Genomic DNA, 64897 nt, shown 5'->3' with positions numbered 1-64897 from the left:
GCAAAGCCAAAAGAGTTTACATGTTTTAAATCTGGACAACTAAACAATATGGATCCAAAAAGAGTCAAAACTAAGGCAACTTTACTGCTCAGTTGATCAGAATATCACATTCAATTCAACCATGTCAAATTAGCTCACACTCCCTTTTACCTTTGCTTGCTTCCGCACTACGATGGAAGTACACTCACCTAGCTTGATTACGTCTCCATGGCGGAGAGTAACGGGAGTGCCTTTATAATTAGATGGCCTTTTGCAAATAGGCCACACAGTAATTAAAAAAATCAAGAAAAGACCAAATTAAAATAAAAGTAATAATTAGAACCAAAGTATTTGAAAAAACTTAATACAAATCATAACATCGGCCACAGTAATTTCACACATGGAGGAAACAACACATTCGGTGTGAAAAATATTTTATTGAAGGAGAGAAAGAGAGAGAGAGAGAGAGAGACATCATCATCATCATCATCATCACATGTTGGATTTGGTTTGTCTTGCGATCTTGAACCACTCGGTGTGGAAAGAACCTTCAACATCAGTCCTCTCATAAGTATGAGCACCAAAGTAATCTCTCTGAGCTTGTACAAGGTTCGCTGGCAACCTCTCTCTCCTGTAAGAATCAAAGTAGGCCAGACTCGCAGACATACCGGGAGTGCTTATACCCGAGTTGATACTCAAGCAGACCACTCTCCTCCAAGCCGACTGCCTCTCGATGATCTCTTTCGCAAACTCGGGATCCACCAAGAGGTTAGCCAGCTCGGCGTTCCTGTCGTAAGCTTGCTTGATCCTGTCCAAGAAGATCGCTCTGATGATGCACCCTCCTTTCCAGATCCTCGCCAGCTCACCTAGCTTAAGGCCCCATCCTTTCTCCATGCTCTTGGCGCGGATCAGGTTCATCCCTTGCGCGTAGCTGCAGATTTTCGACGCGTAAAGCGCCTTCCTCACGTCATCGATGAGCTGTTTCTTGTCGACGGTTTGGTCGGTTAAGACATCTCCAAAACCACCTTCCTTGAAGACCTTAGCTGCTTCAACACGCTCATCTTTCAACCCGCTGAGGAACCTCGCGTCAAGAGATGACTCAATGGTGGGAGAAGGAACAGAGAGCTCGGCAGCTTGCTGGACAGTCCATTTCCCGGTACCTTTCATCCCGGTTTTGTCCAAAACCTTGTCAACCAAATGCCCATCTCCCTTATCGTCCTTGATCCCGAAGATATCCGCTGTGATCTCAACCAAGAAACTCTCGAGCTCGCCTTTGTTCCACTCGGTGAAGACACCGTGAAGCTCCTCGTTAGACAGTTTACCAACGGATTTCAGAACGTCATAGGCTTCAGCAATCAGCTGCATGTCGCCGTACTCAATCCCGTTGTGTACCATTTTGACAAAGTTTCCAGACCCGCCTTTCCCGATGTAAGTCACACAGGGACCACTGTCCCTAACCTGAGCTGCAACCTTGAGAAGAATGTCTTCGATGTTCTTGTACGCTTCATAAGACCCTCCAGGCATCATAGATGGACCGTTACGAGCGCCTTCTTCACCACCGGAGACTCCCATTCCTAGGTAGAGGAAACCGTTTTCCGACACGGCTTTTTCTCTCCTCTCGGTGTTCTCGTACCACTCGTTACCACCGTCCACAATGCAATCACCTTTTTCTAGGTAAGCAGAGAGGGTCTTGATGGTCTGGTCGACTGGTGCACCGGCCTTGACGAGCATGATTATGACACGTGGCTTTTGGATGGAGTTGACGAAAGACTCAGGGTCGTGGAAGCCGTAGACGGGGAGGTTCCCTTCTTTCTTGGCGCGTTCGACGGTTTCGTCGACTTTGGAAGTTGTTCTGTTGTAGACTGAGATCGGGAAGCCTTTCTCTGCGATGTTGAGAGCTAAGTTCTGGCCCATCACAGCCAGTCCAGCTAAACCTATTCTTGTTGGTGGAACAGCCATTTGTTATTCTTCTCCGCTGCTGCTGAAAATAAAAACACCTCACGAATCACAAATCTAAGAAAAGATAGAACAAATCTTAGGGATCATCTCTAGCACAAAGGATACATGCAAACTCTATACAAAACTAGGTCGCAATCCTCACGAAGAAGATTATTACAGATCTATCTATAATACAATTTACGATCAAGATCTAAGAACCGATTACTATCGATCTACAAAATATTATAAAGAGAAGAGTGACCGGAGAAACAAACCTGCTTTCTTCCGAAATGGATTTGAGATTTTTTACAGAACGGATCAAAGAGAAGAGATCTAAAAGACGTAAGAATTCGAGAGAGAGAGGTGATTTTGTAAACAGAGATATATAGCAAATGAACGGTCCGATTCGCACCAGATAGAAATAAAAGTATCGTCAAAGTTGGCCACTCTGCGTTAGGTGAGAAGAGGTGGGGTTGGTGGTCGTAGATCTTCTCTATTGGATCGTATCATATAATTCAAAAATATTATTCTTTTCATACCTTTGTTTGTTATTTTTCTTAATTTGATCATTTCACATACCAAATTTCCACTAATTCTCTAAAGTAATTAAATCATCATGATTATTGAAAAAGTAACATCACATAATGTAATTATTTTCTTATTGCGTTTAATCATCATCTACTGAAATATTACACTTACTATGTTCCTTGCCACTTCTTTTGATGTCTCAATCCTAAACCAGAAATTTTGTTTAATTTTATAACAGTTGATAAAATATCTTAAACTAGAGTTACTAATTAAAAGGGACTTGGTATTATATTCGTTTTGCAAGTTTGAAATCAATACAAATACAGTTTCAAAAAGGACGATCACAATAAAACGCAACGTTTCTCGCCTGAGATAAAAAAAGAGCGTGAAGTCACGCGCCGCCAATTTTTCTCTCTCGAAACCTAGTTTCATCGTTTTCAACTTCCGTCTCCGCCCACGATCGATTCTCCCGCCTAGTCCAACATCCTCTCTGTTATGATAGCCGTTGGTGAAGGGTTTCAGTTCTGCTGGTGATCTTATGCGAATTTGTAGCTCCGGCTTCGGTTCCATTCCGAGATGGTTGCGTAGTGTCTTGGCTTCTCTAGCGACTATGTCGGCGCCCCGCGACTTCTCTTCACTGGTGGAAGTTTCTCCCCTCCCAACAACTAGGCCACTTCGACGGGGTGGTTCCCAAACGTCGCTTCTTGCCATCTCGACCCAAGGTAATTTGGGTATGCTTCGCTGAGCTAGAGGTCCCGGGACTTCAGACTTCGTTGTGGGGTTACTTTTTCAAGAGTCAAGCTAGGCGGTCTGCTATTGAGTGATGCTTTAACCAGCTCTTCTCCTCCCCTTTGGTGTTGATTGGCGTTGCTTATGAGTCTGATTTGATTTGTAGGTTTAATCGAGTGAAGCTGTGGAGATTATTTGATTTCATGGAGCTTGGGGTTGCACCTTGCGGCTGGAGGAGGGAGTAAGACCCGGGAGGTGGTGATGCTGCACCCTTACCCTTAACCGGCTGAGAGGACAAGTGCGGTTTGGTGAGTTGAGTGCTATTAAGCACCCGTGGTCCTTGTTGTCCCGTCCTTGCTGAAATTAGGTTCAGATCTTACCCTGGCCGGACTTAGAGGGCGGTCCTTGAGCGAGTTCGAGTATGTTTCTCTGAGAAAGGTAATGGTTCAGGCAGCTGACTGAAACAACTTCTTTGCGAGCGTCGTGTTCCTCGATCTCCAGTCTTCGGGTCTCTCTATCTTGTCCATCTCGATTTGATCTTTTCATCTGAATTTTCAAAATTGTATCGAATCTTTTGTCCTGTTCGCTTCCAAACAGAACAGTTTCAGCTTCGATTGTCATTTGATTACATGTTTTTTTAACTTTTTTGCCATGTAATCAAGCATAGAGGTCTTACAGCTTGTTTAACAACATCTTGTAACCTCAACATTCATTCTGATAATGCTATTTACAATTTAGCAAAAAAAAAAAGGATGATCACTTCAAGAAAATCCCCATTCACCAATCACCACCAAACAAATGCTTTGAAATTAGTCAAAGCTTCAGTTTGAGTTCATAACAAGCCAATACCTAATGTGAGTGAGTAAATTATATGAGACCATTCCGAAAGGGAACAATTCCAAACCTTAGGACATGAGTTTCTTAATCTTATGGTCATAGAGACACAAAGTAAACCAAATAAGATCGATCACCTGCCTATGGAGTGATGTTGCTGCATTTATTATCGACCATAACTAGTTTCATTAAATTAATTTGATCTATATATTTTTATCCACAATAACCAAAACAAGTCTATGAAAATAGTTATAGATGAGATAAATAATAAAATCACAACTGAGAGACAATTATAAAATGGGTAGCAACTCCTAAGTAATACTAACATTTTCAACACTATCTTCGGAACATGAAACATACTAAACATATTTTGCAAACAAGAAGATTGTATTTCCATCGTATCAGAATTGGTGTGAGATTCTTTATTTTAACACTCAATTCAATTTTGTATAAGCATAGTTTATGATGTATTTCCATCCTATCCAATTTTGACACTCTATTCATATATGGAGTGAGTGATTGTTATATTTAAGGGATACTGAATCTATTAAAGATCTTAAAACAATAAATACCAGAAAAACTTACCATTACATTTTTGTGAGACTCAATACTATATATATCTTTTTACAACTTAGCCATTGAAAACAAATATAATTTGTTTTGAATTGCCTCAATTCTGAAAATCATAAAGACAATATTTGAAAACTCCAATTGTTTAGTATACTTTCTCATTTTCCATAAAATAATTTTGAGGTATGATAAAGTAAACATTAAAGAGGCGGACACAAAAAGCTCTTAAGGAAACACATAATCTTTATACATTTATTGCTAATGGTACTATATTTGTGCATTATGTATGGAGTAAACTACATTAAACATTTGGAAAATGAAAAAGATTCATCAATTACCTTTTGTGGGTGTATATTTGTGCATTATGTATGACTAATCGCGTGCTTCTGTTAGCTTCTGCAAGAATCTCTTAAGCTTGGTTAATAACCCCTCGATTAGCATAACCACTAAGTGTATGTATGAGGTGAACTACATTAAACATTTGGAAAAGGAAAAAAAGATTCATTAATCATACACATTTGGCAATAATTTCAAACTCCTTATATATATGAAATCCAATTTACAATGATACTATTATTTTGACAGTTTAAAATAGCAATAAAGAACATATATTAAATTTTTAGTATTTTAACGTCATTTTTTTCTGGCGAGAGCTTTAACGAGATGAAAGACAAACCAAACGAAAGACAAACCGATGATAAATGATCAGATTGTGTTCCTTAGCTAAAGAGTAAACACCTAAAGCTAACTTCATTTCACCATTATCAGATATCCTATCTATCGTCCTTCTTATAATATTTGTTTATTTTTGAGCTTTAAACTTTTTTCTCTCTTTTTATTGACAGTAAGATACTAAGATGCGTTTACTACTCGAAACGTGTTCACATTTGGGAGGGGGGGGGATATAAAAGCAGTGTGCAGTGTACAGTACGAGAACATCAAAGTCTTTTCATTTTAGTACGATGACATCTGCAAAGCATATCGTTGTTCTCTTACTGTTTCTCTTACCGGCAACGGCAACGTTGACGAGTAGGAGAACACATCAAATCTCTGTTTATTTTTTTTAATTATTTCTTTATCGTTTTACCTCTCTTCGCTTTTTTCAAAACTGAATTGTTTTTTATTGTTCTATTATCCACATTTTTTCTCTAAAGTGAAGTAATTTTTGTTTTTTTGTAGGTTACAGGGAGGATATCAGTCACCCCACCACACCAGCTCTGGCAACGTTGACAAGTACGAGAACACATCAAATCTCTGGGTTTTTTTATTTCTTTATCGTTCTACCTCTCTTCGTTTTTTTCAAAACTGAATTGTTTTTTTATTGTTCTATTATCCACATTTTTCTCTAAAGTGAAGTAACTTTTGTTTTTTTGTAGGCTCGAGGGTGGAGATCAGTCACCCCACCATGTATGAGGTGAACTACATTAAACATTTGGAAAAGGAAAAAAAGATTCATTAATCATACACATTTGGCAACAATTTCAAACTCTTTATATATATGAAATCGATTTTACAATCATACTATTATTTTGACAGTTTAAAATAGCAATAAAGAACATATATTAAATTTTTAGTATTTTAAGTCATTTTTCTGGCGGGAGTTTCGACGAGATGAAAGACAAACCAAACAAAAGACAAACCGATGATAAATGATCAGATTGTGTTCCTTAGCTAAAGAGTAAACACCTAAAGCTAACTTCATTTCACCATTATCAGATATCCTATCTATCGTCCTTCTTATAATCTTATTCTTTGGAATATCCATCAGATAGTAGCTAAATTAAAGTTAAGTAAGTGATGCTCTTCCCACTTTGAAACTGATTCCATAGTTCCATCGAAATGTAGTTGGTAGAAAAAAAAACATGATTCTAAAACATCCACAAACAAATTGTGATTCCAAAACCTTATGTTAGGTTATGTTCTGCTCTACAATCCGAAAACAACCTTAAATACTCCTAATCCAATCACATATAAACCCACACACACGCACACAAAAGTTTAATGTCGAATCAACTAGAAAATCTGATGTAAAGTACCTTTGATGCTACGAGGAGACGATGAGGATAAACTTCGAGCACCTGGGCAATAACAACCTCGATGCATCTGCGCGACAATGGCTCTCAGATTCAACGCTTGATCAGGAATTTTCTGGGTAAGGTTTGTTCCTTCACCTTCTTTCGTCTCAAAAGTCGAAAGCGGTAATAATTATATGGGCCTAATTGTAATATGTTGACCCATTAGCCAGAGTTTTGTAAAATTTCTCTGTTTAGTTTGTACTTAAAACTAATAAAGTCCCTCACACCCATGTTTGTCCCAATCTTTGGTTTGTTTTTTGATTTCTTATGCCATTTTTATGATTATCAAATTACTCCAACATCTCAATTTCTAATATATGGTGGTACGGGCCGGAGATGGTGGTTCTCTGGGTGGTGCCTCTTGTCCGGTCCGGAGTCACCTTTATTGGAGAGAAGATCCCACATCGGATATATGATGGGGATATAAGTAATATATAAGAGACTTGGGTCACACCACTAATTGCCAATTGGTTTTAAGTTGGAAGCCCAAAAAACTTATCAACCTTGACCAGATTGAAGGTGTGGAGCATACGGTGGCTCAGGCCCGTGTGACACGGAGACTCGGTGTGGAGGATAGTGGATGGGTTCAGGAGCCGGTCTTCCATTGAGCTTTGTTCCTTGCATGGGCGAATCGAAAAAAAATTCCAATGTGGGCACAAATGCTAGAATAGATAGAAACTAGGTTCGCCAATGGTTGCTTGAAACTTGAATGTTGTCCAATTGATAGGATCCAATACCACATTAATCACTTGTATATTGATTAAGCCTATTTGGGTATGTTATAATTATAAATAAAAGAATGTCCAAAACAAAGTTTCAACTGGAAGAGAGAGAAGAGAGAAGAGAGAGAAGAGTGCTCCACCGTGATTAGCTTTGCCGGCCGACGGAGTGGGCTCCGTTAGCCACCGTCGGTCCGGTTTCCCCTCTATGTAATTTGTCTAGCTTTCCTTCGTTTTCGTTTCGGGTTTTTTCTTTTGGGTTTAATCTTTTGCGTCCGCCGTCGCATCTTTCTATGGGTGGACGGTCGGCTCTGGTTCACCGCTGTAGCTCCTTTCCGTCAAAGGAGAACAGTCGGTTTTAGTTGGAGAAAGTGGAGGAGGCTTGGTCATGCTCCTCGAGATGGATGAAGTCTTGGTTGGTGAAGTCGCAGGATGAGAGCTCCGGTGGAGCTCGTTGTCGCTATAGCTGGTTTGAAGGTTGGTGGCCGGTGAAGGTTTCCGACGAGTGGTCTAAGGTTCTCGATTCACGTGTCTAGGGTTTCAAGCGGTTCAAAGGCGGAGGAGATCTCGAGGCTCGATGAACACTCCGCCGTGAAGACAGAACGGTGGAGAACGGTGATGTGATGGGTTCGTCTGGAGGCTTTTGGTCTCTAAGCTCCGGCGTATGAGACTTCTTTGGTGTGGCTCCGGCGGTGGAGAGTCGGAGGCGGTCGAGTCGTGTTGCGGTGGTGGTGGCTGAGTTGAAGCGGTGTTGACGTGTGCAGCGTGAGATGAGCAGATCTATCCACGTGTCAAGCCTGCGCCTCACCAGGCCATCCGCGTGGGGCGTGTCTCGAGGTGTCGGTGGTGGTTTTGGGTTTGGGCTGTGGCCCATTAGTTTTTCTTTTCGTTGTGGCCCGTTGTATCGTTTGGAATTTTATTTCGGTTTGTATGTTTTTTCTTTGGGTTTCAGCCCGGTTTGTAATAGGCTTTGGGCCTTTAATGAAATTTTAATTTGGGAAAAAAAAAAAAAAAAAAGAATGTCGACAAAAAAAAAGATAGGAGCCAATAGATGTTGAAAAAAGAAGAAGATATGAGCCAATAGCCATGCGACACATACAATGTCCATATTAAGGTATGAGAGGTTTTTCTGCAACTTGTGAAGTAGAAATGATGATAGCTACTTTCGTATTGTTACTGTAGAAGCCAAATGTTAATCCCACTCCCACGCGCCTCACCACTTATTAGACAGAAATAATATTATTTCGTTGGAATATGTATACAAAAGTAACCCATAACTACATTACACACGTGCCTATTTAATGAACGATAGTTCTCGTGCCAAATTGGACAACTACGTTCTCTTAAGCTAAATAAGAAGAAAGGTACATACATAAACACTTAAGAATCAAAATTTCGTAGGTAATAGTAGAGTTATGCTGTATCGATGTTTCAGAATTTTCTGTGAAGTTAGGCAATGCCTGTAAACATAAAAGAGTGGAAACACACAATATCTAATTATCTATGTAATAGACATGAATTATGAACCTCATTTCTCTTAATTAGTAGCAATTCATTGCAAACAATGGCGCCTCTGTGACGCGGGTAGAAAAGAGAGTGAGAGAATATTTTAACTTTATGTGAATGAAACACACTGGATACATCACCAAACCCTAATGTTTCTCTCACCCTCACAAAATATCTTATCTTTATAGCATTTCTAGATTTACAGAAGCTTCCTTCAGATTCACAATCTGATCAAACACACACAAATGATCTAAAGAAGAAACTAGAACCCTACTACACAATCAAATCACAACCAAACAAGATAGCAAAAGTTTCCTCTTTATATTCTCTTCTCTTAACTCCTTTCTTCTTCTTGTTCTTGAGGAATCTAGGGTTTGATTTTTTTTCTCAAAAAGAAAAGGTCTTTCATCCAAAAAAAGCAAAACCCAGCTCGTGTTTGTGTGTGTGTGTGTCTGTATATAGATAAACATTTACATCCCCTAATAAGGTTACATATCAAAATGGGAAGGGGAAGAGTAGAGCTAAAGAGGATAGAGAACAAGATTAACAGACAAGTAACGTTTGCTAAGCGTAGGAACGGTTTGCTGAAAAAAGCTTATGAGCTTTCTGTTCTCTGCGATGCTGAGGTTTCTCTCATCGTCTTCTCCAACCGTGGCAAGCTCTATGAGTTCTGCAGCACCTCCAAGTACTTACTTATATACTCTCTTATCTCTTGGTTCATGTTTAAAATTTTGTTAGATCTGTGTATAGATCTTACATTTTAAAAATCTTGTGACGTTTATCTTTCTTGATTATGTTGTGCTTTTGGTTCTTGATTACTTTTGACAAACTTGATTTTCAGTTTTTGTATCTGATCTCTAAGGCTGTGGTTAATTCAGTTTTGAATTGATATGAATTTTGAGATCTGATCTCTTCTCATGTCATTTTTGAGTAGATTCGAGATCTATAGGTTACAGAAGTGTCTTAAATGATATACTAATATATGTTGGTCTCAACACAGATATATATGTCTGATTAGAGATTGTTAAAGTAGCTAAAGATTCACGGATTTCAATAAAAAATATATAAAGATCCAACGTAGAATAATTTGTGGATTCATGCATTAACCAGTCTTACTCAACTTCATGCAGATATTTAAGTACCAAAGGAATTTAATTACATCTCTTTTCAATTATCCCAAAAGATCTTCTTCTTAACAGTTTTTATATATTTATTAGTTTCTAATTCAGCCCTTAAATTAATAATTTATTAACAGTTTGTTCTTCTCATCAATTATTTACTTATGGTTTGATCTTTCAGCATGCTCAAGACACTGGACAGATACCAGAAGTGTAGTTATGGTTCAATTGAAGTCAACAACAAACCTGCCAAAGAACTCGAGGTTTAGTTCTCCACCTCTCTACCATCATTTAACTAACTAATTTTATTTGTTATAACTAAGAAAGAACCTAGAGCTTCAAAAAGATTCGCAGATTGGAACGAAGATAAAACTTTCAGTCAAAGAGTCCAACATTAACGTCTCTTTGCTTGGCATTTTTTTTTTTCAGAATAGCTACAGAGAGTATTTGAAGCTGAAAGGTAGATATGAAAATCTGCAACTTCAGCAGAGGTATGTATGTATCATGTATGCTCACATATTAAACAGCATATCAATATTACATGTTTGAATTGATGTAAGTGTATGTTACTGCAGAAATTTACTTGGAGAAGACCTTGGACCTTTGAACTCAAAAGAGCTAGAGCAGCTTGAGCGTCAACTAGACGGCTCTCTGAAGCAAGTTCGCTGCATCAAGGTGATTTTAATTATTCCACTTTATATCTACAGAACACACCTGAATTGGTTTAGTTGCGTGCGAATGTCTGAAAATGCTTGTTTCGTGTAGACACAGTATATGCTTGACCAGCTCACTGACCTCCAAGGCAAAGAGCATATGTTGCTCGAAGCCAATAGAGCTTTGTCAATGAAGGTAGGATGCTTCTCTCTCTCTAGTTTCTAATAGAAGCTCAAAACTTCATATATATATATATATATATATATATATAGTCCCACTTTATATTTAAGTCTGAATCTCACAATCTTATGTTGTGCTTTATTTAGCTGGAAGATATGATAGGCATGAGAAGTCACCACGTAGGAGGGACATGGGAAGGCGGTGATCAGCAAAATGTTGCCTATGGACATCATCAGACTCAATCTCAGGGACTGTTCCAGTCTCTCGAATGTGATCCCACTTTGCAAATTGGGTAAAACCAAACAACTTCTTTTGCTCTTTTAACAAGATAAAGCTTAGCACTGTAGATTTGGTTTAAAAAACGCATTGTTTGGTGTTATGTTTCAGCATTTTGATGTCTGAAAGAGGCAAAACTCAAACATGGAAAAATCCTTTTTGATTTAAAGGCCTTGAGTTTTTCAGACACTGTTCTAGATTGTTAAACCTATGTTATTGTGGTGATGAAAACAGGTACAACCATCCAGTGTGTTCAGAGCAAATGGCTGTAACGACTCAAGGTCAGATCCAACCAGGAAACGGCTACATCCCTGGCTGGATGCTCTGAGTGATGCATGCTTCTAATCTAATGATGAGAACAAGCTGGATCTTTAAGCGTTCAAGTGGTGGGTTCTTGATGATGAAAATGAGATATGGATTATATTAGTACGGAATGTAATGAATTGTGTTTATGTAATGACATAAGTGGCTATATATAGTCGTGATAGCCTTCAACACCACTCTTCTGTTGCAGAAGATGTTTGTGCCTTTTGAAACCTTGCTTACGGATTGTAATGTGTGAAATGTTAACATTGCTAACAGTAACTGCAGAGACAGCTTGCAAAAGAGGCAAATAAGCTCTCAAATTAACAATGAGATTTCAACACTTCACACAATGCCACCAAGATCCAGCTTTTATTTCCAAGTCTTAAGTGTACAGAATAGATAGTTACAGACAGCACAGATAATAAAGTACTATGTCCTGAGAAGTAAAATGATACAGAGAGTTCTGCTGAAGAATGGACTTTCTAGTTTTACTACATATTTCCAATTGTTCAATGATACATGATAAATAGCATATAATCACTTCCAACAGTACTAAACTGTTCTAGAGTTTGGGTTTGTGCCATTTTAGTATACTTCTTCCCCATCAGTAAAGTCTCCATCAAGTAACTGCTCCCTGAAACACAAACCATTCACATTGTAATTAGCTTTGGTTGACTTGGATTCTTCCCAATATGTAACAGAGAAGTTTGGTCAATAACATTATTACCTGAGTCTTTCACAGAGGCGGGCTAAGGCTTCGGAACCCATCCTGAATGCAACATCTTGAATCTTTGAAGCATTTGAGAGGTTCACACTATCTGCTAACTGAAACTCACATAGCTCCTTCAACGAGAATGCATCGGTTAAAACAGCTGAGTGACCACCTCCTGCTGCTAGCTTCCGCACTTGTCCTACACACCTGAAAACAACGCCAAAGTTTCCCCTTAATCTAACCGAAAAATATCAAAATGTCTGCATCAGAAACCTTTTAGTTTGTATATAGCAGTTGAATAAAGTAAAAAAACAAACAAACAAACAAACTTGTTTGAGCTAATACCAGTCAACAGGCGATGGGTACCAAGCATAGGATGATTTCTCATTTGCTGCTTGACCATAGCTATTGTATCCCCAACCACAGATCCGTCCCTCTCTCATATAAACCAGAGTGTGTGAATGTCCACAAGCGACAAGCCGGACATCGGTAGGGATGACCAAAACCGGAACATTGCGTAGAAGCATTTCGCTTCCATTAGAGATAGAAAACAAGAAACCAGATTGAGGACCAAGGCCTAGCTGTCCTGCTTGGCCACCACCCCAAGCATAAAGCGCTCCTTCCACAGATAAAGCACAAGTGTGCACACCGCCACAAGCGACTTCTTTCATGGACACACCATCCAGACCAGCGACTCGCCTCGGTATTAACTCCTTGTCCCCGGACTGAAGAGAAACATGGCCGAGTTGGCCCATGCTTCCTAGTCCCCAAGTGTAACTGCAACGAAAGAGATAAGGAGTGGACACTGAGTAAGAAAGCTGAAAGATGTTAAGCACAAGGGAGGGAGACTTGCATAGTCAAATGTCAGGAATCCATTTGCTTCCTCAAGCATTCTCCATCAGAAAGACTTTCCTTTCCCAGAACACTTGCAGAGAATTGGTTAATAACCACAAAGTTTTCAAAGAGAAAGGCCTTTGGAAAACTTACACCTCGCCCGTATCAGAGACAGCAGCAGTATGGTATTCTCCACATGAAACTTGCGTAATCTTCACAAGCTCGGGTGCTTCGTCAAGGAACTTGGCATAAGCAGTTATCACACGAGGTGCTTGTAGTCCTTCACAAGTGACTCCTCTACCAAGCTGACCTTGCTCATTATAGCCTTACAAAACAAAAACTTAGGATCATAAACACCATAGTTCTATTCTACCACAAACAAGTTTATAACAATGTTTCTTTACCCCAAGCTTGAAGAAGGCCATCCTCTGATAAAGCCACAACATGAGCTGTCCCACATGAAACTTGGCGAATCGCCTAAAACATGTTTATACACCAATTCAACTGTCAATGCTTATTAGTCACTTGTTCTTTCCTCAATGAGAGAGTTGAGAGTACAAACCGTGTTAGCAGGAAATGCCCCTGAAAATAAGCGTGGCAGATTTGATCCCTAACATGGAAAGTTTTGAAAAAAATCATAAGATAATGCTACAACTTTGGTTTCAGTCACATACCATTAAATGGGAATAAACCTCCTATATAGTTACCTGGTTTTGTCCCCAAACCCAGAGTCTACTCTTGGAAAGAGTACCGTCATTTTCACGAGCTTCGGCAATAGCTGCAGTGCAGAAAGCTCCACAAGACACAAATTTCACAAACTCTGACTGCAGATGCTTCACTTTCTTTGGATTCTTCCTCCCAACCTCGGTTCCATCCCCAAGCTGACCATATTCATTGGCACCTGAAATGACCATAGACATCAAAAATGTAAGAACCACCCTGACTTAAAGCAAAGTACATATTGCCTAAGATTCAACCACAAGATCCAGTAATTACATAAGCATAATCCAAAGACTACATAACAGGAAATAACTTTGTATCAAATAAAAAAAAAACTGCAATGTGCGTTTATGGAAATTGAGAGACAGACCCCAAGTGAAGAGAGATCCATCTGATGCAACAGCGGCCGTATGTTCCCGGCCACAGGAGATGTCTAGCCAACGGGAATTGGCACCAGCAGCAGGGCAACCAAAGAGCTCAGGAGGAAGCTGTTTTGGGATACGCAAAAGACTCTCTTGTCCTCTCCTACCGGTTTGTCCGCTTTGGTTGTATCCCCAGACGTATATGGCGCTCTTTGTTGGGATACTCACAGGAGCAGCAACTTCCCCAATGATCTCTCCGATATCCATTTATTTGAGACAAAGAATCCTGCCACCAAAATTGCAAAAAGTCTCGAAATTTATGCCTTTTATATGCATTTATCAACGAACTAAACTCTGATTTTAGAGAGGCGATCACGAATCAAGCAATTTTTAGCAAGACCTTTAGAGCTAATCATGAATTTTAAAAAGAAAGAAACTTTCAGCAGTAAGATGACAAAGGAGAACTCAATTCACAACAAATTCAAAAGGAAACTAATTAATAGAAGAGAGAGCATACCTCTAAAGATCAATGTTGAAAACTTTGAGAAGAATCCAAGTTTCTGGACCCTTTTTGTGTGTTCGGTTTTTGGGCGATGTGTGTAATAAAACGGACGGAAGGAGAGAGCCAATGAGGGTCGTTCGTTCGTTCGTTCGTTGTCCGGTAAAGTTCTGAGAAATTTTCTGTATCTTAGCACTGTAAGTCCTTCACTTTACGGAACATTTACTTAAAAGTCCCTTAACTTTCAATTGTTGTGTCTTTTCCCCCATTCCACAAAACTTTTTTTTCACACAACTGTACATCAGTAATTTGTTGTGTTCTTTGGATTGAGTACATAGAAAGGAAAGTGATTTATATAACAACGATGATGCATGCCTTTCGACGATTCAAGAATACAAGAGAGGCATTTAAGCATTTAAGCATTTTTCCATTCAAGGAGTTACCATAAAGCTTAAAATATTGCAGAAGTACATTCTCTCCCTTCCTGCTTTCATAAATCTTACCATTTGATTAAACGACAATATTCACAAAAACCAACAAGCCAAATCTACAAAAAAAACATCCCCGGTTTCAGTTCAGACACAAGATAGAGATCAAATGATAGATGGTTGATGATCGATGATCATATGGTGTCTCGTTGAATTCCATCACCTGCCATACAAAGGAACATGCGTTTCACTTGTTCTATCTATCACACATCTTCTTTCTCAGGCAGACCAATCTAGAAGAAGCCATGAAAAGGAACATGAGAAAATTGAGCTTTTTTGGAGAGCAGATTCTCTTATCACTATAAAGTAAAGATCTGTTGGTCAGTTAAGACATCAACTAAGAATAAGAGAACAATCCCATGACAGAAGCATACTCAACAGTTCAGAACAACTTCCATAGACAAAATGATAGGTTCAAAAAGGCTTACTATATAGAAGGAAGAAGGGAAAAGAGGAGGTAGCGAAGGTGAATGAGGAAATAACTCAAGACGAGAGAACCTTCGGAATGAAATAGAATGTTTGCAGTTAAACATCTCAGTGTAGGTAGCTGAGTTTAAATAAGGAGTTATTAGCTCATTCGCGTTTCACGCTTTGTATGTGTAATTTGAGTGACGATATGAGTCCTCTGTTTTCAGTCGCTATGAGACTGTCGATGATGGTGATTTCGTGATGAGAGTGATCCATTGTTGAGATACAAAGCTGTAAACACTTGCTATTCGAAGAGCTTGGGATTTACAAGTAATAGATAACTAGACTCTATCACAAAAGTATGATAAAGATCAAAAGGCAAATTACAGCAGTGAGAAAAACTCTCTGACAATGTATAAAAAGTTTTAAAACAGATTCAGGTGGAAACAAGACCTCTTCTTAGTCTAACTAGGTAAGTGAACAAAATCAAAGTTTTGTGCTGAATTTGGAAACGAATGATGAGCTAGTTGATGACCTGGATCTTGCACTTGGACGAAGCTCTTGGAAGCATTAGCAAATCCTTAGCTGTTTGAAACTTCAGGTCACCTGTACCCCAAATACTAACTTCCAACAGCTCAAGACGTGATAGTTTCTCTAAAATATGCTTTAACTGTAACAACTCGCCGGTAGTTCCTTCGTACTCGGTTATCTTTACAACCTTCAGATGACATGACAGAAGGAAAGAATATCCCGACAAGCAGTCGCAAACAGAATCAGATGAATCATAATGAAAGGGACCCTGAAGCAACAGAGAGTTGAGAGGATTAGCAATATTGAAGATTTTGAAGTTTATCCATAAACTTACAAGGTTAAGAGGTCATTTACCTTGATGGTGAGAGTCTCTAGATTAGGACAATGGTTTAGCAGAAAGACCAGTCCACTCCAGCAGGCTGTTAATTCCGTTGTAATAGATAAATGAAACAGTTTTTCAAACACTGGGATTGCTCCACGGAATAAATAGAATATCTGAAACAAAAATCAAATTAACTAGGTCAGTCATTGACCACTATCATTTAAAGATAAAAAAGTCTCATATTCACCAAGGATATGATTCCAATTCATCAGTTTCTTTCAGTTTTCTTTAATAGCATATTATACCCAGAAAAGAACCAATAAATAAAGAAGGAAAAGAGTTACCTCCGAACTTTCCGGAGATAACAAGTTCATGATTTGAACATTTCTCATCCCCTTGAACAGATCTGTTGGATTGCAAGTAATATTATCACCTTCTCGTGCTAAACGTGAGTTCCAACCGTGGTCTACTGTGACAACAAGATCGAGATTTGCTTCGACAAGGGAGTTGAGATTGACAACCAGATAGGAACTGGGGACAAGATCTTCGTAGTCTAAATGGGTAACACTGGGAGTATCAATAGTAATGCTCCCAAAATCAGACATGTTAACACCCCTGAATTGTCTATGTCTAATAGTAAGTTTCCGAAGGCTAGGGCTGGATAGGGAGCGAGACCATTTCCACAGATCCCACCTCAAATCAACTAAAACCAACTCCTCCAGAACGGGGCAAGCTGAAAGAAGCTTTGCAAAGGCACAAACATGAGGGAGACTATGGAACTGAACTGAGTTCAGGAAAAGCTTCTTAAGAGCAGGGAGAGAAGCATCATCAGGAAGCTCGTTGATACAAAACCCTGTTAGTTTAAGTTCCACAAGTGTCTTGCAAGTGAAAATCTCACCCGGCAGATCAGCATCAGCTACGCCCAGACTGAGATGAAGATCCAATACACCACCACGATTCAGGACATCACGTAACCAAAGCTTGGTGCGATAACCCTTTCTACAACAGCTCAGGGAGAATTTCTTTATGGAGGAGTTTCCTGACACATACAAGACTCTTTCTACAAATCTCAAGAATCTTGGTCGCCGCATCTGATTTTTGTACGGTAACAAATCAAGAGTTGGGGAGAAGGCAAAGAGGATGCGCCATCTCTTTGAAAGAACCGAAGTTTGAGCAGACTTCTTCAACGTTAAGAAAGACAAGATGTGATTGATCACACCCATCTGGTAAACTGCTTATCCTGTCCATCCCTACAAAAATGAACTCAAGAAAAAAGAATAAGAAAGTTATCGTCTGCAGCAATCAACTTGAGAATGCTGGAAAAACTTATCACAGGTGAGGAAAGACAAGACAGCTCTAATAGGTTTCGCTTTAAATAAGTCGAGTGGAGTTTCCAGCGACTAACGTGAATGCCTCAGATTTTAACAGAAATGAGCAAAAGCTATCACGAAATCAAGTAAACTTTTAGCAAGACCCATCTTTTAGAGAGAGAGAGAGAGGGCTAATCATGAACTTTTAAAAAAAAAAAAAAAAAAAAGAAAGGAACGATCTTTCACCACTAAGATGACACAACACACAAACGAGAACTCGATTCATAACAAGTCAAAAGGAAACTTATTTAACAGAAGGGAGAGCATACCTCTAAAGATCAATGTTGAAACTTTGACAAGAATCGAAGTTTCTGGACCCTTCTATTTGTGTGTTCGGTTTGGGCGATGATGCCTACCGTGTTATTCTGTGTAATAAAACGGAGGTTCATTGTCTCCGATACATGTACATCGGGTAAAGTTCTGATAATTTTCTGTATATTAGCACAGTAAGTCCTTCATTTTATGAAACATTTACTCAAAAGTCCACACACTTTCAGTTGTTCTCTATTCCCCCTTTTCGATAAGGCTTGTATATCAGTCACTTATATACCAGCAATCCCCTTTGGATTCAACACAAAAAAATGGAAAGTAACTTATATACCAACAATTATGTAAGAGATTGACGATTCAACAATACAACAGAGGCAAGTTATTCAGAAGAATCACTTAAGAAAAGGGAACATTGCTTCTTGTTTTGCATTTTTTTGGCCATATCATAAAAAGCTTAAAATGTTGCAGAGGTACATTTTCACCCTTTCTGCTTCATATATTTTAACATTGTAAAATGACAATATTCACAAAAACCAACAAGCCAAATTTACAGAAACCTCCCCTCTGCAATTGCCTTGCCATCTTCCCCGGTTTCAGTTCAGATACAGGACACACAGATAGATGATTGATGATTGATGTTCATGGTGTTTCATTGAATTCCATCACCTGCACACAAGGACATTGGAAAAATAATAATGGGAGCTCTTTATAAGGAGACTTCTCTGTATCTATCACACATCTTTCTCAGGCAGATAAAACCATGAAAAGAACATAAGCTTCTCATCTCATAGACCATGCAATTTTCAAAAAGCATATATGTTGTGAGAATGAAGAGAGAGGTTACCTTTCCGCAGACAGGACAGTTCTCACTTCTCTCCATCCATTCATAAATGCAACCAAGGTGGAAATGGTGAGAACATTTCGTTACAATCTTTGGGTTCTCTGATGTATATTCTGCCAAAGCCAAACAAGACACGATGAATGCTAACGCCTAAAAGCAACAAAGAAAGGAAACAACGAAAGAAAAAAACAACCTTCAAGACAAGTTGGACATGCATCTTCATCTTCAGACAAAGGAAAATCCCATATGTTTCCAGACGCTGACTTTGATTTCATAATCCTAAGACTGGATTTACTGGAGTACTCTTCTTTGGGATCTTTCTCAGAGACAACCGATTTGTTATTTGCCCATTTGCATCCGAAAGATTCAGAATCCGCATCGCTATCACTTCTCAGAGGTTCAGCTTCCTCATGGGAATGACTTGAACCCTTCTCCCGTCTTGAGACGAGCGAACGGAAGTGCCTAGGATCAGCGTCGTAAGGCAGTGGCCTCGGAGTAGAACGGAAGGCTTCAGATAGAAAGTTATCGTGCGAAGAAGAGGAAGTTATCGATGCAGTAGTGCTAGCTTGAACGGAAGATGGTAGAGCGCGGGTTTCCCCTCTTCCGAACATGGATACATACTGCCATTATTTAACATGAAAGATCGTGAGATTATTAAGCATACTGATTAAAAAAAAAAAAGGCAATTGCGAGTGAGTGAACGTACCAGGTTAAGGAAGTTACGAGCAAGGCATCTTATGCAGGGACAGTTCCTATAGACAGAGCTATTTGGATTCATGTACTCATCAATGTCTTGGACTCGAAAGCAAGATGAAACACATCCCATCTTCTTCTTCTCCTCCTCCTCTCTATGATTTCTTAACCTCAGAACAAAAGATTGAAAGTAGTTTCTATATAAAGAAGTCTCTAGTTCCTCAAAACGTATGGTAAACAATCTGCTTCATATCTCCAAGTTAAGTTGTCTGCAATGATAAAATGCTTTTAAACCCTTTATCAAAAAAAAAACAAAAGATGATAAAATGGTTTTGATTCCTTAATGATGTGATCACAAAGCTGCTTCAAGCACATCTACTAAACCCATTTCCAGTAAAAAAAACTTATGTTTAGTAGCAACTGATTGTTTCGATCTGAACTTCAAACACTAACGGAGCTAACTTTAACATAAAGTGTAATGCAAGCACATAAACTGATAAAACCCCCTATTTTTAGGTAAATCTCCAAGAGAAAGATAAAAACTTTACTACAAGTGAGAAACAGACAAATCCCAATTGAGCTAAGATACATAGAGAAGGTTTTAAAAAAAAACAATATTGATTGCACTGAGAAAACAACAGAGTGAATCAAACACAAAAAAAAATCAGCGAAATTTGACAAGAGAATTGAGATCAGAAACGATCGGAATCGAATTATCACAAACCCATTTCCACTAATATTGAAATGATCGCAAACTGAAAAGAAAGAGCAAACCTTTTTGATCGAGAATTGAGCTGGACGGAGAGAGAAGAAGCAATTGCCCCCAAAATCAACCTTCCGATCGGGGCTCAGCGTAAAGAGAGAGAGAGAGAGCGATGAAAACTGATAACCGACGCAAGAGAGAGTGAGAGAGAACCAATAAGAAAAGATTAAAATTTTTAAAAATTAATTAAATATTGAGAACTCATTAATTTTAATATTTCGCAATTAACCCAGGAAATTCAAAAAAGGGGGAGACACTGGAGATGATGGCGATGAATGATGTTTGTTGTTGTCGAACGTGGGTGAGAGAGCTTTGTTGAATGCCAATGGAGCTTCAATTATAAAAACAAGAATTCGACCTTTAAAAATACGACTTGATTAATTAAATAACACTCTGTTTAAAGTAATGATAATTAAAGGACATAATAAACTATATAATATGATCAGATGATGTGTTAAAAGTTTGAAGAATGAAGATAACCCTTTGTACTTTGTTGCCTTGTTGGTATTTGACCTTTTCGGATTAAGACATTTTGTGTTTCCAAACCCCTTTTAGCTTCCTATATGGATCAAACGTTACATTATGAAGGAGGTTTTTCTAAAGGCCTTGTGTAAAGCAATATAAAAGTCCTCGAAGCTTTTTAAAGGCCTTATGTAAGCCCAAATAAGCTTGTTTAGTTACACAGGCCCAGTATAAAGTTTATATATGTACTGAAAACTATTAATTAATCATAAATTTATGGTTTTATTTCCCAAAAACGAGTAGTAACTATACTTATCTAAGGAATTAGATCTTTAACTAAGGCAAAAAAAAAAAAAAGATCTTTAGCTAAACGTATTTCCCTAAAACAAATAGTAATCTAACGAATTAGATTTTAGCTAAAATATTAATCAAGAATAAAAATATAATTTATAAATATTATTCTTTGTAGAAAATGGAAAATGATTAAGAAGGAGGAGCATCGTCTTCTTCTCTACATAGTCCTCTCTCACCGCCTTTGATACTTTACTTATAAACCCTTCCTTCTTCCCCTTTCTTTGTGTATCTCTTTACAAACCTTTTTTTTCATCATTGTCTCACTCTTTTCTCTCGCCTTCGCCAGAGATGGCAGATGACTTGGCGAATCTCTGCCGATTTCTCTTCGACGAGACCGGCCTCACCTCGTTGTCGTCGTCGTCGACGTCGACGTCATCTTCAGATCTCTTTTCCCAACGCATACGCTCCGATGATTCGATCAAGCGCGGTCTCCGTTACTTTTATCTACTCCTCCGCTCCGGAATCGCTCCGATCGGCGGAGATGATGGTGGGAGCAAGCTGCGGTTTGAGACCTGGTCAGATTCGCAGCTTCAAGCTCTCGTTTCCATATCTCAGGCGATCCTTCTACTATCGCGATCTCTATTAGGTACTGAATCGAGATTTACCTGCCGATTTGATTGATTATGCACTTTTATCTCCCACTTTCTGAGCTTTGGTATCTCTGATTGTTTTGTAGAAATGTTAACAAGTAAACAGTGAATCATTTTTCCTTACTGTTTGTCTTTTTCGTGTGTGTGTCTCAGTGGACCAAGTCGAGCCTATAGTTCTGGGTGTTATCCAGGAGGTGATGGAGTTCTCTCTCAGCTTCTTGGAGAAGTCCAACTTCACACAAAATGATCTGAAAATGGAGGTTTGTTTGTTTGTTTATTCTATCTACTTCAACTTGTGATAGAGATTCATCGTTAAATCTGGATATTGGTTTCCCCTTTGTCATGGTGGTTAAGTTTCAATATTGCACCTTAGGAATAAGTTACACAAACTCACCAGCATGTCTTCGTTTAACTTTTTCATGAGGGGTATAGTGCGTTAGCTAATCTCTCCAAATGCTTTTTTCTTTTTGAATCAGATTAACATGGAAATACTTTTGGAGATTGCTTCTTTTGATGCAAGTGAGAAACAATATGATATATTGCCACCTGTCTCTCCTGCTGAAGCTGCACAACTGTGGCCAACCTTTTCTGCCGAGCATGATCACATGGAATTACATAGCCTTGTGAAATGTACTTTCCAAGGTATTGATTCTTGCTACCAATCCACTCAGCAATTTATTATTATCTTACTTCAAATTTGTTTGATGATCTTAATACCCCTTTGACCTATCAAGCAGGGGGCAGGTGCTCAAATGAAGAGAAGCCAGTTGACCGGCTTCTTATTTCGCTGATGTCTGAATGCATTGAATCTGATGTCCAGACTCATTCTGTAGGCAAGCCCTCTTTTCAGCAAGACTACGGCAATCTGAATCCCCTGACTCGACACCTGGCTGTTGTTCACCTTGGCTGTGTTTGTCGTCTCATTATGGTCTGCAAAGACCTTGTTCAGCTGCCAAGTGTGTTAGATGAGAAGACCATTGATCATGCTTTCCTTGATAAATTGTCATTCTGCTTAAGAATTCTGAAGCTGCTTGGAAGTCTTTCCAAAGATGTTCAAAGTATAGAGAACGAGGGGACATTGTTACAAGCCGTAGCTACATTCACAGATGCTTTTCCTAAGCTCTTTAGGGTTTTCTCCGACTTCACTAATCACACTTCTACAGAGGGTAATATTGAGAGTCTTTCTCTAGCGCTGGTGGAAGGATTTCTTTATCTTGTCCAACTCATCTTTGGCAAGAGTAGTCTATTTCAAAATGTCCAAGCATGTGTATCAGCTTCTATTGTGAACAATCTAGATACCTCAGTGTGGAGATATGATGTGTCCTCTTGTAATTTGATGCCTCCCATTGCTTACTTCCCTCGGTCTGTCATCTACACGTTGAGACTCGTTCAAGATCTGAATAGACAACCATACCACATCCAAGATCTGAGGGTTTTAGAGTCAGAAGTCAACTGTGACGATGCCAATTCCTCTGCTGATTCTGTTTATTTTCATCTGCGCCAGGAAAAGATCCCGTTGCTCAAGTGCTTCACGGTCGAGGATATAATGAGAGTGATATTTCCTTCCTCAAGTCAGTGGGTTGACAACTTGTTTCATCTTGTTTACTTCCTTCACCTTGAAGGAGTAAAATTACGCCCAAAAGTGGAGAGAACATATTCTAGTTTAAGATCCAACAGTTTTGCTGAAGTTGAAAGCCAAATTTCTCATGACGATGAAGCCTTGTTTGGAAACTTGTTCTCTGAGAGCCGTTCTCTATGTTCGATAGAACCAAACGATCACCCACCCGTTGCTGTCAGCAGCAATTTACCACTGCAAGCTGCAAAGGAACTGTTAAACTTTCTTAGAGTCTGCATTTTCTGTAAAGAATGGGTTCCTAGCATATACGAAGATGGATGCAAAAAGCTGGACACTTCTCACATTGATATGTTGCTCAATATAGTAGGCCGCAGTACTGAAGACAAGGCCTCTGATGGTGGTTGCATGCTCCAAGATGAAGGAAAACCTGGGCATGTTGCCTTTGAGCTGTTACTCGATCTCTTAAGAGGTCGTGCTCTGTCTGATTCTCTTGAGTCCTACCTTTTTCAGAAAATTCTTGCTGTTGAAAATGGCGGGTTCGAGTATAATGATAAGACTCTGGCACTTTTGGCTCACACTCTTCTTTGTAGGCCGGGATTGGCTGGGGCACAGTTGAGAGCCAAAGCTTATGGTGGTTTCGTTAGTTTTATTGCCGAGAGAGCAAGAGTAATATGTGCTGAAGGTTCGAGTGTCAAGGAGTTGAACTCGTGTCTTCCCTCTGCTTTCCATATTGAGATTCTTCTTATGGCTTTCCATTTATCAAATGAAGCAGAAAAGGCCAATTTCTCAAATCTTATTGCCTCGTGTCTGCATAAAGTTGATACCCCGTCAGGAATATGTGATGGTTCTCAGCTGTCCTCTTGGGCGATGCTGATATCTAGGTTGTTAGTGCTGTTGCACCATATGCTGTTGCATCCAAACACATGTCCAACATCATTAATGCTAGATCTGAGGTCTAAACTGAGGGAAGTTCGTAGCTCTGGCAGTAATTTACATGTAACCGTTGATCATCTGTCTTCTTGGGCGTCCCTTGTAGCAAGGGGAATAACTGATTCATGGGCTGAAGATGAGTCAGTCAACCATCTGATGAGTCAAATGATCGACTTTTCCCCACATCCTCCTACATTTCAGATTGATGTATCTGCAGCCAAAACCCTAAACTTGGATTACAGAGATCTGTCTGCAAGTTTGTCCCGGATATTGGGGTTGTGGAAGGGGAAAAAGGCTGAAAAAGTGGAAGACCTGATAGTGGAAAGATACATTTTCATACTTTCTTGGGATATTGCTCGTGTTAACTCTGCATTGGATAGTCAGCCTTCGTTGCATATCAATTACCAGAATGTGGACATATGTAGCACTGTGGATATCATCTACACCAGTCATTTGCTTGTAGGCGACTCCAACATCGTTGGTAAGAATATGAAGTTTAGAGACATTCTGATTGGTGTTTTAGATCAGCTTCATGCTGCACCTGAGAAGGCGGTTGAGGATTTGGGTTGGGATTTTATCCGCGAAGGATCTTGGCTCTCTCTTCTGTTATATTTCATCAATGGTGGCGTCTGGGGTTATTGCAAGAAAAACTCATGTTCAGAAATCGATCCCTTCTGGAGGGAGTGCACATCTGTCGACGCCAAGTATATTGCTACTGCCGAAGGCGTACTCTCCTGCTTGATGGAAACTGATGACGTTGCAGAATTGCTGAGAATGCTTTCATCGTTGGTTAGCAAATATCTACAAGTGTATAAGAAAGCTTTCCTTGCAACTTTCAGTACTTGGAATCACCATGGCCACAGTTCGCCATCTCTGCTACTTCTCAAGCATACTCTATTTGGTGAAAGTCTCCAAGCTGAATACGCGAAGATTGGTGACAATTCCCTTCATCTTCAATGCATTTCTTATCTGTCAAAACTGGATGCTCTGGGTGATGGAAGAGGTTCGGGTGTTTTATGGAAAGTGTTTTGGGAATTTATGGTACATGGGTTTCCCACTAGTCTTCAAACTTCTAGTGCGATTCTTCTGTCATGTATTCTAAGTATAAGATGTATTGTGCTGACAATAGATGGTTTGCTCAAGCTGCGAAAGTCAAAGGAAAACTTTGGGGTAGATTCTCATGTGCTTCAACAGATACTTAACTCGATCATGACTATTAAGTTTGATCAGGTATTCCAAAGCTTTCATGAGAAATGTGAGGACATCCATCAAAATATATGTGCCATGTTTGAGATTCCCGATTTCACGGAGTTGTTCCTGATGAAAGACATGGAGGGGTTCGTAAGAGATATTAATGCTGAGAAGATAGATAAAAGCAATGTTCTTGAAGGGGTGATCACCAAGATTGTAGATGTTATGGACAGCCTAAGCAAGGACTCTTCGAAATCTAATATGTTCAAATTTTATCTTGGTGTGGATGCAGTCTCTGAGCATACCATGGAATTCTATCGGTTGCAACGCGGAGATCTGTCTGTTTTTATCGACTCACTGGACTACTGTTCCTCGGAACTGGTAAACGTAAAAGTACTCAACTTCCTTGTTGATCTCTTGTCTGTGGCTATATCCCCTGATATCAGGAGAAGAATACAGCACAAGTTTCTTGACATGGATTTAACAACTCTGTCTGGGTGGCTGGAGCGAAGACTGTTGGGTTCCTTCGTTGAGGAAAATGATGGTAAAAAGACTGCAAAAGGAAATTCTCTTCCTCTCAGAGAGGCAGCAATGAATTTTGTGAATTGTCTTGTGTCATCTGCTAACGATCTACAGACGACAGAGTTACAGAATCATTTATTCGAGGCCATCCTGATCTCCCTTGATACAGCATTTATCTCATTTGATATCCACATGGCTATGTCATATTTTCAGTTTGTTCTTCAACTTGCAAGGGAAGACAACCTGATGAAGATGGTCTTAAAGAGAACAATAATGCTAATGGAGAAGCTTGCTGCCGACGAGAAGTTGCTTCCTGGTTTAAAGTTTCTTTTTGGTGTGATAGGCAGCTTGTTGAGTAACCGTTCTCCAAGCCCTGGAACGAGTTCATGTGGAAAGTCCTTGGCGAGCAATAAGAATACTGCAACAGGTCCTTTGGTCCCAAAACTTGCAGGAACAGCAAAAAAATCTGAAACATTGGCTCTCCCCCTAGATCAGGAAGGAAGCTCAATTTCACTTGAATGTGATGTCACTTCTGTTGATGAAGATGAAGATGATGGAACATCTGATGGTGAAGTGGCCAGCTTAGACAAAGAAGATGAAGAAGATGCCAACAGTGAGAGGTACCTTGCCTCAAAAGTCTGCACTTTCACGTCCAGTGGCAGCAATTTCATGGAACAACATTGGTATTTTTGTTACACCTGTGACCTTACTGTGTCCAAAGGTTGCTGTTCTGTTTGCGCAAAAGTTTGCCACCGGGGTCACCGTGTTGTCTATTCACGATCAAGTCGGTTTTTCTGTGACTGTGGAGCTGGAGGTGTAAGGGGAAGCAGCTGCCAGTGCTTGAAGCCTCGGAAATTCAGTGGCATTGGTAGCGCTCCAGCTCGTGGTACAAATAATTTGCAATCCTTTTTACCCTTGTCTGAGGATGTAGATCAGCTTGCAGAAAGCGATTCAGATGTGGACGAAGGTAGTTTCGAGGAGGAAAATCACGTTGTGTTATCTATCCCTAAGGAAACTCAATATAAGATGTCACTGCTACTAGAAGAGCTCGGCATAGAGGACAGAGTGCTGGAGCTTTTCTCTTCGTTGCTTCCGTCTATCACTAGCAAAAGAGACTCTGGTCTTTCGAGAGATAAGCAGGTCAGTCTCGGGAAAGACAAGATTCTTTCATTTGACACAGATCTTTTGCAGTTGAAAAAAGCATATAAAAGTGGATCACTTGACTTGAAAATAAAGGCTGACTATGCTAACTCGAAGGAGCTTAAATCTCTTTTGGCCAGTGGCTCCCTTGTCAAGTCTCTTCTGAGTGTTAGTATGCGGGGTCGCCTTGCAGTTGGAGAAGGTGATAAAGTTGCTATATTTGATGTTGGGCAGCTAATAGGACAAGCCACACTTGCACCGATAAATGCAGACAAGGCTAATGTTAAACCACTTTCCAGGAATATTGTTCGTTTTGAGATTGTGCATCTTTCTTTCAACTCAGTTGTGGAGAATTATCTTGCTGTCGCAGGCCTCGAAGACTGCCAGATACTTACTTTGAATCATCGAGGTGAAGTCATCGACAGGCTTGCTGTTGAGCTTGCCTTGCATGGTGCATACATCAGGCGTATAGACTGGGTTCCTGGTTCCCAGGTTCAGTTAATGGTCGTTACAAACAAATTCGTGAAGATTTATGATTTATCCCAGGATATCATCAGTCCAACACAGTACTTCACCTTGCCAGATGACATGATTGTGGATGCTACCCTCTTTGTTGCTTATCGTGGGAGGGTTTTTCTTCTTGTTCTTTCAGAACAGGGGAATTTGTTCAGGTTTGAACTATCTCTGGGAGGAAATGCAGGCGCAACACCACTTAAGGAAATCGTTCAGATTTTAGGAAAGGATGTTGCCGGAAAGGGTTCATCTGTCTATTTCTCTCCGACATATCGACTGCTTTTTATATCTTATCATGATGGAAGTTCCTTTGTGGGTCGGCTCAGCTCAGACGCAACATCCGTAACTGAAACATCCGCAATATTTGAGGACTCAGATGGTAAACAGAGTGTGGCTGGACTGCATCGTTGGAAAGAGTTGTTGGGTGGCAGTGGATTATTTATTTGCTTCTCCTCCGTGAAATCAAATGCTGCGTTGGCTGTGTCCCTAAGGGGTGATGGAGTATGTGCACAGAATCTACGTCATCCGACAGGATCTTCTTCCCCTATGGTCGGAATAACCGCATACAAACCTCTGTCAAAAGACAATGTTCACTGTCTTGTTCTGCATGATGATGGCAGCCTTCAGATTTATTCCCTTGTTCGGAGTGGAGTTGATCCTGACTCAAATTTCTCAGCTGAAAAAGTTAAAAGGTTGGGTTCTAAGATTCTTAACAACAAAACCTTTGCTGGTGAAAAGCTGGAGTTTCCCCTGGATTTCTTTGAGAAGGCATTTTGCATTACAGCAGATGTGAGACTCGGTAGTGATGCTATTAGAAATGGTGATTCCGAGGGAGCGAAGCAAAGCTTGGCATCTGAGGATGGTTTTATTGAGAGCCCCAGTCCCATGGGCTTTAAGGTATAATTGGATTTCCCAAGTTATTTTTTTTGATAAGTTAATCTGTTTATTATGTTTAGCCATTACTCTTACGAGTATTTTTACCGGATCCCTTGAGGCATTTTAGGTTGCTAATTTTCTTTTCTTTTTCAGATATCAGTCTCCAATCCAAACCCTGACATTGTTATGGTTGGCATCCGGGTGCATGTGGGTACTACATCCGCAAGCTCTATACCTTCAGAAGTAACCATTTTTCAGAGATCGATTAAGATGGATGAGGGCATGAGGTGCTGGTATGACATTCCATTTACAGTGGCTGAGTCACTTCTAGCTGATGAAGATGTTGTAATCTCTGTGGGGCCGACTACTAGTGGGACTGCATTGCCCAGAATAGACTCACTTGAAGTATATGGTCGTGCTAAAGATGAATTTGGCTGGAAAGAGAAAATGGATGCTGTGCTAGATATGGAAGCTCGTGTACTTGGTCATGGTCTACTTCTTCCCGGCTCTAGTAAAAAGAGAGCGTTGACTAGGTCTGCTTCTATTGAGGAGCAAGTTATCGCAGATGGTCTCAAACTCCTATCAATCTATTATTCAGTTTGTAGGCCACGGCAAGAAGTGGAGCTTAGCGAACTCAAATGCAAACAGCTACTGGAGACAATTTTCGAAAGTGATACGGAAATTCTGTTACAAACTGCAGCTTGCCGTGTTTTGCAGTCTATCTTTCCGAAAAAGGAGATATACTATCAGGTAATGCTTCTACCAAATTCAGCATTGCATGTTCAGTTGTGCAGATATGCCTTATATATGGCTGTTGTCTTTGACATTGATTTATCTGTTGGTATAGGTCAAAGACACCATGCGACTTCTAGGAGTGGTCAAGGTCACCTCTATTCTCTCTTCAAGGTTGGGCATTTCTGGTACTGGAGGATCGATTGTTGAAGAGTTCAGTGCTCAGATGCGGGCGGTGTCTAAAATAGCTTTGACCCGTAAATCCAATTTCTCTGTCTTTCTGGAGATGAAAGGTATATGCCTTTCTGTTACTATTACTGTCTATCTATTTGCATGTGTAGTTCAAACACAATTTTGTTTCGTTTATCCTTGTATAAGGTAGTAGGTGCGACGTTTATCTTACAATTCTCGTCTTCCTTTGATTTCGCTTTGTTTAAATGACATATGTTTGTTTTGTAGGTTCTGAAGTAGTGGATAATTTGATGCAAGTGCTATGGGGAATTTTGGATACGGAGCCACTTGATACACCAACTATGAACAATATCGTGATGTCCGCCGTTGAACTAATCTATAGCTATGCTGAGTGTTTGGCATCTCAAGGAAAGGATACAGGGGTTCATTCTGTAGCTCCTGCTGTTCAGTTACTGAAAGCACTTATATTATCTCCTAATGAGTCTGTGCAAACATCCAGCAGGTGTGTTCTTTATGTTTATTGTGTTCTGTTTCTTAGATATGCACCAGTCTGCTAACTATTTTTTTTTTACAGCTTAGCCATATCATCAAGGTTACTTCAGGTTCCTTTCCCAAAGCAAACGATGTTGACAACAGATGAATTGGTAGACAATGTTACAACTCCTCCGGTTCCTAGCAGAACAACCGGTGGAAATACACATGTCATGATTGAAGAGGACTCTATAACTTCATCTGTTCAGTATTGCTGTGATGGCTGCTCCACTGTCCCTATACTGAGAAGAAGGTGGCATTGCACCGTGTGTCCAGATTTTGATCTATGTGAGGCATGCCATGAAGTGTTAGATGCAGATCGCCTACCACCACCACATACTCGAGATCATCCCATGACAGCAATTCCAATAGATGTGGAATCACTTGGTGCTGATACCAATGAAATTCAGTTCTCTGCGGATGAAGGTATTACTGATGTGTTGCCAACGATAACCAGTAGCGTCCCACAAGCGTCAACTCCTTCAATCCATGTCTTGGAACCTGGTGAATCTGCTGAGTTTTCTGCCTCATTGACCGATCCTGTTTCTATCTCAGCTTCCATGCGAGCCGTTAATTCGTTAATTCTCTCTGAGTTACTTCAAGAGTTGAGTGGATGGATGGATACAGCATCTGGTGTTCAAGCTATACCTATCATGCAATTGTTCTACAGATTATCATCTGCCATTGGCGGAGCCTTCATGGATAGCTCAAAGCCCGAAGAAATAAGCTTGGAAAAGTTAGTTAAATGGCTTTTGTGTGAAATCAAACTAAGCAAGCCGTTCGATGCGTCAACGCGCTCTTCCTTTGGGGAAATTGTGATTCTTGTGTTTATGTTTTTCACCTTGATGCTTCGGAGTTGGCAACAACCTGGCAGCGATGGTAGTACTGCCAGGTCAGGTGGAAGCATAGATGTACATGATCGGAGAAGTGTCCAGAGCTCCACCGTAGTTACTTCTCAGTCTTCATTAGATGTTCAAGTGAGAGATGACTTTGCATCTCAGCTACTTCGAGCTTGCAGTTGCCTCAGGAGCCAAGAGTTTGTTAATTATCTAATGAACATTCTTCAGCAGCTAGTGCATGTTTTTAAGTCCCGTACTGCTAATGTTGAAGCACGTGGATCAAGCTCTGGTTGTGGGGCCATGCTTACAGTCAGAAGAGATTTACCTGCGGGTAACTATTCCCCCTTCTTTTCGGATTCATATGCAAAAGCCCATCGAGCAGATTTATTTGTGGACTATCACAGGCTGCTACTTGAGAATGTGTTTCGCTTAGTTTATACCTTGGTTAGACCTGAAAAGCAAGAGAAAATAGGGGAAAAGGAAAGGGTTTACAGGAATGCTTCTTCTAAAGATTTAAAGTTGGACGGTTTCCAGGATGTTCTGTGCAGCTATATCAATAACCCTCATACAGCTTTTGTTAGGAGATATGCTAGAAGGCTGTTTTTGCATCTTTGTGGAAGCAAAACTCAGTACTACAATGTCCGAGATTCATGGCAGTTTTCCAATGAAGTGAAAAACCTATACAAGCATGTTGAAAAGTCTGGAGGTTTTGAAAACAATGTTTCATATGAAAGGAGTGTAAAGATTGTGAAGTCGCTTTCTACAATTGCGGAAGTTGCTTTAGCGCGCCCTCGGAACTGGCAAAAATACTGCCTCAGGCATGGAGATTTTCTGTCTTTCTTACTGAATGGCGTATTCCATTTTGCGGAAGAGTCTGTTATCCAGACACTTAAACTCCTCAATTTAGCCTTTTATCAAGGAAAAGATGTGAGCGGCTCAGTGCAGAAAGCTGAAGCAAGTGATGTGTTGACAGGCTCAAACCGATCCGGACCCCAGTCTGTGGATTCAAAAAAGAAGAAAAAAGGTGAAGATGGGCATGATTCTGGTTTGGACAAATCTTACGTGGATATGGAAGGGGTGGTAGATATCTTCAGTGCCAAGGGCGGAGATGTCTTGAAGCAGTTTATTGATTTCTTTCTGCTGGAATGGAATTCGAGCTCTGTTCGCACTGAAGCAAAGTCTGTTATCTATGGCTTGTGGCATCACGGAAGACAATCGTTCAAAGAAAGTCTGTTAGCAGCTCTTTTGCAGAAGGTTAGAGACTTGCCAGTATATGGTCAGAATATTGTTGAGTACACAGAACTTGTCTGCTTGTTGCTCGGCAAGGCTCCAGAAAGCAACTCAAAGCAAGCAATAAACGAGCTTGTTGATCGTTGCCTGAACCCTGATGTGATAAGGTGTATTTTTGAGACGCTGCATTCTCAGAACGAACTCATTGCCAATCATCCAAACTCCCGTATATACAACACTCTGAGTAATCTTGTGGAATTTGACGGCTATTATCTTGAGAGCGAACCCTGTGTTGCCTGCAGTTCTCCTGATGTGCCATATAGCAAAATGAAGCTCGAAAGTTTGAAATCTGAGACAAAGTTTACCGATAACCGCATCATTGTGAAATGTACTGGGAGTTATACGATACAGTCTGTGACCATGAATGTTCATGATGCACGGAAGTCAAAGTCGGTGAAGGTCCTAAACTTGTATTACAACAATCGCCCAGTCTCGGATTTGTCAGAGCTTAAAAACAACTGGTCACTGTGGAAGCGTGCCAAGAGTTGCCATCTGTCCTTTAACCAAACTGAACTGAAGGTGGAGTTTCCCATTCCTATTACTGCTTGTAACTTCATGATCGAGTTGGATTCTTTCTATGAGAATCTTCAGGCGTTGTCTCTTGAACCATTGCAATGCCCCCGATGCAGTCGACCGGTTACTGATAAACATGGTATCTGCAGCAACTGTCATGAGAATGCTTATCAGTGCAGGCAATGCCGCAACATCAACTACGAAAATCTGGATTCTTTCCTGTGCAACGAGTGTGGTTATAGCAAGTATGGGAGGTTTGAGTTCAACTTCATGGCAAAACCAAGCTTCATATTTGATAATATGGAAAATGACGAAGATATGAAGAGGGGATTGGCTGCTATAGAGTCCGAGTCTGAAAACGCTCACAGGAGATATCAGCAACTCTTAGGCTTCAAGAAGCCGCTTCTGAAGATAGTATCCAGCATTGGTGAAACTGAAATGGATTCACAGCACAAGGACACTGTTCAGCAGATGATGGCATCTTTGCCTGGTCCTTCATGCAAGATAAACCGCAAAGTCCTTCTTTTGGGTGTTCTATATGGTGAGAAGTGCAAAGCTGCTTTTGATTCTGTCAGCAAAAGTGTACAAACACTGCAGGGACTTCGCCGAGTTCTGATGAGTTACCTCCATCAGAAAAATTCGAACTTTTCATCTGGTGCTTCAAGATGTGTGGTTTCAAAGACTCCAAACAATTGTTACGGTTGTGCCACTACATTTGTCACTCAATGTCTTGAGATTCTTCAAATGCTGTCGAAGCATCCAAGATCTAGGAAACAACTTGTCGCAGCTGGTATCTTGTCTGAGTTGTTTGAAAACAATATTCACCAAGGTCCGAAAACAGCCCGTGCTCAAGCTAGGGCAGCTCTAGGAACTTTCTCGGAAGGTGATCTGGATGCAGTGAGTGAGTTAAACACTCTGGTACAGAAGAAAATAATGTACTGTCTTGAACACCATCGTTCCATGGACATTGCGCTCGCCACTCGTGAGGAGATGTTGTTGCTTTCAGAAGTATGCTCTCTCACTGATGAATTCTGGGAGTCAAGACTGCGCCTTGTTTTTCAGCTATTATTTTCTTCCATTAAATTAGGTGCTAAGCATCCTGCCATATCAGAGCACATAATTCTTCCTTGCCTTAAGATCATTTCTGTGGCATGTACACCTCCAAAACCAGATACGTCAGAGAAAGAAATAATGATAGGAAAAACTACTCCCACAGTGCAAGAAAAGGATGAGAAAGCTCCCGAAGATAATAACTCGGATGTATCTCAGAAGACGCTAGATATTCAGCTTGTGAGTTATTTGGAATGGGAGAAAGGGGCATCATATCTCGATTTTGTGAGGAGGCAATACAAAGCCTCCCAGTCAATTAGAGGTGCTAGCCAAAAGTCTAGAACCCACAGATCAGATTTCTTGGCACTTAAATATGCACTTAGGTGGAAGCGACGCACCAGCAGGGCATCTAAAGGTGGTTTACAGGCATTTGAGCTCGGCTCTTGGGTCACAGAGCTAATTCTTAGTGCATGTTCTCAATCTATTAGGTCAGAGATGTGCACGCTGGTTAGTTTACTCTCTGCCCAAAGCTCGCCTAGGCGCTACAGGCTGATCAATTTGCTGATTGGGTTGCTTCCCGCTACGCTTGCAGCTGGTGAAAGCAGCGCTGAATACTTTGAACTACTCTTTAAAATGATCGAGACGCAAGATTCACTTCTATTCTTAACTGTTCGGGGTTGTCTGACAACCATCTGTAAACTGATCTCCCAAGAGGTAGGGAACATTGAATCTCTAGAAAGAAGTCTTCAGATAGACATTTCACAGGGTTTTACCCTCCATAAGCTCTTAGAACTCCTTGGAAAGTTCCTAGAGGTTCCAAATATTCGATCCAGGTAATTTTCTCATCCTTAAATCTATTGATCTTACATTACTACTTCCTACCTGTCTAATGTTACGAGTGTGGCAGATTCATGAGAGACAATTTGCTGTCACATGTTCTGGAGGCCCTCATTGTAATCCGTGGCTTGATAGTGCAAAAGACAAAGCTTATAAATGACTGTAACGGACTCCTAAAAGATCTTCTTGACGGTCTTTTGCTTGAAAGCAGTGAAAATAAACGACAATTCATCCGTGCATGTGTTTCTGGACTACAAACCCATGCGGTAGAGAAAAAAGGACGTACCTGTTTGGTAAGAAGAAATATTATTCTGACCACTATTATTTTCGAAATATATGGTTCTTTGTGGAGATGTTCATTACTTTACAATATGGGGATCTTATATTCTTCTTTTTAGACTTTTGGAAGAGTATTTTTTATATACACGTAGTCTGGCTTAGGAGTATGTTGAGCAGCCTATGTAGCTGATATGGTTTCAAATTTTCGTTTCATAGAAACGATCTTCACATTCATCACTTGGAGTTATCGAAGTTTTATTTCATGATTAACTTATATCTTTGACCAGTTATCTGACATTTCAATTGTATCTGCAGTTTATTCTTGAGCAGCTTTGTAATTTGATCTGCCCATCGAAGCCCGAGGCTGTGTATATGCTGATCCTGAACAAGTCACACACGCAAGAGGAGTTTATCCGGGGGTCAATGACGAAAAGTCCATATTCAAGTGCTGAGATTGGCCCACTGATGCGGGATGTTAAAAACAAGATTTGTCAGCAGTTGGACCTGTTAGGTCTACTGGAAGATGACTATGGCATGGAGTTGCTTGTTGCAGGAAACATTATTTCACTAGACCTGAGCGTAGCACAAGTTTATGAGCTGGTTTGGAAGAAGTCAAATCAGTCTTCTACTTCGCTGACCAACTCCGCACTGTTAGCTTCAAATGCAGCTCCTAGCAGGGATTGTCCTCCCATGAATGTTACATACAGACTCCAGGTTCGTGATTTTTCTTGTGAAGAACTAGGCTTTGGGTTTTGCTCGCCTGTACTTACTGTTGAGACCCCGTAAAAATCTAGAGATTCCGTGTTTCTGTTTTCTATGAAAGCACTGAAAAATTCATTGCTCTGATTGTTTGGTTAAATATTGACAGGGGCTAGATGGTGAAGCTACTGAACCTATGATCAAGGAATTGGAAGAAGATAGAGAAGAATCACAAGATCCGGAGATTGAGTTTGCAATAGCAGGTGCAGTTCGGGAATATGGTGGTCTGGAAATTTTACTTGATATGATCAAGGTAAGACTCTTTTACTATAAAAGGAAATGAGATTTTTCCTCTCGTTGCTCTGTAATCACACACTGGGTAGACCTTATTGTCTTAGGGTAGAGGTGCTCAAAACAAGAATATAGTTCATATAAAAAAGTGGCTTTCGAAGATACATGTAGAGTGTAATCCATAGAAACTGGTTGAGTTGGCTAATTTAATTTACATTGCTGACTTTGCAGAGTTTACGAGATGACTTCAAATCCAACGAAGAAGAGATGGTTGCAGTTCTTGATCTCCTAAACCACTGCTGCAAGATTAGAGAGAACAGGCGAGCTTTGCTCAGGCTAGGAGCTTTAAGCTTACTTCTGGAAACAGCTAGGAGGGCATTTTCTGTGGATGCTATGGAGCCAGCTGAAGGCATTCTCTTAATTGTCGAGAGTTTGACTCTTGAAGCAAACGAAAGTGACAGCATCAGCGCTGCACAAAATGCTTTGACTGTCAGTAACGAGGAAACTGGAACTTGGGAACAGGCCAAGAAAATAGTGCTTATGTTCTTAGAAAGGCTAAGCCATCCTTCGGGGCTTAAGAAGTCAAACAAACAGCAAAGAAACACGGAGATGGTTGCTAGAATCTTGCCTTACTTAACATACGGTGAGCCAGCAGCGATGGAAGCACTCATAGAGCATTTCAACCCTTATCTTCAAAACTGGGCCGAATTTGATCAACTTGAGCAACGTCATGAGGAGAATCCCAAGGACGAAAGCATTACTCAGGAAGCGGTGAAGCAGAGATTTACTGTTGAGAATTTTGTAAGAGTGTCAGAATCTCTCAAGACAAGTTCATGTGGAGAGAGGTTAAAGGACATCGTTTTGGAGAAAGGCATCATAGCTGCTGCTGTCAAACACGTCAAAGAAATATTCTCTGTCACAAGGGAGGCTGGATACAAATCTAGCCCAGAATGGCTTGCGGCTCTTAAACTCCCTTCGGTGCCTCTTATTTTGTCAATGCTAAGAGGATTGTCGATGGGGCATTTGCCAACCCAGACATGCATAGACGAGGGAGGAATTCTACCCTTACTTCATGCCTTAGAAGGAGTCGCTGGAGAAAACGAGATTGGTGCAAGAGCTGAGAATTTGTTAGACACTCTCGCTGATAAAGAAGGAAAAGGAGATGGATTTCTTGGAGAGAAGGTTCTTGCGTTACGAGATGCTACCAAAAATGAAATGAGACGGCGTGCACTAAAAAAGAGGCAGGAGCTCCTAAAGGTAAATTTCTGTAGCAAAAGATTGTAGAGGTCTTGTGACAATGTTGACATAGTTTCTCGTTTGTAAACAAACAGGGCCTTGGAATGCATCAAGAGGTATCTTCTGATGGTGGTGAAAGGATTGTGGTTTCTCAACCAATTCTCGAAGGTTTTGAGGATGTAGAGGAAGAAGGTGATGGATTAGCTTGCATGGTGTGCAGAGAAGGCTACAAACTCAGACCTACTGATCTATTGGGAGTATACTCTTACAGCAAACGGGTGAATCTTGGTGTTGGCACTTCTGGAAGTGCACGTGGCGAATGCGTTTATACTACCGTGAGCTACTTCAACATCATTCATTTCCAGTGTCACCAAGAGGCGAAAAGAGCGGATGCTGCTCTTAAAAACCCCAAGAAAGAATGGGAAGGAGCTATGTTACGTAACAATGAATCTCTTTGTAACGCTCTCTTCCCTGTCAAAGGTCCCTTGGTTCCTTTAGCTCAGTACCTACGCTACGTTGACCAGTACTGGGATAATCTCAACGCTCTTGGTCGAGCCGACGGAAGCAGACTCCGCCTATTGACATATGACATAGTTCTGGTAAGTTAAAAAAAAATTCTAAAAAATTCTTTTTGTTCGTCACTTTGTGATTTGCTAACAATTTGTTTTTCCTCGCTTAGATGTTGGCTCGGTTTGCAACGGGAGCTTCTTTTAGTGCGGATTGCAGAGGCGGAGGAAGAGATAGCAATTCCCGTTTCTTGCCTTTCATGTTCCAAATGGCCCGTCATCTTCTCGACCAAGGAGGTCCCTCGCAACGCACCAACATGGCTAAATCCGTTTCATCCTACATATCATCATCGACATCTGCAGCAACAGCTCCGTCATCGGACTCACGGCCTATAACTCCTGGATCTCAGCTATCAACAACTGGAGCTGAGGAAACCGTTCAGTTCATGATGGTCAACTCGCTTCTATCGGAGTCGTATGAATCATGGCTCAAACACCGTCGTGTCTTTCTCCAGCGCGGGATATACCATACTTTTATGCAACACGCTCACGGTCGGGCAGCATCTCGTGCTGCGGAATCATCCAGTTCAGGAGGCAAAACCCAAGACGGAGAATCCTTAACCAACGATGAACTTCTCTCCATCGTCAAGCCAATGCTGGTCTACACCGGTATGATAGAACAGCTTCAACTGTTCTTCAAACCAAAGAAGCCGGCCCACGTCGAACCAATCAAGAAAGAAGGTACGTCAAGTGGGGTAGAGCTGGAACCGTGGGAGATTGTAATGAAAGAGAAGTTGCTGAATGTGAAAGATATGGTTGGTTTCTCAAAAGAATTGATCTCGTGGCTTGACGACATCAACTCTGCAACTGATCTACAAGAAGCTTTTGATATCGTCGGCGTTCTGGCTGATGTTTTGTCCGGAGGAGTTACTCAGTGCGATGAGTTTGTGAGATCAGCGATCGATGCTGGAAATGGGAAAAGCTGAAAATAGTTTGGTTTTTGTCGAGAACGACGAACAGCTCTCTAATATGTGTGTTTTTCTATTTGGTAATGTGTGTCTGTCTCTTTTGTTTGGGATATTGTGTGATTGAGTTGTTGTACTTTAGAGAATGTTCGTTCTTGTAAAACGTCGAGACACTTGTTTTCTTCTTTTGCTATTAATGCAAAACTCACGTATTACGCTTTTTGTTTAACCTCGCAGACATGGACTTTCGTTAAATTAAGATTGTAGTGTGTAATTCCGACTCTGAAGCCCAATCTGAATATTTTGGTCAGTTAAAATCTATTTAATTTTTTGTATGGTCTTTTGCATCTGGCATGTACAGTGTGGATTATTGCAGTATAATTCAGTTGGATTAAATAGACTCAAAATTAACAAAGTTATGAATAAGAAGAGGCAAAAGTTGGTATACCTCTCAATCTCTCATTAGACTAGATTTTCGTTAAATTAAGATTGTAATGTATAATTCCGACTCTGAAGCCCAATCTGAATACTTGGGTCAGCTAAAATCTATTTAATTTCTTGTATGGCCTTTTGCATCTGGCATGTACAGTGTGGGCTATTGCAGTATAATTCAGCTGGATTAAATAGACTCAAAATTAACAAAGTTATGAATAAGAAGAGGCAAAAGTTGGTATACCTCTCAATCTTTCATTAGACTAGACTTTCGTTAAATTAAGATTGTAGTGTGTAATTCCGACTCTGAAGTCCAATCTGAATACTTGGGTCAGTTAAAATCTATTTAATTTCTTGTATGGCCTTTTGCATCTGGCATGTACAGTGTGGGCTATTGCAGTATAATTCAGCTGGATTAAATAGACTCAAAATTAACAAAGTTATGAATAAGAAGAGGCAAAAGTTGATATACCTCTCAATCTTTTATTAGACTAGACTTTCGTTAAATTAAGATTGTAGTGTGTAATTCCGACTCTGAAGCCCAATCTGAATACTTGGGTCAGTTAAAATCTATTTAATTTCTTGTATGGCCTTTTGCATCTGGTATGTACAGTGTGAGCTAATGCAGTATAATTCAGCTGGATTAAATAGACTCAAAATTAACAAAATTATGAATAATTTTATAAATAACTCTATAACGAACAAATTTATAAGAATGAACATTCTCTAAAGTCCAATATATATACTTGATTTTACGGTATATGTATTGATTAAATTTAACATATACAAATTTTGTGTTATTCTTATTAGACTATTTGATACATAATAAATACAAATAAATTTTTAGGTTTAAAATAATAAAATAACATCAATATATTTATAAAAATTAAAGATAAACTTTGATGTGAACAAAAATAAACTATATAAAATATTTTTGTATCTGGAGTTAGCTGAATTTTATCCATATATATATGGATGGATATATATATCTGAATGTTTTCAAATCCCAAAAGCGTCTGTTGAACAAAAAAAAATATCCATATATATGCATCAATGGAAAACTATTCGGGTATTTAACTAGACAAAAACTGAAAATGTACGTAGGTTGGCAACTTGGCATTTCGTGGAACAGACGCTTTGGGGATTTGAAAACATTCAGAAATATTTAATTAACTACAACATCAAAGACGACAAGCATAAATTTGAGCAAAAACATAAGCAAAATATATATGGTTTATTATGTAATTGGGTGGTCGTCGCTCATGAGTAATAACGAATCAATATACAACAATACAATTTATAGATTCTTAATTATGATTATCAAGAACAAAAGAACAAATATTATTTTTTTGTCGTCTACACGTAGATGTAGTTAATTTTTTTCTTTTTGAAAATGATGTAGTTAAGTTTGGCATTAATTAGAATACTTCAATCGTTTTAGTATATAACAAAGACTTGTTGATGAGGTCATGAAAAATGTTACTTAAGACCTTAATAAATACTCTTACAACTAAAATACAAATAACGGATTTGGTAATTAGAATATAATTAGTTGATATTTTAAAACAAGCTTCAAGTATCAGATCATCAGCAACAAATAAAAAAAAGTATCAGATCATCAGTGTATCAACCATGCAGCGTACACGTAAAGTTGAATTCAGGTCGTCCATCGTCGCATGGTTTGAACTTAAAAATTACACCAGGCTGATTTTAAAACATCTTTAAATAATATTTTCCGTCAAAGTATTTTTAATTTTATGATTGTAACTGCATCTCTGAAACTCTATTTTATTTGTTTTGGTATATATTCATGCATAATGAATTAAAACTATTATAATGCTAATTACAATATTAAATTTTTGATTTTTTGTTCAGAAGTAAACAAAATAATTTTAGAATGGAAAGAGACACTGAAATGATACACATGTTTCTATAATTTTAATCTTATCATACTATCATAGTAAAACTTGAACGTATAAGACAAATATCTAATCAACGAAGTATCGTATCGTTTATACAGCTGATAGTTTACTTACCATAATCTGTACAATTAGTTGGCTAAAAAAGAAACGAATGTAACTTGAAGATTTTTGTTTCCTTCATAGATTATATGATCAATGGCTTCAACTGTTAACACAGAACGGTCACAAACAAAAAAGACTCCCGACAAAAAAAAAGAAAGAGATCAAAGAGACAAATTATCTTTTGCCACATTCTTGTCTCAATCTTCTTCTTCTTCTTTATTCTTCCCAATCTCTCTGACGAGCTTCGGTTCTGTTTCCGGTGATCACTGACCAGATGACTGATACACATTCTCTCTCTCAACCAACTCCTTTTTTTTCAGTTTTGATTGCGGTTTTACTTACTTTTAGCTTCAAGGGTCGCCATTGCATTAGTTTCCTTGTAATTTGGAGAGTTTTCACATCAAACTTGAGATCTGTTTTTTTGGTTGGCGAGATTGTTAATTCGCTGAAAGTTGTCGGTTCATTAAACTCATGAGATTATGAGAATGCGGTCGTGCTAATCCGGAAATTGTGGTTGACTTAAGTGAAAGAGATTCTTTGATTTTTTTTCGAGGAGTGACAATAAATGTTTCGCCCTGGTTTTGCGTGGTGATGATTACACTTTAACCTTTGACTTGGTGATCATCTGATTAGTCTTCTTCTTAGACTTAAAAGCCTGTGAGGAGATTCAGAAATGTGTAAAACGGAGAAGTTTCTATACCACAGGGGAAGTTCTTAGAGATGAAGGTTAAGTTTCTAGTAGATAGCAAGTTCAAGAACTCCTTGGTTTCAAGGTCTCGTATGAGCCTATGGATGATTCGTTTTATCACCATACTGTTGATATGGACTTGTTTTGTTCATTTGGTGTATTTGGGAGGGAAGGTTGCTCAAAGGCTGGCCTTGTTGTTTCAATATTCACCATGAGTTCCCAATGGCTGCACAAGAAATGTCTTCTCTTCCCATGAAACTCCCCCTCCCACCTAAAATTAAGTAAGCTTGTTTTCTTTCTGCAACTCTTTGGACTGTTTAGTTCATATACTATCGTTGGCTCTTAATTAGATTGCCTTCTTTTGAAGAACAGAGTTATTATACTTTTTTTTTGCTCTTTGTTTTCTTCTCAGGGATATATCAGAACAATGGCTATCTTATGGTTTCTTGCAATGGAGGACTCAACCAAATGCGAGCTGCGGTAGAGATCTCAACTAATCTGTTTGCTTTGAACAAAGAATCCTTATCAAATTGCCTATGCATTTCTGTTTTTGGACTCTGTTTTTTCAGATATGTGATATGGTGACTATTTCAAGATACATGAATGTCACACTTATTGTCCCAGAGCTTGACAAGGCCTCTTTTTGGAATGATCCAAGGTTATTATTATTATTATTATTATTGCCATCCATCTCCCTCAGAGCTGCTTCTTTTACTTCTCTTTGAAGTTGTTGATGGGTTTCCTTATATGGGCAGTGAGTTCAAAGACATATTCGATGTGGATCACTTCATAACTTCTTTAAGAGATGAGGTTCGTATACTCAAGAAGGTTCCTCCAAGGCTTAAGAGAAGGGTCGAGCTCGGCGTGTACCACACCATGCCTCCTACTCAGCTGGTCCAACATGTCCTATTACCAAGACCAGGTTCTTCCCTTGGTAAAGAAGCATAAGGTCTTACATCTGAACAAGACCGATGCTCGGCTTGCGAATAACGAACTTCCTGCTGAGGTTCAGAAGCTGAGATGCAAAGTAAATTTCAACGGGCTTAGGTTTACTCCCAAGATTGAGGAATTAGGTAGAAGAGTAGTCAAGATTCTGAGGGAGAAAGGTCCCTTTCTGGTTCTGCATCTCAGATACGAAATAGATATGTTGGCATTCTCTGGTTGCTCCCATGGTTGCAACCGCTACGAAGAGGAAGAATGAGGTTCAAATAATACTTCCATCTTGTACTTTTAATTCTCTGTATGATGATATTGATGTTTATCAAATCTTTTCTTTTTCATTGCTTAGATATGCTTATCTATGGTGGAAAGAGAAAGTAATAAACTCAGAGTTGAAGAGGAAAGAAGGTCTTTGTCCACTGACTCCAGAAGAAACAGCTCTGACACTATCCGCCTTAGGCATTGACCATAATGTGCAGATTTACATAGCTGCCGGAGAGATATACGGTGGTAGAAGGCGGTTAAAGGCTTTAACAGACGTCTTTCCAAATGTGGTTAGTAGGTTATTGTCTGAAAGATTCACTCATAGTGTCAGTAACTGATGGATCTTTGATGAAAACCAGGTCAAGAAAGAAACTCTGTTAGATTCCTCTGATTTGAGTTTTTCTCAGAACCATTCTTCTCAAATGGCTGCTCTTGATTACCTCATCTCGCTAGAAAGTGATATATTTGTTCCTACTTATTATGGGAACATGGCCAAAGTTGTGGAAGGTCATCGCAGGTGAATCATTATCATTGTTCTGATCTAAAGAAAACATTAATTAATGTTTGTTTTATCAATGGCTAATGGCACTACTTAATCCTCATCCTCAGGTTCTTGAGGTTCAAGAAAACGATTGAGCTAAACAGGAAGTTCTTGGTTAATCTAATAGATGAATACTATGAAGGGTTGTTGAACTGGGAAGTATTTTCAACAACGGTGAAGGCCTTTCACGGTACAAGAATGGGAGGTCCCAAGAAGCGGCTTGTGATTCCGAGTAAACCTACAGAAGAAGACTACTTCTATGCTAACCCTTATGAATGTCTTCAGCTTTTACAAGAGAATGATAGTGGAAATTCACTAGATGAAACAATGTGATACTGATCCACACAATTGCTGTCTTTGGCTGCGGAGATCCTTCTCAGGGTGATGCAAGACATACTGGCATTCTATATCAAGCTTGAAGATGGGGTCTTAAAATAGATCATGAGAAGTTATTTAGGGTTCTTTTAGTGTACAGAGACTTCTGAAGAGCTATCAAGATAGTATCATATATGTAGAAGTCCTCTCATTGTGCATTTTACAAACAAATATGTTACCCTAGAGTAAGAATACATAGTTTGAAGCTACAAAAAAGTAACAAAACACTATTTTAAAAAGTATATATTATATATGTAAGCCTGATTAACATTGTCTTCTCACATAAAGAACTTCTAATTAAGTTTCTTAAACTACTTAAAATGACCCATCAATTATGGATTGGGCTCCTTTTCTTTCCTTTCATACGTGAAGAATAATCGCCTCTCATTAGATTATCGATCTCTTTTGCTGAATCTGTTCTTTTCTTTGTTGCAGACTGATCTATAGCTTTTGAACTTTTTAACTGCCACAAAACATACAAGACTACATATATAAGGAAATATATTAAATATGCTTATATGAATCTTCCTCACTCATATTTGTATTTTGATAACTATAGGATATTGTAGCTATATATTGCATTAATGTGTACCTTTCGTCCCATCAAGGGAGGTTCATCACTTCCGCTCACCATAAGACCATAATTATCTTCATATTTGGATCCAACTACATCTATGTTTCCACCTGTAAGTTCTCAAAGACAACATCAGCATCAAATGTTTACACCTTCATAGTTCATACGTTTAGGTATATTGACATCAATACACAATAAATAAATAATCATCTTCATAAGAATTAAGAAACAACGCAAAAATATATATACGGAGTACCTAGCTACATATATCTCCTGCATCATAAGGAAGGGACGCCACACACACATTTAACATATATATATATATATATATATGTACTTAAAAGATATATGTAAACACATGCACATGAGGATGATCTAATAAGATGAGAAAGAAAAAAGAGAGGAGAAAACTAAGAGCTTTGTCAATGTAAAGACCTTGAAGCGCATGAGGAAGATTCATCAATGTCATCATGAGAACGAGAAACCCTACAACGAGTGTGGTTAACTTTGCGTTTGTGTTCTTCATGTCGTTTGCCTTTGCCAATATTAAGGAAGCGATTAGTATTTTAGTTCATGTGAGTGAAGCTCATTTATAAGGGTAGTCTGTCTATACTTGTGTATTTAATCTCGATTTATTAAAGTTCATACATTTTTAGATTCTTTTGTAAGAATACTAAAAAACACTATTACCATGGATTATTTATTTACTAGGAAATTATATTGTATTACTACAATAATTCGTACGTGTGATTTTTTGGTTAAACCGGGAAAGTGAAAGCTAGGGTTTTCCGACAATTCCATAGGCAAGACAAAAAAAAGGCACACTCCTCATCGGTAATTGTTAATGCTAGTGTGAAATAAAATAAAAATGTTCCAGCAGTAACATTTGAACGATTTATAGGTCAAACCATTTTTAAATTTTTTTTATCAAAGTAAATAACTCAACATTTTTTTGACATCTTTATACAAATAAGTTGGTTTCGCGATACTTTGGTAATCGAGTCTTGCGATTGTCTCAAAGCTCTAGCGCCAAACGATCATACAGTTGATTAGATTATACTGTTTCATTCAGATAGGATCTATCTATAATATACTTAACTACTTGTGTATATCAACCTTTTCTTATGAAAATAACCTTTTTATAAAAAAAAAAAAAAAAAGTTAACCTTCTTATTATTAAGAGTGAAATAGTGTAAATTTATGTTAATCAAAAAACTTTCCTATTTAGGAGTATATCATTTTATTAATTAATCAGCTGAAAGTAAAGATACAAATAGGAAAGTTGTTTAATTTATGCATTAAAACATAAAACAACAATTATAATAAAACATTAAAATCTAAAATGACACTTAATATGAAATAGAGAGAGTAATAATTAAAATATCTCTTTTTATAGTTCCAAAAAACTATTTTAACTTCAGTTCAAAAAAAAAATCTATTTTAACCATGGATTTGCTAAAAATGCTTTGTGTGTACAATACTTGGCTAAATTTGAGCCAAAAGTCTACTATATTAGTTTTTATCTTTACGAAGATTCTTTGTGAGACACGAGGGCGAGTCCTCCGATTCAATCCTTGTGGCTTTGTCGTTGGTGTGGATGCCACTTAATAGTAAGAAAAAGAAAACATGCAGATATATTTGGGTTTAACTTGGAAGATTGGTAAAAAAGAGACAATCATTGATGAGAAATCCAATATCTAAGCTTAGGGTGCCTAGTGGAGGAATTCAAATGCTTATGAGGCCCATTACTATAGGCCTGTTTTTAGTCATGTTGCTGAACTTGCGAAACGCATAGAGATTCGAGACCACGGCTCTGGGCTCAAACTAATATCAAGCATAAATTTAAGCCTTTGTTTTGGTATCTATTTCATTTTTAAACTCCCTCGTCCCAGTTTTTAAACCAAACTAACATGTCAACGAACCAGGAAGCAAAGATAACAAAGACAAAGACTGCAAGCAAACACCATGAGAACTAAAGGAATATAAGATTTTATTATTGAAACAAAGACAAAAGGCTCAGAGGATAGATTGTCTCGGATCTTAAAATAGAACTACACCATCACTACTTAAATAAACTCCGGCGACTTACTGAAGAATTCGTCGGAAAATGAGATAAAACAAAACGGGGAAGGTAAGGAAGATAGATGATATAGGTTGAGCTAATAACCAAAACTGAGGTGGTGGTTTTTTTTTTTTTTGCTGCTCAAGCTTTAGTGGCCGGGTTAAGCTCATCCCAAGCTTCAATCCAAGTGACCATAGCATCAGCAAGCTTGTCAAAGTAAGGATCAATGGGGCTAAGCTTCTCCTTCACCAACTTGGACAGCTCCAAGTAGCATTGTTGAACCGTCACAGCTTCTTTTGAGAGCTTTGCGCTCTGGAAGAAAGGGATGATGTCCTCCTGCCAGAAAATCCCTTTGTACTCTTTCTTCAGGTTCACAAATGGGTTGCTTGCCTTGCTGTGGTAAATGTAGGGAAGACCTGTCTTCACTCCCAATCCCAAATGGTCACAGATCACCTGAAAACAATAAGAAGCAGGTAAGTATTCAACTATAGTCCTAAAACTAGGTAGGAGAATGGGAAAGTAAAGTACCTTGACACACCATCCAGCCCACATATCGTCGTAACGACCAATAGGCTGACCATCACCCATGAGACCAAAGTACATAGCCGGGCCAATGAGATCACGGTCAAAAGCCAAGTTCATGCCACACATTGGGAAAAGTGTTCCCTTTGGGATGGTCATGACAGCATCCACATACCTTTCACAGTGACGCCATGTAAGCATTTGTTAGCTAATTAAAATACCAAAAAGAAAATGTAGAAAAAAAGAAGAAGCTAAAGTATTACCTTGTGTTCCTTTCCTTAGGCTTGACGAGTTGAGTCGGGGCATCGTAATCAGGGATGTTGAGCCAGAGACCGTGAGAAACAGCAGTGGAAACACCTTCACGGAGACTGAAAGGGTATCCACGGACGAAATCAGCACCTTCACGGTATGGGTCGTACAAGGTGTTGAAGAAAAACGGAGACGATGGACAGAGAAGGTTCTTGATGTGTTGCTCAAGTGCGTTCACTGCTTTTCCAGATGGATCCTTGGCAACCTATATAACACATGACAACCAACAAAACAATAATATTAAAATTAAGAAAAAAGATTATTCTAATGCAGCTAAAGATAGAACAAGAAGAAGAAAAAAGCCCTTGTGCCGTTACACGTGATTAAACCAACACAGTATGACAGCAACATCAATGCTACATTCATGTCGTAACTGAACACTCAATTCTTAGACAAGCCCCACAATTGCTTAAAGGTGTTGTTTCAGGACAACGCCATGCAAGAATCTTGTGAATTTAAACCGTTACGACATTAGATAGATTGGTCCAACAACAATGGCGTCACTAGAGATCATGATCACTGAGTTAGACTATACAATTGCAGTTCATAGAAACAGATCGAGAACAATCCAAAGCATATGAAATGTATAGATCTAGTTTCAAAATTCAACACTTTCGAATTCCAAAGTTCATAATTTTGAGATCTGTTAAGTCTACCGACAATGTAACCAGATCTCTCGCACAGACACCGAACAATCCTTAAGACATAACCTGAAAGCAGCAGATCTACACAGATGCAGACAAAACAGAACGACCAGAAAAAGGAAAAAAATGAGAATTGTGGGGGAAACTTACGAAGCAATCGTCGTCAATAGTGAAGATGTACTTCTTCTTAGACACCATGTAACCGAAGCAGCGACAAGCAGAGTCCTTGAAGGAAATGCAGGAAGCTTTGGGACCGAGGATACGGTTGATGTCGTTCCTGTTGTAGAGCTCGTAATCGAACCCTTCAGGGACAGCAATGGTCTTGGAAGGATCTCCGTCCTGGACGATGATGAGATGGTAAGGCTGGAGGAAAGGTCTCCACATCTCGAGGAAATCGAGGTTACGGATCGTCGGGATCACGATGTCGAGCTCATCCTTCAACAACGCGGTGTGGTTCAGTGGGATTCCAACGGTATTCGCCGGTTCAACCATGATTGATTGATTGAGAATTGAAGAAGAGAGAGAGAGAGGCGTTGTTTGAAACTGAGATGAGAACTCGAAGAAGAGCGTCGTTGTTAGTTTTATAACAGATCCGGCACGTGAGAGGTAATTGGGTGACGTGTGTGAAGGTTAACACGTGGTCGATAAAGACTCGTTCTAACAGGTCAAAAGAATTTTATTTACCCTTGTTTTGGTGAGAAACTGAAGACTTCTATTCTGTCGCATAATGTCCGTATTCTATGGGGGAATTAACTTGTCTTTATTTGTTTTTAAATTCACATTATAAAATTAATTAATTTCCAAAAATAGAATCTTATTATAGATGATATATATTTAGATACTAATCTCCTAAGAGAACAATGTTTTTTTAACAGAGAGTTCTGAAAAATATCTATAGCTTTTGAATGATATCCACTTATATATCAGTTTTTGTTTGAAATGGTTATTTATCAGTTGTTGAATCTATTTGTATAAACATATATATATACATATATATTTTTCAAAAAATTATTAGAGCTTTAGTATTTGAATTTTTGTGTCAATGGATTTACATTTCACCAGTAATATATTATTTTTACTAAAAATCATAAAGATTCAAAAATTTTATAACAAAATTCAAATAAATTTTATTTATAAAATTTAGTGATAAACATTACATCTCTTGGCAAAGCAAAAAATATTAATTACAGAACAAATGAGATAATCATTACAAATAATTAAAGAAAAGGTTCTTAGATGTTAAAGTAGTATTTTATATTTTTACGATTACCATAATAAACATATTTGTTTTGGTTTAGGTTAAACTAGTGGTATCTTTTGTTACAAGTTTAACGTGGTTGATACGTTAGTAGGTTTGGCTAACGCTATAAAGAACCTAACAATTTAATTAGTTTCGGTTTATAGATGTTTAAACGCATTCAGTGGCATGTGAGCGTTTTTAACAAACAAACAAGAAAAGTGGTGTGTGCGGATTAAAAGATGGTAGATATAAAACCGAACAATAGTTAATACATTTTGACCGGAGTGTAAGATCAATAAAGGTGTTCATTTAGGATGCAAAATAGGCTGCTTCATACGAAAATTAATTAATTTAGATCGGTATTCCACTTTACCATGAAACGAAGGAACATTCGCATGTGGCAAAGTTTTTTTTTCTTTTTTAAGTTATTCAAATTATTTGTTAAATATTATATCAATTTTTAGTTTGTGACAGTGCAGTTACAAAATAAATTATTTTTAACTTTGACATTCCTTTGGGATTTTAGCCGAAGTTGGTATATACAATTTTTTGTCAACATTTGGTATATATACAATATATAATATTTCAACCACGTCCATAAAAAATACAAACGGATAATAACTGTTCACTAATTCTTTGTTTTCTACGTTGGATGCTATAGAATTCCAGAGCATTAACGGACTACATTCTGTAAGCTTGATAAGCTTGGAGCGAAAGAGGGAAGAAGATAACGTTTTTATATATTGTTTCTGCTTGGTTACAATGATAGTAAAGAGCTGAATATATAGAGAATAGATGAAGAGGCATTAGGGCACAGCTCAGCACGCGACAACACACAGCTGGAGCGGATCAAATCTGTTACGGAGCTGCGTGACCTGAGCTGGAGGCGCCGTACGAAGACCAAGCTTTGTCGTCACTTGATGCAGAGCTCTGTTACCGTTACAGAGTAATACATTGGGCTTCGCGGGCTTGACACTTGACGAATGGGCTTTAGCTTCTTCCAGGGCCTCTGAAGTCTTCGGGCTTAGACACCCCCTCAAACTTGTGGTGGGAGCTGCCATAACACCAAGTTTGTCCCGCAACAGACAGAAGGGCTGTTGAGCCAAAGACTTGGTAAAAATATCTGCTAGTTGCTGTGCTGCAGGGACTTGACTGACAACCAACGCGCCTAGTGCCACACGTTCTCTAACATAGTGAAAATCGGTGTCAAAGTGCTTCGAACGTGTGTGCAGAGCAGGATTTGCAGTCAAGTAAACCGCGGAGAGATTGTCACAGAACAGCTGAGGAGTGTCAGGAAGAGAGATACCCATTTCACCAAGAAGAGAAGCTAACCACTTGAGCTCTGTAGCAGTGATTGAAAGCGTCCTGTACTCAGCTTCCGTTGAAGAACGAGAGACAGTAGGATGTCGCTTAGCCGACCATGAGATGATGTTTGAGCCAAGAAACGTGCACATTCCTCCTGTAGAACGTCGTGTTTCACGGCAACCGGCCCAATCACTGTCGCTGAAACCGTATAACAGGAAACCTGTCTTGGCGTTTATGGTCAAGCCAAGATGAGAGGTGCCTTTAAGGTAACGCAGTATTCGTCGCAGATTACTGAAGTCGGCAACCGTGGGAGCATGCATTTTCTGGCAGACATAGTTAACCGCGAACTGTATGTCGGGTCTGGTCAAGGTGAGGTATTGAAGCTTGCCTGCTAAGCTCCGGAAGTAAGTAGGTTGATCAAACAACTTATCTTGACCAATGACTCGATCAAGTTGCAGAGGCAGAGGAGTTGCAGTAGAGTCACAACTGGCCATTCCAGCCGTTTCCAGTAGCTCTTTAGTGTATTTCTCCTGACAAAGGAATAGGCCTTCATCATAACTCTTGACTTGGATGCCTAGAAAGTAATGTACTGGCCCCATATCCTTCATGCGAAAGGTTCCATTCAGCGTGACCATAAGCTTTTGGATTAACGCTTCATTGTTACCAGTAAGTAACATGTCGTCGACATACAGGAGAAGATAGATTACATCATCACCGTGTAGATAGACGAACAAAGACGGGTCACCATGGGTGCAGATGAAGCCAAACTCAAGCAAGAAAGTGCTAAACTTATCAAACCAAGCTCGTGGCGACTGACGAAGACCGTATATGGACTTTCGAAGTTTGCATACGTAATGCGGTCGAGCTGGATCCTCAAAACCCGGAGGCTGCTTCATATAAACTGTTTCTTTAAGGTCACCATGAAGGAAGGCACTCTCTACATCCAGTTGTCTTATGTTCCATCTTTTAACAGACGCAATGTGGAGAACAGAGCGAATTGTAGCAGTGCGGACAACTGGACTGTATGTCTCGACAAAATCAATGCCTTCCTCCTGTTGGTTTCCTCGAGCTACCAGCCGTGACTTCCTATTCTTCAGGCTGCCATCAGCATTAAACTGAGACTTGTATACCCATCCACAACTGATCGGAGCCACCGTCTCGTCAGGAGGAACTAAGTCCCACGTATGAGTAACTTCCATATTTCCCATTTCTTTACCCATGGAGGCATTCCAGTAGGGATCTTTGAGAGCAGCAACCACTGATTTGGGCTCTGGATAAGCTGTTTTGACACTCATCAAGGCATAACGAGGATTAGGCTTCCGGATGCCATCTTTCCCTCTAGTAACCATGGGATGAAGAATCTGTTACGGAGCTGCGTGACCTGAGCTGGAGGCGCCGTACGAAGACCAAGCTTTGTCGTCACTTGATGCAGAGCTCTGTTACCGTTACAGAGTAATACATTGGGCTTCGCGGGCTTGACACTTGACGAATGGGCTTTAGCTTCTTCCAGGGCCTCTGAAGTCTTCGGGCTTAGACATTCCTATTATCAATAGCGATCATTGATCTTTTGTTTATATCTCGATATACATTTGGATACATCGTGGGGCGCTTGTCGATGCACGATGCGTATGGTCTCATTGCATGCATCGTGAAAACTCCAAAATATTACTCTTCTTCTTTTCTTATCCATAAACATTACATGAGCATGAAGTTACATGTGATGATTACACAAATGTAAAAGGTTGAAGCATCGAACTGGAAGATAAAAAAGGAAAAAAGTAATCTAGACAAATCCATATAACCGAAGCATATCAGTGTTCCTTTTACAAATTCGAAAATGGTAAAGTCAAACCAAACAAAATATCGATTCCAATACTTTGGGAAGTTTATAGAACCAAACAAATTGTTAGTCTTTTGTTCTAGTTTGGTTTTATGTTCAAGCTTCCATTCTTAATTTGGTTAAGATTGATTGAACATGATCTCTTAGTGGTTTAAGGGGGTTTGTAAAACTTTTTTGCACCTCTAAGCTTTAAAAATGGCTGAAAAGAATGGGTTAACGTGTAACAAATTCTTTGCAATGACACTTACAATTTAGCAAAAACAAAGAAAAAAGTTCATAGAAAGCATGTAAAAACCGAAAAGAGCAGTTACAAAAAAAAAAAACCGAAAGAGAGAAAATACAAATATATCTCAAATGTCACTAATATACATGGGCTTTACATTTGGCCCATCATGAAATGCATGCATTACATTATTAGATATCAAAGAGGCCCATGGACTAAAAACTAAATTTAAATAAAAAGGTCAAACAAAAAAAACCCTAATGGTTTCTTCTTCTTCCTCTTTTGGCTCGCCGTCTTACTGATTGAATCATTTACTCTGTTTGTTTGGTTTACTCGCGCGCTTCCGAGCTCCGATTTTGGCAGAGAAGGAGAGATGGGCTCACGACAAGGACCACCGAAGCATCAGAACAAATTCGCATGGGTACCCAACGCCGGCGTGAAGATCAACGAAACCGTAAACAATTTTTACTCCAAATCCAATTGAAGCTTTACAATTGATTTCATAGTGTCGGAAATTTCTGACTTTTCTTTTTTTAGGAAGTGGGCGGGAGATTCAGACCGCTCTCGGAGATAACCGGAGTTTGCCTTCGCTGTCGGGAGCAGATCGCTTGGAAACGCAAATACGGAAAATACAAAAAGCTAACCGAACCCGCCAAATGGTATTTATTATCTTTGTTCGCTGAATTTGATTGTTTCTCTGTCGGTGAAATAATTCAAAAGAATCAATTTTTATTTCTTTTGGTGCAGTCAGAAGTGTACGAAGCGTAATGTTCGTCAAGCGTATCACAAGTTATGCTCTGGTTAGTGTTCTGTTTCTCTCTGCCTTTTGTTATCTTACTGTATTAGTTATCTCGTTTGTGTAGTTAGATTGATGTGTTTTAAGTATGAAACTTACTGATAACAGGCTGTGCCAAGGAGCAGAAAGTGTGTGCCAAGTGTTATTCTTCTACTGAGCAAATCATGGGAAGGTATATTTGATTACTGAATATATAACTCTTTCTTTTTACTGCTTCTGCTAGATGCTGCTTGGTACCTAAGGTTTCATCGCAATTGTTCGTTTCTTGCAGAGATATTTATGAGGTAGAGGCTGAACAGAAGCTGCTTGATGAGGTTTGTCTATTTTGTACAATTCTGATTTCCTTCTTATTGGAGCTCAAGAGAAGCTTTTGGGGTTTTCTTAATGAAAAATTTGTTAATCTCTTGCAGACTATCAAGAATGCTAGGGAAAGAGATAGAAGGACACTTTTGCGTGCTGTGAGCTTTCACCCCTTGAACTATATATATATGTTTCCAAATAAGCAGGATGATATCTTCACTCTGAAGAATGTGTGAGAAACTGAACGTTGTGTGTGTGTTCTTTTTGTTGCGTGACATAGATGAACAAAGATAACAACCCAAAGAAATCAGATGAAGGAGCAGCAACAAGGAGCGATAGCAGCAAGGTTGGTGATGTGTTTCCATCCACATCTCTTGAAGAATATGCAAACAAGTCTGGAAAAGTTAGCGGGATTGTTGGTCATGGTAGTGTGCCTGATCATGTCCATGTTGTTGAGGATGAAGAAGAAGATGATGATGATGATGTTGGTAGTGAACCTGAATTAGATGAAGATCACTGTGGTGATGATGATGATGATGAACTCGAGAAGTGAATGTAACTTTGGTTGTTGGTTCTGTCAATTTTGATAGTTTTGTGAGATTTTACAAAACTGATTATCCTTCTTGTTTTAATACACTTCACTCTGTTATGGCTATAAAGTATTGGGCTGAAAACTTCAAACGGGCCTCATATTTTCCCTTATCGGCCCAGTTTAACGCCACGTACGTGTATGTACGTGTATGATACAGTCTGGAGATTCTCAAAAGTCCTTGGATTCACTGAACAACGGATAAATGTGTGAGAATGTTTGAAATTAGAAAAGAATACTAGTAGCAGGCTAAGTGGCATTAATGCTTGTGCATTAAGGCACATTATTACACTTGGCACGAAAAATAACCATCACATCTCCCACTAAAGCAACTTTCTTTTGGCTTTTCATTACTCTCTCTCTGCAAAAAAGCTGGACTTCTCCCTTCTCGATGAACACTTATGAGCCTTTATAATTCAAAGATTAATTACAAATAATTCGAATATAATTGGTCATTACTTGTTTCTAATTGAAAGCTATAATCTCTTTTCATGGTTGTTAATCAATTTGGCTTATTTATTTCCTAAGCCTTTTTTTTCTTTCTTTAGTCTATATTACATCGAGATTCTTCATCCTTGTGTTGTCACTTGTCAAACTTAAGGACTAAAGAAGAAGACTAAGAGTTTTTCTCTCTCTTTCTTTTAAAGAAAAAAAATGGGTTTCTTGTGTTCTTCTTCTTCTTCAATCGTCTTCAAGCTCGGAATTTCTATAATCTTTCTAGTTTCTTTCTCTGGTTACACTCCTGCAGGTAAGCCGTAAAGAATTCAACTTTATCCAAGTTGTTCCACTGTTTTACTGTTCAGTATAGAAATTACTTTCTAGGGTTTTATTTTATGAGTCTGAGTGCAACTTTGGTCATGTGTGTTTCTCTAACTTGTTTGTTGACACTGCAAGGAGCTTGTGTTTGTTTGAGTTTAATAAGTTTGGAATTGCTAGAGCTTTTAGATGCATATAGAAAGATAGCTGTTAAATTGTTTTCATCAGGGAGCTTATTAAGTCTCATCCTCTTGTCATTTCCTCTTCATTCAATGCTCTGTTATGGAAACTATAAAGAAAAACTTTGAATCATGAAAACAAAAAGTTCCAATTATTATGTGCTCATGATGTAGCTTTTGGTTTTTTTTTTCAGATGCTTATGATCCTTTGGACCCAAGTGGGAATATCACTATCAAATGGGACATCATAACCTGGACCGGAGATGGCTATGTGGTATGTAATACACATTAGCATCAACTTGGACATTTCTTGAATCTTGATTGTGTTTTATAAGTATTCAATTTCCTTTTTTGTCCCACGGTGCAGGCGACTGTAACCTTGTATAACTTCCAGCAATATAGACACATTCAAGCACCAGGCTGGACTCTTGGATGGTCATGGGCAAAGAGAGAGGTTATATGGGGAATGAATGGAGGACAGACAACAGAACAAGGAGACTGCTCAAAATTCAAAGGAACCATCCCTCATTGCTGCAAAAAGACACCTTCTGTTGTTGATCTCTTGCCCGGAACTCCTTACAATCAGCAGGTTGCTAATTGCTGCAGAGGTGGTGTGATAAACTCGTGGGCTCAAGATCCAGCAACCGCTGTTTCCTCTTTCCAGCTCACCGTTGGACAAGCTGGTACCACAAATAAGACGGTCAGGGTACCTAAGAATTTCACTCTCAAGGCTCCTGGACCTGGCTATACTTGTGGCCCTGGGAAGATTGTGAAACCCACTAGATTCATGGGTACTGACAAGCGAAGAGTTACACAAGCAATGAGTAAGTTAAAACTGTTCTTGAAGTGTAGCAAAGCTGAGCAAAAGCGAAACTGAGTTTGTGTGTTTTCTGTTGTGACAGTGACTTGGAATGTCACTTGTACATACTCGCAGTTCTTAGCTCAGAAGACACCTACTTGCTGTGTCTCTCTTTCATCGTTCTACAACAGTACAATAGTTCCTTGTACTACATGCTCTTGTGGATGCCGAAACACTACTCAGCCAGGGAACTGTGTAGAGTAAGTTCTTCTCATAAGCTCACATTACCCTGTTATCTTTTTCTTTTAATCTTTTGGTGTATTCTTCTCACAGCTCAAAAGGTCCACGGATAGCATCGGTTGTTCCAAATACAGGGAAGAACTTGTATGTACCGCCTCTGGTCCAATGCACGAACCATATGTGTCCAGTGAGAATCCACTGGCATGTGAAGGTTAACTACAAACTTTACTGGAGAGTTAAAGTCACCATCACAAATTTCAACTACAACATGAACTATTCACAGTGGAATCTGGTCGTGCAGCATCCAAATTTCGATAATCTCACTCAGACTTTCAGCTTCAATTACAAACCCTTGCTTCCTTATGCTTCCATAAGTAAGTACCATCTATAACCTGCAAAGTTCATGTTTCCATAGAAAGTTAATTAACAATGTTGATTTGTTTTTTTTCTTTCAAATTTGTATAGATGATACTGGGATACTTTGGGGAGTAAAGTTTTACAATGATCTGTTGATGCAAGCTGGACCATATGGGAATGTACAATCTGAGTTACTTTTCCAGAAAGAAGCATCAGCTTTCACATTTGAGAAAGGTTGGGCATTCCCTAGAAGAATCTATTTCAATGGAGATAACTGTGTGATGCCACCTCCTGATTCTTACCCTTGGCTGCCTAATACCGCCTCACACATGCCTATCGGTTCTTGGTTTGCAGCATCAATCTCCTTGTTACTGACTGTGTTCTTACAAGGAAGCTTGTAAGAATGATATTAGTGTAGAATTTAACTTATCGTGTAGTTCTTATGATCTAAGGAAAACTCATCAGAGAGGATTTTATGATGCTGTAAAAACACTATTGTGTTCTTTAGTATGTTTAGTAGATCCAGTTGATAATTGAAACAAAATATTGTCAGTCTTAACTACTAAAACCAGCATGGGTGACATAAAGGTGGCAAATAATAAGTATCCTCAAAACAAGAAATGTTAATGTATAACAAAACTCTCCAAATTATTTCAGGGACAAAAAAAAATTCAAAGATTAAGAAACTCTGCACGCAAATACACAGAGGGATGAAAGATTCTAAGACAACAAAAGATCTGCAACGTTTGTTATAGATTTTGAGAGATTTTCTGGAGATGTAAAAGGTTTTCCTGTCCTGATAGCTTTTCAACGAACACTCAACCCTTGAATTGCTGTAGCAGATGCTGATGATGCCTGAGAGCCTTCCTCGGTTACCTTGTTCGATTCAATTGTACTTATGACATTTCCAATGTTATCCTAACACAACACGAAAATAACCAAAAGATTCAGGAGATGTTTTGGCATATCATGAACATGAAATGAAGTTTGTATTTACCCGCCAGGTTGCGAGCTTAGTTCGAAGTGATTGCCATTGCTTTGACCCGAATTCACGCTCGGAACAGCGGCTGAAAGATATGAATCATTCCATCAAATTATGAATTTGCATTCATATACATATCTACAAGTTTCTATCAATGCGACTTGCCTGACAATGACAACTTGGTTCATCTGATCCATCTTACAATCGATCAGCTTCGCAGTTATTGCCTTCACGATCCATAGTTCAACCTCTTCTTCCTTTACCTGAAAGCACACAGAGAAAAGTAAGCAACTCACAGAGTGACAATTTTTTCATGTTTTTCTAAGTATTTTTTACCTGTAGAGTGTCTTTGATTGAGGCGTATGGTATTTTGCCAGACTCATCTGACGCTAAGTCAACTAGTGACAACAATCTCATCTTCGTTACACAGTCTTCATCAACAAGTCCTAAGAAACACCAGACATAGAAATAAAAGATTCTTCTGGAGATCGTATATGAAAAAAAGAGTAAAAGTATATATATATATACAATTTAGTACCATAGCTTTGCAGACATTCCGAATTTGCAGCTCGGAATTCAGTGTAAGCATTAAGCCTCTGAGTAAGAAAGATCTTTAGTAGCTGGTAAACCGGGGCATACTTCGTATCCTTCTCTAGTTGTGCTACGGCTGGCAATTCCAATAAATCACACTGCAATAAAAAAAATCATTGTTGAATTCAAATATATATAACATGACAGCTATGTTAAGACAAGAAAGATGGATCTCAACACATCCTAGTCACATCATCAAGCATTTACGAATTATGATACCTGGAAGATGCTGGAAGCCTTGACAAATTCAATAACTGCACGCACAGCCTCCTCCTTAGCTTCATCTAGGACCTTAGCATCCTCACTTGAGAAAGTCGCTAGATACTTCGTCAGGAACTTAAGGGATTCGTTCACCAAGCTGGAATTTTGAAAGATAAACTCATGAGTATATGATAGGATACAAGACCAGGAAGAATCGGTGACAAATATGAGGTGGCAACAAAGAAGTCATCACGTAGACCAAATCAAAGTGAGAAGTCACACGACTTCCTTTTCTCTGTTTTTATGTTTCATCAATAAGATAACTAGTCATCCTAGCTTCTAGGACATAGTTGTCCACTTTCCACATCCCTGTTTTGTAGGAGTTAATGACTCCAGTTCTTGTTTCAGTTATTTGCTTCCTTGTAATCGTTTCTCTATTTAAACTAATGAAAAAACTAAAAAGAGGTAGACTTTCTACCCAAAAACAACTTGTGTTCTATTTACTATCGATCAACATTGAGATCTCTTGGCAAGGGACCTATCAGTATATAACTAAAAGGAGACTGTAAAGTATAGATTATGTTGCAGTATACCTTTTGTTCTCTCTCAGAACATTAGCAATGGCAAGGAAGAGTTGCCTCTGATCTTTAGTGTCAACGTTCCACTCTTTCAAGAAGTTATCAATTTTCTTAAAAGAAGGAACTACGTACTCAGTAACCTTCCCTTCAACAGCCAGCGTAAGCGCTTTCATGTAGACTTGGAAACGAGCATACGGGTGGTCCAGAAGGTTATAGAGATTGAAGAGGCTAAACAAAGACAACAAATAACCAAAATAAGGCACATGGAAACTTATAAGTACAACAGTAAACATATAAAGCGGGAAAAGAATCATTACATCTTCAAACGAAGAGAAGCTTTGTCATTGGGCTGTTGAACAACCTTAGAAGAGATAGCTTTCACCATTTCAAGAACATCATCAGCGCTATTCGCGTTCTTAACAAGGCTGCAAATGATGGTGTAGGTACACTCAAGATCTGAATCAAAAAGATAAACCTAGTGATAAGTCGACAAAACATAGAAATAATTGAGCATTGTGTTAGGGTAGAGAGAGAGAGAGAGAGAGAAACCTTTGTCAGACATCTTGGAAGATACCAATTCAGCAGAAGTAACCATTAAAGAAGCCAACTCCAACCACTTTCCTGCTACTATAGATTCCTCAGCTTCTCTACACAGCCTGGTGATCTCTGGCTCTGCAGCCTGATAATCAAACAACACAAATTCCAAACTTTTAAACCACACAGACTAATTGAATTTGTCATATGCCTCAGAATCATGAAAAGTTACACAAACTATTCAAATTGCACCAATGCTAAGATAAATCAAACTGAGTCTAACATTCATCCGAAACAAGGAGTGGGAGGTGGTACCTCGGGACCAGCATCAGCCCAGGCGAGCTGGGAAGTAAACTGGACAACGGCGAGGAACGGATCTTCTTCGGAAGTGGGAACAATCGTCGTCATAGCTCTAAGCTCTCTTCTCTCGGCGGCGCTGATGAAAAAACCAAAAAAAAAAACCCGATATTATAAACTTCTTTCAAGCAGCCGAGCAGAGAGAGAGAGGAAGAAAAGAAGCCCTAATTAATCCACATCTTTGTATTTTCCCGGTTAAGCTGAACCGAACCGGGATCAGCTACACAAGTTTAAGCATCGGACGGCTAGTTAACCACTAAGAAAAATCAAACGGTCCAAGTTTGATGCTTTACTTTTTTTACACAACCCCTCCCCCTATAAAAACCTTTCTCTTCCTCTGTAAATCTCCCTCCAAGTTAGGGTTTTTACAGCCGCGCCGTGTTCCCCGCCTGATCGTCAAGATGGTACGTGTCGGTTTTTCATTTTCTTCATTATAATTCTCTCTGTTTACCTTTTGCCTGATTGATTTCATGATCACTGTTTATAGCCGTCGCACAAGACTTTCAAAATCAAGAAGAAGCTTGGGAAGAAGATGAGGCAAAACAGGCCTATCCCTGGCTGGATCCGTCTCCGCACCGACAACAAAATCAGGTTCTTCATCTGTTTTTTTTCTGTTTGCTTTCCTTTGATATTCAGTCTTTGATACTCAAAAGTCCATTGTTTCATCTTCACGCAGGTACAACGCTAAGCGTAGGCATTGGCGCCGTACCAAGCTAGGGTTCTAGGTCATCCGAGTTTGCTGCTGTTAATCTGATTCGTTCGAGTTCTTCTAATTTATTTTCGTAATTGTTGTTTTAAACCTAAAGTTTTAGTTTTTTTATTTCGTCTTCTGAATGGTTAAAGACTTGCGTTATACATGAATATGAGAATCAATAGTTAAACCCTTTCTCTTGCGTTTTGTTATTGATTCTACTCTGCTTCTAGTTTATTATGAAAAGTTGAAAACTTATATCAGTAGGTAGATGCCGGAAATGCTGTGGTTCAATCCCTTTGCTGAGAGGCTTAAACAACTTTTGGCATTGCTTGGCTTTTTTTTTATTTTCGAGCGTCAGGTTGAATTGTTTTTTTATTTCCGAGAAAAACAGCAACATTGTTTTGAATTTTTTACATGCACATATGTACTAGGGACAACTCAAACATTACCCTCCATCACAATAAGTCACCCTGTTTAACTATGGAAGATGATTTAGCCTCACTTTTGATGATTTTCGAATCGGAAAGCAAATTCATTTCATTCAAGATTCTGCAGCACTTTGTCCACCTGGGAGATCAGCACGAACCTTGTAGATGGCCTCTCCTGTTCCCATTATCATCCCAACACACATTTTTTTTGGTTTTTCTTATCAGCTTTCAAATCCAAAAATATCAATTCTTTTAAATCTAAAAATGCTTTTTAAAAAAATCTTCTCTATAACGGAGTATTTACAGAAACGTAGGTAAGAAGACATATCAAAAGGATTGGTCTTTTCCTCTTTGTAGACTTGTAGTTCGTAGAATGTCTCTTTTCTTTTCTTTTACCATTGGTCGCAACTCGCAAATCAAGGAAGACAAGAAACAGATGTGAAAGTGGATTATTCACAGAGAAAAAAAAAGTTATCCATAATGGGCTTTCTGTTGATCTCAGACTTTGAACGTTTAGTAATGGACTATGTTTTCATTTCATGTATAAACTCACTTTTTTTTTCCAACTTAAATCCTTCTATATATTAATCGAGAAGTCATTTAGATGACTTTTACTTATGTGTCGGTCGCAGATGAAGTATAATTTGTTTGATTGATAATTTTTGGGAAAATTTCACAACTACACTTTGTTTGGTACCACTTTTCAAGTTTACCACTACTCTAAGGACATTTTCACAAATACACATCTCATTAATGGGTAAATTACAATAGTATCCTTATGTTATCATTTCTCTATTATCGGTTTCTTATGTCTCGACCTGATTCATCTTCTCCTCCTCTCCGCCTAGTTCCAACATCTTTTACATACTACCGACGAAATCGACGACTCCGACGACGAAATCAATAAATCCGGCGACGAAATCGACGAATCCGGCGACAAAACCTTAGCTTCTTCTCTGTAATCTATTACTGTATGTTTGATAGGCTCGCTGTGAACAAGAAGCCTGCAAAGGCAAGCAAAGCGGCTGCTAAGGATCCAAACAACCGAAGAGGCCTTCCAGTGCCTTCTTCGTCTTCATGTAACCAATCATCCTCTTCCTTTTGAGGAAAGAAGCCCAAGTTGAGCCAAAAAACTCGTAATCACCTTCCCACGAGATCGTCATCTCGTCCTTCGGCTGAGAGATCAAGTAAAGCTATTACAGTGTGTTCCCTCGATTGACAAAGCTTCTCCTGCAGTAGTTGTACTATTCAGACAAAGCTCTCCAAACGGTGACATCGTTTCTCCAAACGGCAACATCTCGGCAAAGCTCAAGACTTTATCTCGGGAACGAAGGCTGTCTCCTCACAAGCTCGTCATCTCATCACGGGCTCGCCATCTCGTCAAAGCTGAAGATTTGATCTTGCCGACCAAAATCTCAGGACAAGACTGACTTTGCCGACAAGAAGACTCTGCCTTTTATACTCTGATCTTGTCTGGTAATTAAACTCGCCGGCTCAAGCTCCATCAGTACCACGGATCCCGAGTATAACATCACAAATAAAGCTCTGATCTTGTCTTGTTATTGAACTCGCTGGCTTCAAGCTTCTCGTCAAGACTAAAGTGGCTTGGCCTTATCAACTCGCCTGCACCAAGCTTCCCTTCCCGACACGAGTTCACCACAACCAGATGTCGACACGAAATAGAGAAGCATGTCCGATGCTAGCCAAGCTCCACAACCGGCAAACCAAAGTCTTGAGCTGTCTTTGATGGAGCTTGAAAGATCAGCTTTTGACCTTTGTGGAGAACAAGTCTTGAGCTTCACATTGTCCATCTCTGGTCTAGGTGGATGGTGATGGTTCGAGACACAAACACCAGTGGATGAGATTTGAACCTGTTTGCTTTTATAAATTGATCATGCTTTTGCCAAAAAAAGGGTATGCTTGAAGTGAAATGTCCGTATGGAGAGGTGTATCTCCATTGGTCAACGAATCATCATCCTTCTTTTTTTTTCTTCTTAAGTTTGTATAGTAAGTAAATGAGTTGTGTAATTCTTATGGGGCACCTTTATATAGCTTTGGCTTTGCAAGTCTTGCGTCAACTCTTGTCTGACTTTCAGTTGATTTTTCAGGTCGTTTTTGATCAGTGAGTTGTCCCACACTGTTTCCTGCTTGGCTCAAAAGTCTAACCCATCGGCTCATTCCTTTTTCTTAATAAAAAAGATATTAAACATTACTGATTACAGCTCCCCTTTATTTATAAGAGTCCATAAATCAATTCATAGGGATTTATAAATTAATTTATAAGAGTTTATAAATCAATTTATAAGAGTTTATAAATCAATTTATAAAAGCTTATAAATCAATTTGTAAGATTTTATATAATCATTTTAAGAGTTTTGTAAGAGTTTATAAAACAAAATTAGAAGGGTGTACAAAACTATTCAATTGCTTAAGAAAATTTTAAAACAACATGGATATATGTGTAGTAATAAGAGTTTATAAATCATTTTAAAAGATTTATAACATTTTTTACAACGGAAATTTATAAGAGTTTATAAGAATTTTATAAACCTTTTTATAAATCATTTAAGAATTAACTTAATCGTTTATAAGGATTAATAAAATCATTTATATGGATTAAAAAGCATATTAAAACATTACTGATCATAACTCCCCTTTATTTATAAGAGTTCATAAATCAATTCATATGAGTTTATACAAAAATTTATAAGGGTTTATAAATCAATTTATAAGAGTTTATAATTCAGTTTGTAATAATTTATATAATCATTTTAAGAGTTTTGTAAGAGTTTACAAAAACAATTTATAGGAGTTTATAAAAATAGTCTATAAGGATATATATAACAAACTTGAACTTGGTATTCTACAAGGCTTTTATAAGGATTATAAATAAAAGTTTATAAAACCAATCATATGGATATATGAAATATTTTTGTATATAAATCATTTATATGAGTTTATAAAACCATTTATTAATTTTATAAGAGCTTATAAAACTTTGTATCAACCATCTATAAAGTTTAAAAACACATAAATATTTATATGACTATTTATAAAGGTTTGTAAAACTATTTAGAAGGGTTTATAAACAATTTACCAGAACTTATAAGCGATTTATAAAGAAATTTATAAGTGTTTATAAACTAATTTAGAAGGTTTATAAATCTATTTATAAAAATTTATAAAACACCAAATTAACCAACTTTCCACCATTTTTATGTTTATTAAAGAACATCATTATTTTACAGTTTCTTTTATAAGGCCTTTTATAAGGCCTTATAAAAGAAATCAGTTAGAAAGTCTTTAAATTATTTACAAGAGTCTATAACCATTTAGAAAGACTTATAAAACAATTTATAAGGCTTGTAAGATAATTTATAAGGTTTATTAAGATATGTAAATATTTTATACGGGTTTATAACATTTATAAAATTCATAATAGGTTTTATAAAGTTTAGAAACCATTTATATTTAAAATTATTTATAAGGGCTTATAAAATCATTTATAAGGATTTGTAGAATTTCAAAAGGTAATTGTTTATGAAGTACATTTTATAGAGGCTAATAAATCATTTATAAGGGTTTGTGAATTTTTTTTCTAAAACACATAAACTTGTTTATAAGGGTTGATAAAACAAGCATGCACATTATTCACAAAGAAAAAAATTGTTTTGGACTACAGTTTCAGCAACCAGGGAGAATTCACAGGGACATTAGTAACTCCAACGGAAGTGACATGTTATTCAAGTTTTGCAGATTCAGCCAACATCTACTTTAGAAATTAAAAATTTTGTTTAAACGTTTTTAGTATTATGATTTCTGATGACATACATCATACACAAGGGGTATATATAAATACTCAAAAAATTCCTTGTTTCTATGAAAACAGCATAACCGAACATCTTTATTTCACTACTAAAAAGGAGGACTCTTTTCAGATCAGATCAAACATGTTCATGGCTTTACTTCCCATTAAAGTAAACTGTTTCGTGAATAATGACAGAACTTTGTAATAATTTATATAATCATTTTAAGAGTTTTGTAAGAGTTTATAAAAAAATTTATAAGAGTTTATTAAAACAGTCTATAAGGATATGTATAACAAACTTGAACTTATTATTCTACAAGGCTTTTATAAGGATTATAAATAAAGGTTTATAAAACCAATCATATGGATATATGAATTATTTTTGTA

General features: G+C 38.7%; 14 protein-coding genes and 1 long non-coding RNA gene across 21 annotated transcripts in view; 8 read left to right on the top strand and 7 right to left on the bottom strand.

Moving 5' to 3' along the window:
• LOC108863159 (probable isoprenylcysteine alpha-carbonyl methylesterase ICMEL2) overlaps nt 1-8 on the top strand; it is a 2988-nt gene extending 2980 nt beyond the window's left edge. For both annotated transcript variants that reach the window (XM_018637485.2, XM_056986336.1), the window contains exon 11: nt 1-8. This exon is cut by the window's left edge and continues 313 nt beyond it. The gene's annotated coding sequence lies outside the window, so the exon portion shown is untranslated.
• A 289-nt stretch (nt 9-297) lies between these two features.
• Nucleotides 298-2394, bottom strand: LOC108861451 (6-phosphogluconate dehydrogenase, decarboxylating 2). 2 transcript variants are annotated; one of them, XM_056986335.1, is made up of 2 exons: nt 2193-2394; nt 298-1960 (listed from the first exon to the last, which is right to left on the bottom strand). In XM_056986335.1, the coding sequence occupies exon 2, from the start codon at nt 1936-1938 to the stop codon at nt 472-474; it is 1467 nt and encodes a 488-aa protein (XP_056842315.1). In that variant the 5' UTR covers nt 1939-1960; nt 2193-2394; the 3' UTR covers nt 298-471. The 2 variants fall into 2 exon arrangements, with proteins under 2 accessions (XP_056842315.1, XP_018490816.2); XM_018635314.2 differs by having other exon boundaries at nt 298-1957; nt 2193-2379.
• A 243-nt stretch (nt 2395-2637) lies between these two features.
• On the top strand, nt 2638-3895 carry LOC108861457 (uncharacterized). Its single transcript, XR_001950863.2, has 2 exons — nt 2638-3265; nt 3341-3895. It is a non-coding gene; the product is annotated as an uncharacterized LOC108861457 (long non-coding RNA).
• A 5000-nt stretch (nt 3896-8895) lies between these two features.
• LOC108861455 (developmental protein SEPALLATA 2) lies at nt 8896-11762 on the top strand. Its single transcript, XM_018635319.2, has 7 exons — nt 8896-9563; nt 10178-10259; nt 10426-10487; nt 10572-10671; nt 10762-10845; nt 10977-11122; nt 11341-11762. The coding sequence occupies exons 1-7, from the start codon at nt 9379-9381 to the stop codon at nt 11432-11434; spliced, it is 753 nt and encodes a 250-aa protein (XP_018490821.1). The 5' UTR covers nt 8896-9378; the 3' UTR covers nt 11435-11762.
• Nucleotides 11763-14712, bottom strand: LOC130495180 (uncharacterized). Its single transcript, XM_056986453.1, has 9 exons — nt 14558-14712; nt 14049-14326; nt 13666-13859; nt 13521-13568; nt 13363-13435; nt 13112-13283; nt 12470-12901; nt 12140-12331; nt 11763-12046 (listed from the first exon to the last, which is right to left on the bottom strand). Exons 2-9 carry the CDS (start codon nt 14305-14307, stop codon nt 11998-12000), a joined length of 1419 nt encoding a protein of 472 aa, XP_056842433.1. The 5' UTR covers nt 14308-14326; nt 14558-14712; the 3' UTR covers nt 11763-11997.
• Nucleotides 14713-15740: 1028 nt separating this feature from the next.
• Nucleotides 15741-18068, bottom strand: LOC108861453 (F-box/LRR-repeat protein At3g58980-like). The gene is made up of 4 exons (XM_018635317.2): nt 17928-18068; nt 16633-17538; nt 16321-16461; nt 15741-16234 (listed from the first exon to the last, which is right to left on the bottom strand). The coding sequence occupies exons 2-4, from the start codon at nt 17509-17511 to the stop codon at nt 15959-15961; spliced, it is 1296 nt and encodes a 431-aa protein (XP_018490819.1). The 5' UTR covers nt 17512-17538; nt 17928-18068; the 3' UTR covers nt 15741-15958.
• Nucleotides 18069-18307: 239 nt separating this feature from the next.
• Nucleotides 18308-20593, bottom strand: LOC130495184 (E3 ubiquitin-protein ligase At3g02290). Of its 4 annotated transcripts, none has more exons than XM_056986466.1 (6): nt 20455-20571; nt 20237-20344; nt 19476-19626; nt 18963-19389; nt 18773-18882; nt 18308-18594 (listed from the first exon to the last, which is right to left on the bottom strand). In XM_056986466.1, the coding sequence occupies exons 3-6, from the start codon at nt 19593-19595 to the stop codon at nt 18568-18570; spliced, it is 684 nt and encodes a 227-aa protein (XP_056842446.1). In that variant the 5' UTR covers nt 19596-19626; nt 20237-20344; nt 20455-20571; the 3' UTR covers nt 18308-18567. The 4 variants fall into 4 exon arrangements, with proteins under 4 accessions (XP_056842446.1, XP_056842444.1, XP_056842445.1 ...); XM_056986464.1 differs by having other exon boundaries at nt 19476-19731; nt 20455-20570; XM_056986465.1 differs by having other exon boundaries at nt 20237-20593.
• A 618-nt stretch (nt 20594-21211) lies between these two features.
• On the top strand, nt 21212-38559 carry LOC108859062 (auxin transport protein BIG). Of its 2 annotated transcripts, none has more exons than XM_018632910.2 (14): nt 21212-21627; nt 21785-21891; nt 22108-22273; nt 22369-28400; nt 28533-29129; nt 29227-29404; nt 29571-29805; nt 29878-34359; nt 34434-34656; nt 34958-35356; nt 35511-35654; nt 35864-36889; nt 36964-37467; nt 37548-38559. In XM_018632910.2, the coding sequence occupies exons 1-14, from the start codon at nt 21330-21332 to the stop codon at nt 38358-38360; spliced, it is 15204 nt and encodes a 5067-aa protein (XP_018488412.2). In that variant the 5' UTR covers nt 21212-21329; the 3' UTR covers nt 38361-38559. The 2 variants fall into 2 exon arrangements, with proteins under 2 accessions (XP_018488412.2, XP_018488411.2); XM_018632909.2 differs by having other exon boundaries at nt 22366-28400.
• A 2372-nt stretch (nt 38560-40931) lies between these two features.
• Nucleotides 40932-43752, top strand: LOC108860349 (rhamnogalacturonan I rhamnosyltransferase 1). The gene is given in 10 exon segments (XM_018634241.2): nt 40932-41499; nt 41502-41652; nt 41654-41760; nt 41896-41963; nt 42053-42141; nt 42239-42368; nt 42370-42681; nt 42758-42976; nt 43046-43203; nt 43296-43752. Coding segments are annotated over 10 exon segments (1530 nt in total). The 5' UTR covers nt 40932-41468; the 3' UTR covers nt 43561-43752.
• Nucleotides 43753-43930: 178 nt separating this feature from the next.
• On the bottom strand, nt 43931-44736 carry LOC108857869 (protein GOLVEN 9). The gene is made up of 3 exons (XM_057010388.1): nt 44612-44736; nt 44195-44286; nt 43931-44065 (listed from the first exon to the last, which is right to left on the bottom strand). Exons 1-3 carry the CDS (start codon nt 44700-44702, stop codon nt 43931-43933), a joined length of 318 nt encoding a protein of 105 aa, XP_056866368.1. The 5' UTR covers nt 44703-44736.
• A 1413-nt stretch (nt 44737-46149) lies between these two features.
• Nucleotides 46150-48269, bottom strand: LOC130512344 (UDP-arabinopyranose mutase 1). Its single transcript, XM_057010220.1, has 4 exons — nt 47864-48269; nt 47024-47274; nt 46767-46935; nt 46150-46691 (listed from the first exon to the last, which is right to left on the bottom strand). Exons 1-4 carry the CDS (start codon nt 48203-48205, stop codon nt 46380-46382), a joined length of 1074 nt encoding a protein of 357 aa, XP_056866200.1. The 5' UTR covers nt 48206-48269; the 3' UTR covers nt 46150-46379.
• Nucleotides 48270-52585: 4316 nt separating this feature from the next.
• LOC130495099 (uncharacterized) lies at nt 52586-54119 on the top strand. Its single transcript, XM_056986198.1, has 7 exons — nt 52586-52775; nt 52859-52980; nt 53069-53121; nt 53226-53289; nt 53389-53431; nt 53528-53575; nt 53698-54119. The coding sequence occupies exons 1-7, from the start codon at nt 52695-52697 to the stop codon at nt 53968-53970; spliced, it is 684 nt and encodes a 227-aa protein (XP_056842178.1). The 5' UTR covers nt 52586-52694; the 3' UTR covers nt 53971-54119.
• A 250-nt stretch (nt 54120-54369) lies between these two features.
• On the top strand, nt 54370-56889 carry LOC130495098 (COBRA-like protein 1). The gene is made up of 6 exons (XM_056986197.1): nt 54370-54754; nt 55136-55215; nt 55309-55765; nt 55844-56000; nt 56074-56354; nt 56446-56889. Exons 1-6 carry the CDS (start codon nt 54661-54663, stop codon nt 56736-56738), a joined length of 1362 nt encoding a protein of 453 aa, XP_056842177.1. The 5' UTR covers nt 54370-54660; the 3' UTR covers nt 56739-56889.
• A 24-nt stretch (nt 56890-56913) lies between these two features.
• On the bottom strand, nt 56914-59697 carry LOC108856998 (uncharacterized). Its single transcript, XM_018630914.2, has 10 exons — nt 59539-59697; nt 59239-59368; nt 59007-59145; nt 58705-58917; nt 58130-58268; nt 57858-58008; nt 57656-57765; nt 57485-57582; nt 57335-57404; nt 56914-57255 (listed from the first exon to the last, which is right to left on the bottom strand). Exons 1-10 carry the CDS (start codon nt 59629-59631, stop codon nt 57145-57147), a joined length of 1254 nt encoding a protein of 417 aa, XP_018486416.2. The 5' UTR covers nt 59632-59697; the 3' UTR covers nt 56914-57144.
• Nucleotides 59698-59828: 131 nt separating this feature from the next.
• LOC108859915 (60S ribosomal protein L39-2) lies at nt 59829-60464 on the top strand. The gene is made up of 3 exons (XM_018633817.2): nt 59829-59984; nt 60068-60171; nt 60257-60464. The coding sequence occupies exons 1-3, from the start codon at nt 59865-59867 to the stop codon at nt 60303-60305; spliced, it is 273 nt and encodes a 90-aa protein (XP_018489319.2). The 5' UTR covers nt 59829-59864; the 3' UTR covers nt 60306-60464.
• The last annotated feature ends 4433 nt before the right edge of the window (nt 60465-64897 follow it).

This window comes from Raphanus sativus, chromosome 5 (assembly GCF_000801105.2).
Source record: "Raphanus sativus cultivar WK10039 chromosome 5, ASM80110v3, whole genome shotgun sequence".
Classification (NCBI taxonomy): Eukaryota; Viridiplantae; Streptophyta; class Magnoliopsida; order Brassicales; family Brassicaceae; genus Raphanus; species Raphanus sativus.
The sequence above is the reverse complement of the archived record's forward strand: the minus strand, read 5'-3'. Positions and strand labels throughout refer to the sequence as shown.

Bases quoted from the DNA above. Each gene is read 5' to 3' on its own strand.
- LOC108861451 (XM_056986335.1), bottom strand. From the start codon at position 1,938: ATGGCTGTTCCACCAACAAGAATAGGTTTAGCTGGACTGGCTGTGATG.
- LOC108861455 (XM_018635319.2), top strand. From the start codon at position 9,379: ATGGGAAGGGGAAGAGTAGAGCTAAAGAGGATAGAGAACAAGATTAAC. The intron at 10,672-10,761 runs GTGATTTTAATT...TGTTTCGTGTAG, and splicing joins AGCAAGTTCGCTGCATCAAG to ACACAGTATATGCTTGACCA. The intron at 11,123-11,340 runs GTAAAACCAAAC...TGATGAAAACAG, and splicing joins GATCCCACTTTGCAAATTGG to GTACAACCATCCAGTGTGTT.
- LOC130495180 (XM_056986453.1), bottom strand. From the start codon at position 14,307: ATGGATATCGGAGAGATCATTGGGGAAGTTGCTGCTCCTGTGAGTATC. The intron at 13,860-14,048 runs GTCTGTCTCTCA...TGGTCATTTCAG, and splicing joins TGGATCTCTCTTCACTTGGG to GTGCCAATGAATATGGTCAG. The intron at 12,332-12,469 runs GTATTAGCTCAA...CGTTGTTTTCAG, and splicing joins TACCCATCGCCTGTTGACTG to GTGTGTAGGACAAGTGCGGA.
- LOC108861453 (XM_018635317.2), bottom strand. From the start codon at position 17,511: ATGGGTGTGATCAATCACATCTTGTCTTTCTTAACGTTGAAGAAGTCT. The intron at 16,462-16,632 runs GTAACTCTTTTC...TTTTTGTTTCAG, and splicing joins TATCTCCGGAAAGTTCGGAG to ATATTCTATTTATTCCGTGG. The intron at 16,235-16,320 runs GTAAATGACCTC...CTGTTGCTTCAG, and splicing joins TAGAGACTCTCACCATCAAG to GGTCCCTTTCATTATGATTC.
- LOC130495184 (XM_056986465.1), bottom strand. From the start codon at position 19,595: ATGGGATGTGTTTCATCTTGCTTTCGAGTCCAAGACATTGATGAGTAC. The intron at 18,883-18,962 runs GTTGTTTTTTTC...TGGCTTTGGCAG, and splicing joins ATGTCCAACTTGTCTTGAAG to AATATACATCAGAGAACCCA. The intron at 18,595-18,772 runs GTAACCTCTCTC...CCTTGTGTGCAG, and splicing joins ACTGTCCTGTCTGCGGAAAG to GTGATGGAATTCAATGAAAC.
- LOC108859062 (XM_018632909.2), top strand. From the start codon at position 21,330: ATGGCAGATGACTTGGCGAATCTCTGCCGATTTCTCTTCGACGAGACC. The intron at 29,806-29,877 runs GTGTGTTCTTTA...TTTTTTTTACAG, and splicing joins TCTGTGCAAACATCCAGCAG to CTTAGCCATATCATCAAGGT. The intron at 35,655-35,863 runs GTAAGACTCTTT...CTGACTTTGCAG, and splicing joins TTTTACTTGATATGATCAAG to AGTTTACGAGATGACTTCAA.
- LOC108857869 (XM_057010388.1), bottom strand. From the start codon at position 44,702: ATGAAGAACACAAACGCAAAGTTAACCACACTCGTTGTAGGGTTTCTC. The intron at 44,287-44,611 runs GTCTTTACATTG...GAGAACTTACAG, and splicing joins TCTTCCTCATGCGCTTCAAG to GTGGAAACATAGATGTAGTT. The intron at 44,066-44,194 runs GTACACATTAAT...GTTTTGTGGCAG, and splicing joins CTCCCTTGATGGGACGAAAG to TTAAAAAGTTCAAAAGCTAT.
- LOC130512344 (XM_057010220.1), bottom strand. From the start codon at position 48,205: ATGGTTGAACCGGCGAATACCGTTGGAATCCCACTGAACCACACCGCG. The intron at 46,936-47,023 runs GTAATACTTTAG...TCACTGTGAAAG, and splicing joins CCTAAGGAAAGGAACACAAG to GTATGTGGATGCTGTCATGA. The intron at 46,692-46,766 runs GTACTTTACTTT...TATTGTTTTCAG, and splicing joins GGGCTGGATGGTGTGTCAAG to GTGATCTGTGACCATTTGGG.
- LOC130495099 (XM_056986198.1), top strand. From the start codon at position 52,695: ATGGGCTCACGACAAGGACCACCGAAGCATCAGAACAAATTCGCATGG. The intron at 52,776-52,858 runs GTAAACAATTTT...TTCTTTTTTTAG, and splicing joins GCGTGAAGATCAACGAAACC to GAAGTGGGCGGGAGATTCAG. The intron at 53,122-53,225 runs GTTAGTGTTCTG...TACTGATAACAG, and splicing joins GTATCACAAGTTATGCTCTG to GCTGTGCCAAGGAGCAGAAA.
- LOC130495098 (XM_056986197.1), top strand. From the start codon at position 54,661: ATGGGTTTCTTGTGTTCTTCTTCTTCTTCAATCGTCTTCAAGCTCGGA. The intron at 55,216-55,308 runs GTATGTAATACA...CCCACGGTGCAG, and splicing joins GGACCGGAGATGGCTATGTG to GCGACTGTAACCTTGTATAA. The intron at 55,766-55,843 runs GTAAGTTAAAAC...CTGTTGTGACAG, and splicing joins AAGAGTTACACAAGCAATGA to TGACTTGGAATGTCACTTGT.
- LOC108856998 (XM_018630914.2), bottom strand. From the start codon at position 59,631: ATGACGACGATTGTTCCCACTTCCGAAGAAGATCCGTTCCTCGCCGTT. The intron at 57,766-57,857 runs GTACTAAATTGT...GGTGTTTCTTAG, and splicing joins GGAATGTCTGCAAAGCTATG to GACTTGTTGATGAAGACTGT. The intron at 57,583-57,655 runs GTAAAAAATACT...GTGTGCTTTCAG, and splicing joins CAATCAAAGACACTCTACAG to GTAAAGGAAGAAGAGGTTGA.
- LOC108859915 (XM_018633817.2), top strand. From the start codon at position 59,865: ATGCTTTACTTTTTTTACACAACCCCTCCCCCTATAAAAACCTTTCTC. The intron at 59,985-60,067 runs GTACGTGTCGGT...CACTGTTTATAG, and splicing joins CCCGCCTGATCGTCAAGATG to CCGTCGCACAAGACTTTCAA. The intron at 60,172-60,256 runs GTTCTTCATCTG...ATCTTCACGCAG, and splicing joins CGCACCGACAACAAAATCAG to GTACAACGCTAAGCGTAGGC.